Source organism: Elgaria multicarinata, chromosome 10 (assembly GCF_023053635.1).
Source record: "Elgaria multicarinata webbii isolate HBS135686 ecotype San Diego chromosome 10, rElgMul1.1.pri, whole genome shotgun sequence".
Lineage (NCBI taxonomy): Eukaryota > Metazoa > Chordata > Lepidosauria > Squamata > Anguidae > Elgaria > Elgaria multicarinata.
Window position 1 is genome coordinate 92,296,378 of NC_086180.1, and position 72,089 is coordinate 92,368,466.

General features: G+C 43.1%; 1 protein-coding gene across 5 annotated transcripts; it reads right to left on the reverse strand.

Annotated features, from left to right (window-relative positions):
* Positions 1 to 2,223: 2,223 nt before the first annotated feature.
* On the reverse strand, positions 2,224 to 48,250 carry FOXJ2 (forkhead box J2). Of its 5 annotated transcripts, none has more exons than XM_063135737.1 (11): positions 46,900 to 48,250; positions 13,123 to 13,475; positions 11,089 to 11,163; positions 10,330 to 10,398; positions 9,215 to 9,355; positions 8,719 to 8,917; positions 7,337 to 7,639; positions 6,379 to 6,480; positions 5,981 to 6,181; positions 4,260 to 4,358; positions 2,224 to 2,585 (listed from the first exon to the last, which is right to left on the reverse strand). In XM_063135737.1, exons 2-11 carry the CDS (start codon positions 13,453 to 13,455, stop codon positions 2,506 to 2,508), a joined length of 1,602 nt encoding a protein of 533 aa, XP_062991807.1. In that variant the 5' UTR covers positions 13,456 to 13,475; positions 46,900 to 48,250; the 3' UTR covers positions 2,224 to 2,505. The 5 variants fall into 5 exon arrangements, with proteins under 5 accessions (XP_062991807.1, XP_062991806.1, XP_062991805.1 ...); XM_063135736.1 differs by having other exon boundaries at positions 13,123 to 13,478; XM_063135735.1 differs by lacking the exon at positions 46,900 to 48,250 and adding an exon at positions 17,458 to 17,476 and having other exon boundaries at positions 8,719 to 8,914; positions 13,123 to 13,478.
* Positions 48,251 to 72,089: the final 23,839 nt, after the last annotated feature.

Consider the following 72,089-nt stretch of genomic DNA (forward strand, 5'->3'; position numbering starts at 1 on the left):
ACATGTAAAACTGCATACTTTGTTTAGATAGAAACAAAAACGTGTTTCCCAATGATAGAAGTCAAACATTTCATCCAACAAGCTGCCACAACAAAATAAAACAGGGTCACCAAAGGGTTAAACCATAAACATTCACTTTTTTAATTAAGAAAGCATGCACAAAAATAAATTTGTGAGGCCACACCCCTCTCCCGTCTTCATGACATAAAGCATTGTGGGTTGCACTGTAGCGGGTGGGCCGATGAGGGATTCCTCTCCTTGGCAGGCCAGCCGGCCAGCGAGCTCTCTGGGCTGACCCTTTTCCCTGACAGGCTGTGTCAGCTGCTCACAGTGCAGAATTCCAGTGCTGAGTCTATGACTCCATATGCCCAATCCATTACTAGCCCCACTCAAGAATGATGCAGTTAATTCAGAGGCAAAGGGAGGATGAGGCTAATGTTCACACTGACTGGCATATATTTACATATGCAAACAAGGCGCAACTGACTATGTGAATGAAGAGCCTTTGAATATCTAAAGGAGTGCTCTTTTCTCCCACCACCCAGCCCCATATTCTCTGAAAGGCCAAGTGATCCTTCTGTGGATCTTGTTCTCAGAAGCAGCACTGATTGGCATCTGGCCGGGACGTCAGCTCTACATTATCTTCTACAGACTCTCACTGACAAGGAACTCCTGGTCACATCATTCTTATCTTTGGACAGTGCAGATAACCATTAAAACTCCTCCATGAATTCGGCTCAGGGATTCTCCACTCCTCTCAGAACACACAATGATGACCCCTTCCCCCCACAACCAAAAAAGTCCCTCCCTCCAAAATCCAATGAAACAGCGAGTTAAAGCAATGCTACAGAAACTCCCCACCCCTGGAACAACATATTCCCATGATGTTTTTGCTTCCAACTTCATCCCACCCCCACCCACCCCACCCCACCCCACCCCACCCCACCCCCACACACAAAGCAGGCTTGCAGTTGGAAGGGCATGCAGATTAACAAGAAGTCTGGCAAAAGAGTCACACTAGAAACTGAAAACAAAGCAGTGAGGAGGGGCCACCCAGACAGATCCAGCTCAAAATTCAATCCCATGTTGGCACTGCTGTCCTTCCTTAGGTCCTAAGGACTGCCCTGCAATGGATCTCCTGCCCTTCCTGACCCCACCTGAGTCGGAAGGACCCTTGCAACTTTCCTTCCTAGCGATGCACTTTCCGTATTCCCTCCGTAGACCATCTGCAGCAAGGTGCCACTTATCTCAATGAGAGTTTTAAACACACCCCCAACCCTGCACACCAAATTCTGTTCTTCCTTTCAACTTAGTTCACCCATAAAACAGGAAGCATCAATTGCTTATTTATATAAGGCAGAGAAGACATCCTTGGCTTCCACTCTTTCATTACAAACTCCAGCACTTTCCAGAGAAATGAGGGGAAGGAAAATTGAGAAGTTAAAAAAAAAACTTTGAAGAGGAGAGGAATACTTCTTGATTTGCATGTCTTATCTGCATATTCAAATAAGAGCCCTGATGCATCATCAGAGAAGGCAACAGGGGGAAACGGAGATGTGACAAGCCCTGAGGAATCTGATTTGATCTTGGTACCCGGCCCACATGATGCGGATACAAGCCAGACCTGTCAAGCTTTCTTCATCTGCAGAGGGGGGCAAGTGCAAAATGGCAGTGATTGAAAAAGGCAGTGTAGAAACAAAAGGTAAAGGCCCCCTCTGTCTTTCTCAGACACTCAGTCTGTACCAGCAGCAGACTCCTAACTACAATGTTTCGGGTAGAAAGAAGTCCTTGCTTTTCACACGGGGCGTCTCGCTTCCTGTCAAACCACAATTCTAGCTGTTTTCCATACCCCAAAGCCTCCCATTCTCTGCACTTGTTACTCCCTTCAATCCCGTGCTGACCCTGGCTGGTTTGAGAAAGTTCGCAGGCTTCCCTTCAACACCAGTCTAAGCCCTAACCCTTCCCACCCCACCCTTTACAACATTTAAGAAAGAACATAATTATTACAGACTCTCAAGATCCACAGGGCTCTCTCACTCTTGCAGCCAACAAAACAGCCACCTTGGCGGGAAAGAGGGATTGTTAAACGCAAGTGATGGAGGAAGAGAAAAATGCCTGCAAGAATTCCTCCTTCTGAGGTCTTCTTATGGCAACCCAAACAGTCTTTCTACCCTCCATCCCACATAGGACGCCAGTAAATACATAAAATCCGAAGCTGGTAGATGGAGCAGAAGGGCTGTGTACAATTATTGATGATGATGATGATGACGACGATAATAATAATAATAACAACAACAATAATAATAAAGAAAAGAAGGTAAAACAGGGAGAGCAAGGAAGGATTATCTTCGGCAGCATCTTGCGGCAGCTTCTCTGGCGGAAGTAGAGAATATATATCTATATACAGGCAAGGGAAGAGGCCCCGGGTGCTGGTCACGGGACCGGAGCCCTGAGCCCCCTTCCCCATGCCCTACACGAGGGACATGCTATCAAGTCTATAACTTGCTAGGTGATCAAATCCCAGTTGAAATCATCAGGGATCTCCTCGCTGGCACCTGGAGGTGGCCGTGGGACCAGATGATGACCTGAAGACATGGTTGAGAGGAAGGAAACAGGAAATCAGCTGTGTTTTATGTTGAACTCTCGATAATAATCTAAACTATTATATATAATTAAGTTTTCTTTCTGCTCAAAGTCTAAGCAGATAGCATATTTTTCTATCTAGAAACATTTCCCATTCTAGAATGAGGATTCTTCTCCAAGAATTATGTTAATGAAGCATCATAATGGATTTGCATAACCATATACCATTTCTTTGATTACACGCATTTTGACATTTCTTTAGCACTTTAAAATAGCCTAACAATAGAGAGAATATGCAGATCATGGGTGAGTGATATTAGATATAAACTCATTCAAGTGACGATTTTATATGCTGTATTAATTTTCACAAGAGTAGCCATAGCACCAACACAGACTTTGGCTGAAGCAGAGAAATTCTGAGGAAAGGGAAGTTAAATTCCTGTACAAAATGCTGTACAAGAAAATACAATTCAACTTCTGGATACAGAAAAAATAGTAAACTAATGAAGTGTTTGCCAATATGCATCAAACACACAAAATCCCAGTATCTCTTGGTTATATTCCAGCACGAGCAAGAGAAGAAGTGGTAACATGGCCAAGGAGAGGAGGGGCCTGGGCTCCGTTCTCCAGGCCGGCTCAGGGTAGGCGCCCTATGGGTGGGGGGTGCGGGGGGGAGAGGCTAAGAGGAAACATGCTTCCACGCTTGCCCTTTTCTCTGGAATTACTCTCCTTTGCTCACTCATGTTTTACAGGGCATCCATAGGGCAGTGGTGTTAGCTCTGTTGCTCTCAGGGTGCTGGGAATTCACACACACCCTTTCCTCAGATCTAATCTTTGGCTATTTTTCTGATTTTTAATGCAAATGCAGCTCTACCCTGTTCCATATATTTGCAACGGGTGGGAGAAGTGCTCTGGGGCACGGCTGGTGGAAACCTGCCTTTTTGCATGGCTGGTTCTGCCATTTTCTGCCGGCCATTATGCTCCAGAGCCATTTTGCTTCCCCCATAACTTTTACACAGTTTAGCATATAGGTGGTAATACGTTTGAAAGCATTCCAATCCTTTGACCACCCTGTTTCTTTTAGTTCCACTGTGCCGCTGTATTTTGTTTTTAAAACAATGCAGGGGAGGCTGATTTGCCCAGAGTGTGGGGTGGGAGGTTAAGCTGGGAGGATGGTGCAGAAGCACTGAGATCTGAAAACCTTCCTTAGGTCTCTGGAGATCTAAGTTCTAGAACCTAACTGGGTGACTTTGGGCCAGTTGCTCATTCTCAGCCTAACCAACTCACAGGGTTGTTGTGAGGATAAAATGGTAAGGAGGAGGGCCATGTAAGCTGCCTTGGGTTCCTTGCAAGAGGAAAAAAGGCGGGATATAAATGTAATAATAAATTATATATCTTCAACCATGGGGAATAGGGTCTTGAAGAGTTGAGATTGTTTACATTTTTGCACCTGCAGTTGTGTCATGTTCTTCATACATACCAGGTATTTCCTTTCTGCATGGCCCGTGTGCACAAGATGGAGAAAGGAGTATCTCAGCACCTAATTCAATAGTGCCCTAGAAGTAGTCTATATGCGTTTGGGGTGTTGCTGATACTTGCTAGTTGGGCCCCAGACAATTATTGCAGCAAATCTTCAACATTTAGTATTCAAAAGGTGCCGTACACAATCTTCTTACCTGGACGATTATACCCTGGTGAGTCCTGGGTGGAAATCTGGTACATTGGAGATGGCCCAGAGTAGAGATGGGGAGGCTGTGGCTGACCGTAAGAATTCACTAGCAGATAAAAGGGGGAAAGAACCATCAATAGCCTGAGCTGCCCGCTTGCAGCCTAGAAATGGGGAAGGCTAGAAGCACCTTGGATCTAGATCATCAGGGAAGGTTTCTTTTAAGGTAAAGTTTTCTGGCCAGTTGCTTCTTCCCCAGACATACATGTGAAAATCCAGTTATTAGCAACTTTCTTAATCAAAAGAAAAATATAAAGCTTTCGTCTTCTGCAAAACCCACCCGCTGCCCCCAGAGCTGTTTTTCACTGCAAATTGTTTCCTCTCCATAGGTAAACTCATCCATCTCCCTACTAGTCACTATATGGGAAATTAATTGACATAAATTCATCATCTCAACTCTTCTTGTCTTATTAGTCTTTCAAAAATGTACTAATCCAGCCTCGCAAGTAAATCCACAAACATTACTAACCCACAAACATTTTTTACTAGCCTGCCTGTCCCCAATGTAGTTATTTTTGCCACATCAACTTCCTGAAAGGAAAAAAAAGTATCAACTCTCTTCCAACTTAAAATAATATCTTCACCTGGTTGCCTGGAGGCATCTCTTACTTGCCATAGGGGAACAGAGGAGTGGCTACTCATATCCTATCCTTGAGTAAGCAAGACAGGGTGCAATTTGAAATCATGTTCCTACATAGTCAAACTTTTGGGGCCGTCTGCCATCAGTGCTCTATCACTGCCAAGCTGTGTAGCCCAGTACCTCATCTGATATTACAGACAACTGTAGACTCACTGGAAATGGGAGAATTATGGAATAATTCATACGATGCAATCTCATTCTGGAAGTGAGAGGGCCGGGACACCCTCAAAGTCCTCCGATAATCCTAGCCAAAGTCTCTGAATATACCCTATGAATTCTTCTGACCCTTTCTTAGCAAAGGCCTTCGTTCACATCTCTAGGGGTAGCATGGGTGAATTGTAAAGAGGCTATGTGGAGTATGGTTTCTTTTGACTTGTATTAAACCAGCTCCCTGTTGCTGAGAAGCAGTCATCAGTTCCCGGATTAATTTTGCCTGAGTCTTTCACTCTAGACAGATAGAGAAAGGGTGTGCCTGGCTGACAAGCTGCTTCAGGTCTTGGCCTTCAGGAAGAGAAACATACACGCACACGCAATCTAGAGATACATTTAAATCTATTTGTAAGAACAGTGTATTTGTCTCCAGGCAAAGGCAGGCATCTGCTACAGGCTCTGTATTGGTAAACTACTTAGCATGCTTAGAATCCCATCCGGCATCAACCCTGAACGCATCTTAGATGGAAATTCTTTCTTGGTCGTGGCACTTGCTACCTTTGGTGTGTTCAGGCCAAAGAAACAGTCTGCCCCACGCCCAGCTTGTCCACCATGTATTGCAGTGGCCCTGGAATACCTGGTTATGCTACTCAATCCTTTTCCCCGGTGTACTAATGGACCAGGCAAGAGACCAAGGTTAGGTGAAATCTCAGGGATGGAGCCTAGATGTGACAAAAACACAGTATTTGCCTAAAAGAGGAGGGTTTAGCCCCATCCCTAGTAATGATGCCACAATCCAGGGTGCAGCTATACTTTTTGGGTTCTGTCTCACCCACTGTCCAGGACTGGCAGGTCCCCTTCCAGATTGCCCTGCTGAATACCTTGGTTCATGGGCTGCTCTTGTTTGCCACTATTCATGGCACAGGACTCGGAGATTCGGGGAGGCTGCTGTGGGCCTCCCAGGTGAGGGAGCTGACCGGTCTGGGTGAGAAAGTGATTGAGGGAGTCACAGAGGTTGGCAATGTGATGCTGATCTAGGGTCCAGTTCTTACGCTCAGCCTGGCGCAGACTCTCCATCAACTCTGCAGGGGTCCAGAGAAAGAGAGAGGTAAGAAACTCTGTATCACTACTCTCTACTCTTGCCCAAGAGCTCCTTCTCTACCTCTATTTCCCCCTCGAGGTGTACGGAGGGCCCCTTCCCCCCAACCCCCACTCCACCAAGGTGCTGTCTAAGAGATGGAGAGTGAAGAGATTAAGGAAGGGACGTAACATAACCCACCTGAGAACTGGGAGTGTTCAATGCTAGACCAGTTGAGTCGATTCACCATCTTGAAACTTTCTTTTAGGGAATCAATGTTGGAGCACCAATCAGGGGGAAATGCTGGGGAATGGGGGACACAAAACAACCCATTCACACTGCCCTTCTTTCTCATAGCTTATATCTGAAGATGAATACGTCCTTCAGACTTACGTAACATTGTACTTCATCACCTGTTACAATAATATATTTTTATTCCACCTCAGGGAAGCACCAAGAATATTTGTGATACAGAGAAGGTCTGGGCCATTTCAAACACTAAACAAGGGAAACCGCCCAGAGAGCTTCGGCTATTGGGCAGTATAAAAATGTAATCAATCAATCAATCAATCAATAAATAAATAAATCCCAGGTTTGCTACCAATAGCACCCTAACAGACAGCTGAAAGAAATGCCAGCTTCCTAAATAATACACGTTTACACGTTACCATTTCCAGAGGGGTAGCCTCATTTGTCTGTTGCAGCAGGAATAACAATGAGTCTTATGGCACCTTAAAGATGAACAAATTTATTACGGCATAAGTGTTTGCAGACTATGGCCCACTTCAATGCCTTATTATTATTATGTATTTATATAGCACCATCAATGTACATGGTGCAACAACAGGGCACCAGGTTTGTGTATTTTGGCAACAGACAGAAGGTCAAGGCTCATGAAGTGTGTCCACGGGGGCAGTAGTCCATGAAAGCTAATGCCAGAATAAATGTGTTAGTCTTTAAGGTGCCACAAGATTTTGTTGTTGTTTATACGTTAAAATACAAGTTTGTGATTTGTTCAAGTCACACAGGAACCCAGTATTAGAAGGAACACACAGAAAGCTCCTAAACCCCAGGCTAGCCGTGTAACAATATCTGAGCCGGTCCCTCCGCCCTTCGTGTAATTCACTCCTGCCACTGCTTCTCCACTCTGTAGACTCACCAAAGCTAGCATTATTGATGGAAGCCTGTGACTGTTGCTGTGAATGAGGGTGCGGATGGTGCTGTTGATGCTGTGGATGCTGCTGATATCCTCCATGATGCATTGGGGAAGGGTGAATGGACATCACAGGCGGGGGGCCGTAGCTGTCACCTCCTTGCTGCTTGCTACCCTGAGTCGGACAGCCTTCCGAGGTCGGAGTGTGGAGTGGGGGTGCCGCTCCCACTGAGGAGGGCACCTGCGGTTGCTGGTACATATAGTAATTGTGGTTGGAGGGCTGCATGTCACCCAGGAGGGAAGCGAAATCTGGAGGATGAAGGGGAAAATATGAAATGACGAGTCCCATATCTGCTCTTCCTTACTACGGAGACTACCATCCTCCGAAGTCGCAAATACTATGAAGCACGATTATCAGCCCTTCTGTTATCAAAGCCATGACCATGTTTCTAGTAATACTTTCGTTCATTTGCTCCTCCGAGTCTCGACAGCAGCTTAGGCCCACAGGCCTTTTTCAGCCTTTTTCTGCATGAAAGTTAGGCAGAAGGGAATTTTCATGAGATGGCGCCCTCCAGCGGTTGCAATTGAATCATAGAATCCAAAGTATTCTAGAGTTAGGAAACAATATTATCTGTCTGCAACCTATTTCTTGCATGCTGTTTCATCTAGTCATGGGTCTTATCATTTTCTCTTGCTGTATAAGTATGTCCCTAATCCAAGAGTCCAGCTAAAAAAAAAATTTTTAAGCACACAGCCTGGAAAACAGTAGCACCCCTGATTATGTAGCAATTTATAATTCATGATCCAATCAAGAAAACAAGCATTTCAGTTGAGAAGAGCAGCAAGCGAACGTCTTCAGTCAACCAGGGTGGGTGAAGGATAACTGTTTACCGGCAGGAGACTCGTTCTGGCCAAGAAGCTCAACCAGGGCAAGTCCAGCACCCTTGGCTGAAGAAGCAGGGAGGAAACCAGGTCATCCTTGAGGCCTCGTGCCAAAGGCACGTTCCATGAGGCCCTCTAACGCACATTCCCATCTCCCAATGGGAGGGGGTGCCTGCCAAGGGAGAAGCTGGTGCAGCTTTCTCCTCCCATGCAGTTTTCGGCCTGGCCAATCTCAAAACAGCACTGCCCAGGCCAAAAGGGCATGCAAGACACCCCTTCACAGTACCTCACACTTCCAGTGTGGCATGGGAAGGGGCTGTAAAAGGCCAAAGGAATGGCCAGGTGCTGCCCATAGGCCACAAGCTAGCCATCAGGGTCACAGCAGATATACAACAGGGCCCTCCTTAACCAGTGCCAGAAGTTGATGGCTACGATCCTTATCTAGGATGCAAATACTCCTCTGCCCCGCTCCATCCTTCCAGATCATGCCTGGCGCTGTTACTCACCATGCTGGGAGGAGGAGGATTTCTCAAGCATAGATTTATAGAGAGTTCGGAAGGACCAACTCAGGTCCTGGAAGTTGATCTCAGAATAAGAGAATTTCAAGTCGTTGCTGGTAGTGTAGTGTGGAGGCGGCACATCTGAACCTTCACGGCCCTGCCCACCCGCCACGGTTGCAGCCACGTCGACGGGCCCTGCACTCTGCTGAGGACAAACAAGGGAATTAAACAAAACTTCAGAATACTTGACATTTTGACACCAGGGGTTTTTCAAGTAGTCTCCCCACTTCACAGCTATTAGCTTTGACCCACATACAAGCACTTCATTGTGCCCAAACCACCCGTCACCCTCAGTGGGGTGTTTGTTTGTTTTGCTCTGCAATACCCTGCCCCTCTTTGGGGCCTCTGTCCTTCGAACTCCCCCTCACTGATCTCCCCCTTCTGTCTCCTTCCCGTTCCTGGTTCATCAGCACCTCCTGTCACCCAGCCCATCTCCACGCACCTGACCGTAATTGCCAATAGGAGGCGTGCTTTGCAACGAGAGCTGTTGGGTAGATTCAGGGGACAACGATGCTTCAGCGCCGACAGGGACCGGCCCCCGCGGGCTTTTGCTTGCCTCTTGGTCTGGAGAATCTTGTGATAACTGAACCGATGGAAAAGCAAGGCATGGGCATGAAAAATGGATGGGAGAAAAAGAAGCCAGCTGCACATTCAACACAAGGCCAGGATCCAGGGTGGCAAGGGGCATGTCTAGCAGCCAAAGAGCCCGAGCACTTGCCCCACAACACGCCGGAGCAAGAGGGAAATACGCACTTCGTGTCTAATGAACAAATACTGGAGTCACTTCTGGTGAGCTCGTTTAAGACTCAACCACTGAGATAAGTTTTGGAGACCTGTTGTGCAATGTATCATGAATGAGCTTTCAATAAGGGCTGCAATCCAATTAAATAAATTATAAATATTAAATCAGATAATTGATCAGTTAAGTTTGCATATGGGTTAAAAGCGTTATTTTGAAGCAAGAAGTACTTTTAGATTATACACATGCATCAGAACTGACATTATCATTATCTTAGAAGAGGCATCATCTCCGACGTGAGAACAAGACAGCACTTGCCACCTATAGTTTTAAATAAGCACTTGTAGATTGATATATATATATATATATATATATATATATATATATATATATCAATCTACTGCCCTATCAGTGTCAACTTTTTACTGATTAAAAGTTTTCAATTGATTAATCTAACCAATTAATAAATTAATAGCACTATCCTATGCATATTTATTCCAGAGCTAATTCGACTATGTTCTATGTAAGCATGCATTAGGGTTTCAACATAAATGTTGTACCTCTATGTTCAGTAAGGGACAGCACTATGGAATGGCTGAACAATTTAATAGGCATTGACTGTTCTTATAATAATTATTGCTATTATAAGTGCAAGAGATCCTTCTCTGTCAAGTGTCTAATGCCACATTTTATGCTTTGTTCTCTGCCACGTGTTTCTTCTGTGGAAATGCAGCACATACAAGCCCTTTTGGAAACATTGGCCATTTTCCCTCACACATGCTTTGGATTTTGAAGGAAGGATGGGACAGTCAACTCACATCATCATCGGGTTGATGCCGCCTCTTCCGGGAGATATCAGGACAAGTGTCTATTGTCCAATAAGAGCCCTGGAAAGAACAAGAACTACTGGTGACAGGAGTTTAAAATTCATACCCAGGGTTTGCAATAGCAGGAGTGTAATCCAGCATGCTGATTACAGAACTATCAATTGCACTTGCTTTCTTTGCATTGCAATATTGTACTCTTGCAACATCTTCCTTGATTTCTAATTCAAGAAGAACCGGTTAGACAAGAATAGCAATTCTGATGTAAAAACATGAAACAGAATGACCACTGAAGAATCCAGTAAAATCTCAAGAAACATGACCCATTTTCCCCCCACTGCAGAATACCTATGCACACACATTAGGTCTAGGATACAAAGTCTGCTTTCCCTTAGCTTTTACAAAAGTGTACTTACAGAAGAGTGCCAAGTTATTTAGCCCACACCAGATTTCATTAGTATTATACTGACAGAAACACACAAACAAACAATGGATGCTTCCTTTTCCCTTCATTCAGCTGAGCAGTAAATATCACCACACGGCTTTTTCACAAACTTATACAATATTCCAAAAAAATGCCCCTAACCTGGGGCAGGAGGAGCAGAATGTCTGGCTTGTCTGAACATTTTTATTCCAACTATTTGTCTGTTCATTCACTTCATCCCATTTTTCCAAAAGCAGGACTAAAGGACAATTCGAAATTGACCGAAAGCCCCCCTGAATAGGCTGGTCAGACATAGCTAGATCCCTCACCTTTCCAGGGTCATCCCGAGGGCGAGGCACTTTTCGAAAGCATTTATTCAGAGACAGATTGTGACGAATCGAGTTCTAGGGAGAGACAGAGAAAAATGATGCTCCGTGGGCGGGAAGGCGGCTTCCCCTTCTTTTCTTGCAGCCTCCTCATCCCCAACACTGCTGCTCCTCCCTCAGACAGGTTTCCCAGATATAGATATACACGGACATATAAATATATCAAGCGGGGGAAAGCAAAAGAGGGAGTGCTGAGGTAAAGTGGCAGGACACAGAAATGGACTTAAACAGTTCTCCTCCCAAGTATTTTTTTTCTGAATTGCCCAGAGACCTTTGGCTAATGGGTGGTATAAAAATTATATATATATATATATATATATATATATATATATATATATATATATATATATATCATCAGCCAGTCTTCCGATCTAAATCACATCCTACCCTCATTGCCAGGTTGCTGCTCTGGCATCTCTTATCTCCACATGGGGATTTTTTGAACAGCAAGGGAGACATGCCATTCTCTTAGGGCCACTGCTTGGCACCGCGTTCTACAGCTACAAATCCATGGAAAGCAACTTGTGTGAGGCATAAGGGGGACCCGAGGCAGGCAGGGATTGAGGCAGTAGAGCCCAAGCACCCTACTCCCTTTGGGGCTGCTCAGACTGAGGGATTAGAGGAGCAGTCACTTCTGTGCTACAGCATCACCGTAATGGTGACACAAGCTGGAACTGCAGCTGACTTGAGGAATCAAGAAGGGCTCACTAGTCTCCATTCTGTAGGCTGAGAAGCTCCACCGATGGAAACAACAGAACAGACCTGCCTCATAGAATCATAGAATAGCAGATCTGGAAGGGGCCTACAAGGCCATCGAGCCCAACCCCCTGCTCAATGCAGGAATCCACCCTAAAGCAGCACTGACAGATGCTTGTCCAGCTGCCTCTTGTCCCTGCCACCCTGTCCCTGACCTCTGGGCTGCCTTTAACCATGTTCCTGCCTTTGGTTTTTGTCCCTGCAACCCAGGTACCTGACTACCAGCCCACCTTTTGATCAGATCACTTTAGTTCTAATCTGTCCAAACTGGTACTGAGCCAGCCCATCTTGCAGCCTATCCCAAAGCTGTGCTCCGGTCCTGACAGCCACTGTAATATCTCTATCTGACATCTCTGCTTATATTCTTCCTCAAATTATGTGACTCAGGACTGATTCAGAAAGCCACCCACAGGACTTACTTCAGTTTGTGCTTTCACTTTTCCTCTTGCACACATTAAATATGCTTCTTGCAAAGTTATCACATGAACTGGTGAGCTACTGTCAGCATCATGAACCATGTATAAATTGTCTCACAGGCCGCCCAGTCGTTTGTGTGCTCATGGGAGCGAAATCAGACAGCTGGTTCCGCAGAAACCTACCCTCAAGCTTGAAAGCTAAATGTCTCCTTTGCTCTGCAGGAGGCATCAAGGTGCATAAGACACGGGTGACCCACCTGTGTCATGCACTGCTGTTTGTGGCACTCCTGGACTTAAGGTATGAACTGCCTGCCTGCCTGCCTGCCTCTCTCAGGCAGTGCTGACACAGGCTGGGAGGCTGCATATTTGCTATGGCAGCCATTAGTCTTACTATCTCGTACTTTTGTCTCGACTTGTAGTGCACCTGGCAATAAGGTTGGGCTTCTACTACCATAGAAATGTTTGAACCGCTGAAAGTCTGTGGCGTGAATCTGTAGCTTGTATCTATTTAAAAAAGACGTGGGAGCAGTTTCAAGCACATAAGAGATATGTGTGGGGTTAAATTTGGACTTCAAAACACTCATATGGAAAACGTTTCACCTCCATCTCAGTAGACCAGCTCTGCTCAAAGTTTAGAATATAAGCTCACTGGGACAGGTTTCTAATTTTCATGTCACTCTGTAAAGCACTACATACATTGATGGCCTGATCATATTAATAAATGAGTAAATTCCTGTGCATAATGTTTGATGAGAATGGTTCTCATACGGGCAGAAGCTGGGACTCTACACTTGAGCATTCTCACCTTCCAGCCAATGCCAGCATTCTTGTAGTAGGGAAAGTTGTCACAAATCCAGCGATAGATCTCACTGAGGGTCATCTTCTTGGCAGGTGAAGAGTTGATGGCATAAGTGATTAGCGTGGCATAGCTGTAGCGTGGCTTCCCATCCTGGTGAACTGCAGCATCGTCCTTGCTCAAGGTGGCATTGGGATCAGTGGGCGAGCCTGGGGGGCACTTTCGACCAGCCCCTGGGGGTCCTGACTGAGAAGCACCCCCTAATTTCTCAATGGTGGCTCGAAGGGTGAGCTGTGGGAGCCAATCGATGGAAGTGAGGCTGCTTTCCAGGTCAGAGGCCATGGTGCAGAAGGCAAAGGTATCTGCTGTGGAGGAAGGAACAGAGCTGTTGAAAGACGATCAAACCAAATGGCTCTTCTCTTCCACTAGAAAAGGATGTAACAAGGCCAAAACAAATGTTATATTTCTAAAGATACCAACAGCTCAGTCTCAAAAACTGTTTCCAGTGTCAGTAATATTACTGCATTTGCTTGGGTATGTGTACAAACTAGAAAGGGTGAGGGAAAGGAGAAGACTACCTGAGCCAGTCGTACGAGTTAGAACAGGCTTGCAAATAGCCACTTCTCTCATCAGCAATGGAGAGTGAGGATCCTCCCCAGGCAGCAAGAAAGGTAAGCTATATAAAAGTTGGTTCCTTTCCCCCCCTCTTTTAAGCCTTTATTGAAATAGGTATATGACAGCAGGTAAGCAATTAGAAATTCGTGTGGGCTAGTTATTCTGTAAACTTATTCACAAAGTTAAAATATAATTTCTGGAGGAAAGGCAGATGTAATCTCAGCAGTCTTCCAGTCAAGCTGGATTGATTGAAATCACTGATTTTAATCAGCAAGAAAAAAGGCCAATTTAAACCACTGATTTAAATCAAGTTTTCCCATTGAAACGTCATATATTTCCTAAAAATGGTGCAAATCTGAACACAAAAAAAATGTTCATTTATGACTAAATAGAGCAGCTTTCCCCAACCCAGTGGCCTCCAGATGTTCTGGACTACAAATCCCAGAATTCCTGAGCATTGACTATGCTGGCTAAGGGCTGATAGGAGCCTACATCCAGAGGGCATCAGGTTGGGGGAAGACGGAAACAAGAGTGTGGTTTATTCATTACACTCTATTAGGGCCCAATCCTAGGAGGATTTGGCCTCTGGTCTTGGAAGCTGCCGAGTATCCACTGCAGAGCGGCTGGATCGTCACCTCCGTGCTCCAGCCATCCTGCCTTTTTTCTAGACGGGTGTGAGTTCGCCCATCTGCAGCAGCACTTTGGAGGGAAAAGGGAGGGAGGCTATCGGAAAAGTCACGTGGCCGCGGCCCCAGTTTCCTCCCTTCTTATTTGTGACCTTGGGGCCCAGAAACCTGACAACCCTATGTCCCCCCAGAGGATTGCTCCTCTATTCTTACCTGTCCTTGCCTGTATTTGTTGCACCTTATATATTGTGTGCACTTCAAAATGTTCTTATATCAAGTCTTTTTACAACAAGCACTCGTGACAGTTTGTGAGATTTAGTATGGGCATGCAGGAACCTGGAGACACCCACACACACACCCACACCCACACACACACGCACCTACTACTACCTACTACTACTACTACTACTACTACTACCTTATTATTATTATTATTATTTCCAGGGTTGCTCTTTCCGCTTGGCTCTGCCTTGACCCAGTGTCACCCTCATAAAAATGAAGCAGCAAACAAAAACTAATTGCCCATGACAGATAGGTACAAGTGAAGCCCCACAGATACTGGACGGAGCAGAACAGCTTTGTTTTCATGAGGTGAAAATTAAATACCTGTGTTTGGCAAGTGTTCATATGATCATATTAATTTACGATTGCTTCTTCATTTTCATTTTCATAGAAAGCCTCCCTTAACTCAATGTTTGTGGTAGAGGCACTGAAGTGGTTTAGAGATTAATTTTAGGGCTAAAATGCTCATATCTAGATAAAACCTTTTTTTAAAAAAAAAATCATTAATTGTTATCTACCTTGCTCCAAATTAAAATTCAGAATGAGAATGGAAGGAAGCTTACTGGGGCATGTTCAAGACTTCAGGCTTACTCTGCAGCAAAGAAACTGCAAAGCACCAGATTGTTGGTTGTTTTTATGCTCTTCATGATTTTAATTTTTGTGAACCGCCCAGAGAGCTTCGGCTATTGGGCGGTATAAAAATGTAATAAATAAATAAATAAATAAATGTTGCAGTGACATTCTGAACTCAATCTGTTTAGATGATTATGTCAGATGATAATTGAGAGAGAGGCAATGCACATGACCTTCCAAATTAATTCCCCAGTACACACACTGCATTCCCCAGGACTATGGTGTATGCAAGCAAAGTAGCCACAGATTTTGGAAACAGGAGTAGCAGAGTACAGAAAGAGGTTCACTCTTACTTTCAGAAAAGATTATTAGGAAACAAAACCGAGATAATAAGGCTATATAAAATTACGTGATGGTTGCAAATAAGGAGTGAAAATGGAATGGTGAATTTCAAACTCCTATTAAAACTGGGTGGGAAGGAATGGGCCTTTTCCCCAGCAAGTACTATCAATTTTTGGAAGTGCCAGGATATTCAGGTTCATCTCTTCAAATGAGCTTAACGACAATGACTTGTTTTCTACCAAGCTCTGCTGGCTGTGAGGTCCCCACTCAGGAGCTGTGCACAAACACACAACTAGTATGGTCCCACCTTCTCCACCTGTCATGCTCACATAGTTGTGTGCTCAACATAATCAAAAATCCACTGCTATTCACATCACGGTAAATAAAGGTATGTATCAATCTCTGAGAGCCATACATACTTTTTGCAGGTATGGCGTTTTGATGGCAAACTTAACTGCTACAAGGAAAAGGTCATTTGTTGACTAAGCATGACACTGAGAGAACCATGACATTTCTGTAATTAAAGAGGGGGTGCTGCTTAGCGGCTCATTAAGGAATGACAATTATATCCAAAAGAAACTCTACCAAAGGAAATGTATTTTCTACGATATCACCAACTGGAAGTACCCTCACCCCAAAAGCCTAATACTTCACTTAGAATAAATTATAGAAAACATCGCTTGACTTTCAGAATGTATTCATAATGAGATAGACTGGACTTTGCAGGATCTTTACATGTTTTGACAAGGGCTGAAATGAAAAGGAAGGAAAATGTAAATCTAGGGGGGCTAAGATCACTCCACAAAACAAAGTCAAGGACCCATGGGGAAGAAGACAATTAAAATCAATGTTTTGATCCCATTACACAGATCCCATTAAGGAGGCCACCTGTTTAGACCCATACTTGAAAGGCATATATTTGGCACAGGGAGCTGGGTGGCATTTATTTCCTGGTGTAAGCATCCTGCCATTCTCTATCAATTATTTCACATACATTCCTTACAGATATAAGTGATGGTGTCATTCCACATTTGGGTGGAAAATACTTATGTGCCTATATTATCATTGCCCCATCAAAACAAGGCTAATGTTGTCCTTTGAATGGAAGACCAAGAAGTAGTTTGTTTTTTCCATAGATTCCAAAGCATTATGTTGAGTTCAGCTTCTCAACAGCAAGACACATGCCTCCAAATCACAGATATAGAGTGAATCTCTTCCATGTTGGATCCACAAGACTTAAGAGTTTTTCATTAATGAATTAATACAGTCCTCAAGGTGACCTTTGTCTTCCAAATCCTCCTAGATATGAGAGTGTGATTCTTATTACTTTGAGCAAAATGGGACATTGCTGCAGTCATACCCCATTTGCTCCACTGCTCAGCAGATTTGTGGGAAGGAATCCTGAAGACTGTACAGAAGCAGACAGAGGACTGCATACAGCCTGTGGGACACAAGTAAATCTCAGAAGTATCACCTTTTCCATCCCTAACTAGGCAAACTCTGAACAATTCTCATTCCTGCATTGAGCACTCCTGATCAACTCTCATTATTGGGATGTTCTCCTAAAGTTTAGTCAAATTCTGCTCCCTGCAATTTCCATCCACTGGTCCTAATCCTGTCTTCGGGAGCAACAGATAACCAGTCTGCTTCATCGTCTGCATGACAGCCCTTCAGATACTTGAAGACCACTACCCTGTTTCTTCGATTCTAAGACACACTTTTTCCCCCATATAAACATCTCTAAAAACGGGGTGCGTCTTAGAATCACAGGTGTGTCTTAGGGTTTTTTTTTCCTGTTGGTGGTACTGAAATTAGTGTGCATCTTACAATCGATAGCGTCTTACACTGAAGAAGGTATCATGAAAATCCACACACACACCTTAGCTGTTTTCCAGGCTAAACATACCCAGCTTTTTCAACTGTTCCTCATAGGACTTGGTTTCCAGACCCCTCAGCATCCTGGTTGCTCTTCTCTGGACACACTCCAGCTTATCAATGTCTTTCTTAAAATAGGGCACTAAGAACTGGATACAGTACTCCAAATGCAGCCTGACTAACGCAGAAGAAAGTGAAACAATTACTTCCCCATCCTATATCTGTGCCTTTGATTTTTTGTAGCTGCAGTACTTTACAATTATCTCCGTTGAACCTCATTTAAAGTAGCTACATTCTCTCTAACTACGTCCTTATATATTTGGGGCTGCAAACCCCTCCATATATGATCTGCTGTACTTGTTGCTAGAGATGTAAAATATCTGGAAATTTTAAAGCCATTCCGGGGTGGGGGTGGGGACTTCCCCAGATGTTTGGTGGGGGGAATTGACATTTTGGGGGGAAAGCAATACTAATTTTTTTAGTACTCTTTACAGATCAAAAGTCACTTTGTTGCTTTTGAACAGGCTTTCCCAACCTGGTGCCCGCCAGATGTTTTGGACTCCAACTCTCATCAGTTTCAGGCAGCTTGGCAGGTACTTATAGGAGGAGATAATCCTTTGAAAACTTCTGGAGGGCACCAGGTTGGGGCACACTGCTTTAGGGACATAAATTATAACCTGGTTTGCTCATAAAATTATAATTAAAAATAAAAGCGTTTAAAAGTCAATTCTGTAAGTAACTTTGTAATAATTGCGTGAATAAACTATACTTTCATATTTAATATACCAAACATGATAATTTTATGAGCAAAGCAAGTTATACATAACATATTTGAGGTTCCTGTTTTATGTCTGACCAGAAGGAACTTCAGCAAGTAGTACCTGAAACATCTGAATCATCATAGAAGCCAGAAGCAGGAAGAACTGGAGTCAGAGAAAGACTGGTGTGTAGCATGTGTTCCTCTTTGCAAATTCCTAAACCTGTTTCTGCTTGTGGAGTTGAGTTTAGGGAAATCTGATCTAAAGGAAAAGCTATTGAGATTTTATTTAGATGAGAAGGGCAAGCAACCATATTTAATTTAAGAACATTTAGGAATCTCAACCTATTATTTGAAGCGTGAAATTTTATTTATTTTTGCAAATAATTTCCATTAATGAACATCTTACCTTTTCTTCATTTTGAAAGGCTGGTATCATTCCCATGCTTTTTTTTTCATATAAATTTTTTATTTTCTACAATACTTAAGCATACACCATTACAATTTATATATATATATATATATATATATATATATATATATATATATACACACACACACACACACACACACACACTACATAATTATTAATTAACATTAGTATTTTATCTATATAACATAATCAAACTTAACATATAAGTGCACCCCACACCTCGGGATCTCATTCCTGGTTCCAAAATCTCATACTTTCTTCTGATGGTGGTTTCCCACTTCCCTTAGAAAACACAAATATTAGGAACTGTTTCCAGATTCCTTCAAAATCATTTGTTTTAGCTATACCTCTTCTCACTTTAATATTACAAGTCAATTTGTCATTAATAGCTATATCCCATACTTCTTTGTACCATTCAATACAATAATCTCCTTGAATCTTCCAGTTCCTAGCTACGATCAATCTTGCTGCCGTCAGCAAATTCAATATCAATTCCTTAATTTCTTTTTTACATTTTAAATCTTCAAATAGTGACAATAATGCAACTTTTGGTGTTTGTTTTATCTTCATTCCCACAATTTCTTCAATCTCTAAAAACACCATCTTCCACAATTTTTGGACGTATTTGCATTCCCACCACATATGTAAATACGTTCCTTTTCCCCCACATCCTCTCCAACAATTTGCTGAATGCTGATTATTTATCTTATTTAATCTAACCGGGGTTAGGTACCACCTCCATATAATTTTAAAGTAATTCTCTTTTATTCTCACTGACATATTTCTCAACGCTCTTTGTTTCCATAGTCCCTCCCAGCTCTGTTGTCCTATTTGTACTTTCAAATCTGTCTCCCAAACCATTTTCCCTGAACTATCCATCGACCCTTTCTCCAACAATATTCTGTATATTTCACTCATTAACCCTTTTGACGCTATTCTTTTTCCTTTATCATTTTCTTTTTTAACTATTAATTCCTCAAACTTCGTCAACTCTCTACAATTTCCATTTTCTCTTACCCACTTTTTGGTCCACTGTTCTAATTGCCAATAGTTTAACCAAGTTAATTTTTTATCTTTTAAAACCTTTTCCAAATCCTCTCTTGTATTCATTTCTCTTAACCAATCCCTTAATTTCATTTTATTTTTTTCTATTAAAACTTTTCTTAATCTACTCTTTAATTCCTCCGGGAAATTCTTTAACATTATTACCGGTGATAAAGGGGAGCTGCTCGAAAGCAGCTCCCCTTTATATTTACTCCAAATCTCCCAGTGAAACCTCAAGAGCGGATTACCTATACTTTCAGCCCATTTTTTTCCTCCTTCCCTAAAGAATACATTTTCCAACTTCATCTCAATATTGCTTGTGGTTTTATCCTCCACCTAATCTAAATCTCCTACTCCTATAATCGCTTCCACAATTAGCTATATAATATAGGTTAATATTTGGGAGACCCAATCCTCCCTTTTTTTGACTTAAATACCATTTATTCTTATTTACTCTCGCTTTCTTATCCCCATTACAATAATTATTTATGATATTTTCCCAACTTTTTATCTCTGATTCTGAAATTTTTATTGGTAACATCCTGAGCACAAAATTAATCTTTGCTAAAATCTTCATTTTTATTAATGCAATTTTTCCAAAGAAGAATTTATATTTTTCCAATTTTACTAAAATCTCTTTTTTAAAACTATTTAAGTTCTCCTTCTCTAAACTCTCTAAATGTTTTGTAATTTTGATTCCCAAATATCTAATCTGTTCTTTAACTCTAATTTCTATTCCTTTCCCTTCCCATTCCTTCTCTTCCATTTTAGTATAATTGAATAACATCATCTCTGATTTGGACCAATTTATTCTTAACCCAATAATTTCCCCAAATTCTCTCAGTTGCTGTTTAATTCTTTCCATCTTTCTTATTGGATTTTTAATAGTTAGTAAAGTATCATCCGCAAACATATTCAATTTTATTTTTTTAATATCCCCTATTCCTTCTATCTCCCCATCATCTCTTATTGCATTCACCAATAATTCCATAACTATTATTATTATTATTATTATTTATTTATTTATATAGCACCATCAATGTACATGGTGCTGTACAGATAACACAGTAAATAGCAAGACCCTGCCGCATAGGCTTACAATCTAATAAGTTGTAGTAAACAATAAAGAGGGAAGGAGAATGCAAACAGGCACAGGGAAGTGTAAACAGGCACCGGGTAGGGTGAAGCTAACAGTATAGAGTCAGAACAAATTCAATATTTGAAGGCTATAGGGAAAAGAAAAGTTTTTAGCTGAGTTTTAAAAGCAGTGATTGAGTTTGTAGTTCTCAAGTGTTCTGGAAGAGCGTTCCAGGCGTAAGGGGCAGCAGAAGAAAAAGGACGAAGCCGAGTAAGGGAAGTGGAGGTCCTTGGGCAGGCGAGAAGCATGGCATCAGAGGAGCGGAGAGCCCGAGCGGGGCGATAGTGTGAGATGAGAGAGGAGAGATAGGCAGGAGCTAGACCGTGAAGAGCTTTGAAGGTCAGCAGGAGAAGTTTATATTGGATTCTGGAGTGAATTGGAAGCCAATGAAGAGATTTCAGAAGTGGAGTGACATGGTCAGAGCGGCGGGCCAGGAAGATGATCTTAGCGGCAGAGTGGTGGACAGAGACCATCGGACTGATGTGAGACGAAGGAAGGCCAGAGAGAAGAAGGTTGCAGTAGTCCAGCCGAGAGATAACCAGTGCGTGAACGAGAGTCTTGGCAGAAGAGACAGACAAAAATGGTCGAATCCTGGCAATATTATATAGGAAGAAACGACAGGATTTAGCTACTGCCTCGATGTGAGGAGTAAAGGAGAGCGAGGAGTCAAATATAAAGCCAAGACTACGAGCTTCCTTGACCGGAGTAAGCGTGACATCGTTGACAGTAAGAGAGAATGAGAGGTGAGGAGAAGGTTTAGGAGGAAAAACAAGCAATTCAGTCTTTGCCATGTTAAGTTTCAAACGACGATGAAGCAGCCAGGCTGAGATATCTGAAAGACATGCCGAGATACGATCGTGGACAACTGGAGAAAGTTCCGGAGATGAAAGATATAATTGTGTATCATCGGCATACAGGTGATATTGGAGGCCGTGAGATTGAATAAGCTTGCCCAAGGGCAGCATGTATAGAGAGAACAACAACGGGCCAAGCACCGAGCCTTGCGGAACCCCAACTGAAAGGGGAAAAGAGGAGGACGAGCTGCCGTTAGCCGACACGCTGAAAGAGCGACCCTCTAGATAGGAGGCGAACCAGTTATAGACAGAGCCACAGAGTCCAAGGTCATGGAGGGAATCTAAGAGAAGATTGTGATCAACCGTGTCAAAGGCTGCGGTTAGATCAAGGAGAATAAGAACGGAATAATGGCCTTTAGACTTGGCAGTAAGAAGATCATTGGTGATCTTGGTAAGGGCTGTTTCAGTGGAATGCAAAGGACGGAAGCCAGATTGAAAGGGATCCAGAGCAGAGTTATTAGAGAGAAAGTCAAGACAACGAGAGTAGACCAGACGTTCCAGGATCTTTGAGACAAAGGGCAAGAGGGAGACAGGTCGGTAGTTAGACAGGGATAGTCGATCAAGAGTGGGTTTTTTGAGAATGGGAGAGACTGTAGCATGTTTAAAAGCAGAAGGAAATGAACCAGAGGACAGAGAAGAATTAATGATGTGAAGCAAGGACGGGAGGATAGCGGGGATAAGATTAATAAAGACGCGAGAGGGAATCGGATCACGGGAACAAGTGGAAGGCTTCGATGAGCGCAGTATTTTAGACAGTTCATCAGCTGAGACCGAAGGGAACGCCGAGAGAGTTGAAGGAGGAACTGACAGGTGAGGGACAGGAGCTGGAAGCGGAGCAGAGTTGGCTAGATCTGAGCGTATAGTTTGGATTTTAGCATTGAAGAAGGAGGCAAAGTCGTTGGCAGACAGAGAGGCGGGGAGAGATGGCGGATTAGGCTTCAGAAGAGAATTGAAGGACGCGAAGAGCCGCTGAGGGTGCTTAGCATTTGACTGGATCAACGTTGAGTAGTGCTGCTGTTTGGCCAGTGAAATGGCAGAAGAGAAAGAGGAGAGAACAAATTTGTAGTGGACAAAGTCCGCCCAGTCCTTGGTCTTACGCCACAGGCGTTCGGCTGCCCGGGAACAAGAGCGAAGGTAGCGGAGGAAAGAGGTGAGCCACGGTTGGGGTTGAGAGGGGCGAACTATCCGAGTTGTAGATGGAGCAAGATTATCAAGAGTTGAAGATAAGGAGGAGTTAAAGGAGGAGACGGCTGAGTCCAAGGAGACGGCTGTCTAGACAGAAGGAAGAGAGGAGGCTAAAGACTGAGAAAAAGCCTCGTAGTTGATAGAATGCAGGTCACGACAAGGGCGTGAAGCGGGACGTGAAGGAGGGGGATTGTGAGTGATATTGAAAGAGACTAGATGATGATCTGATAGCAATAGAAAAGTCCTATTACAAACAGGACAGGCGAGAGTGGACATCCTTGTCTTGTCCCTCTGGCTAGTCGTATCTTATCTGTAACTCCGTCGTTCACTACCACTATGGCTGTATTTTGAGAGTATAGTTGTTCTATTATAGCTTTAAATTTATTTCCAAATACCATTTTATTTAAAACCATCTTTAATGCTTGCCAGCTCACACAATCGAAAGCTTTAAAGATATCCAGTGCCAAAATTCCCGCTTTAACCTTAGAGTTTTTTATCACCTGTATTACATTTAAAACTCTTCCCACTAAATTATGCATTTGTCTACCTGCTACAAATCCACATTGGTCTTCCCCTATATATTCCACTATAAATTTATTTAACCGTTTTACTAAAATAGTTGAGAAAATTTTTGCATCTTGATTTATTAATGAAATAGATCTGTATGAATCAGGGACAGTCAAGTCCTTATCTGGTTTTGGAATTAAAATTATCAATGAGTGTTCCCATGATTCTGGTGTCTTCTCTCCCTCCAATATGGCGTTATACAGCTTCAATAATTTCGGTACTAAAAACGTTTTAAAAACTTTATAATATTTCGGTCCTAAACCGTCAACCCCAGGTGATTTACCCACTTTCAAATTCTCAATTACCTCTTCAATTTCTCTCTGCGTTATTACCTTCTCCATTAACTCTTTATGTTCTATTTTTATTCCCCTCTTTATATACTTTTCTATATAAGCTTCCAACTTCTTTTTTTGGATATCCTTTCCCTTGTAGAGTTCTTGATAAAATTCTTGAAAGATTTTTATTTTACCCTTCATTATGTGACAATAATTCCCCTGCTTATCTTTCAATATTCCTATCCCATTCCTAGCTTTTTCCTTTTGTGTGAGTCTGGCTAGCAGTCTAGAATTTTTATTACTATTTTATTACTATTATTACTATTTTCTTACTATTTTATTACTTTTCATATAAATTAGATTTTTCTGAACTTGCTCTAAATTTATGTTCTCTAATTCTTTTTTCTTTGCTTGTATTTCTATTAATTTATGTTTATTTTTAAATTGCCAATAATCTTTCTCCAAATTCTTAATCTCTTCCTCCAACTTTACCTGTGCTGCAAGCTGTTGCCTCCTTAAATTACACATTTCTCTAATACAAATCCCTCTTGCTACTGCCTTCATGGTATCCCAGACAACCGTTCCTCCCTTTTCATTAATTTCCCAAGTCTCTGACAGTTCCCTCTGCATTTTTTCTACCACTTTATTATACTTCAATATTTTTGTATTCATTTTCCACCTAAACGCTTCTTTATAATTCTTCCTAACTGTAAACTCTAAACTTAGCAATGTGTGATCTGTTACCTTTATTACCCCTGTTTCCATTTTACAAACCTTAGTTGCAAACTCTTTTGAAACAAATATATAGTCTATCCTAGAGTATGTATGATGAACTGTAGAGTAGTATGAAAACCCAGGATTCGCCCCACTAAGTAAACGCCAACAACCCACATAATCTTTCTCTTTTACCAATTTGTTCAATATAGTAATATTATTTCTCTTTTCAGCACTAGTGGGGTTTGACCTGTCCAATCTATTGTCCATAACCATATTAAAGTCCCCAGCTAAGATAACATACCCCTCCTTAAAATCTTCTATTTCTTTAAATAATTCTGTATAAAACTCTCTATGTCTCTCATTAGGGGCATAAACATTAACTAATGTAAACGCTTTGCCTTCAATTTGACCCTTTATCATAAGATATCTACCATTATCATCCTTTTTTATAGTATCTAATATAAATCCACTTCTTTTTGAAATCAGTATAGCCACTACATTTTTTTTGAAGTCCCCAGTGACTTTTCATAATAAACTGACCATTTTAAGCGTATTTCATTTACCCCATCGAATCTCTGGTGTGTTTCTTACAGAAGGATAATATCAGATCCTTCTCTATTTAACATTTGTTCAATTCTCCTCCTTTTCACGACTGCCCGCAGACCTTTTACATTAAGCGTTGATATTTTTATTTTCTTATCCATATTCAGCCTTTTGATAATCCTTCCGATCCCATGTGTTCTGCAACTCAAATTCACATACATAAAAACACAAAAACCATGAAAACCCCATCAAATCCCTCCCTTCCACCCAATCAAACCTCCCCCCCACCCACCCCCACCTCTTTCCCCCCCCCCAAATCCCCGTAAGTCTATCACTCCGGCCGTTGTCTACCCTTAGGGGAGGGGGGAGAGGCAGTGCTCCGCCTGACCGGCAAGACCTCTATATTTTAACAAAAATTATCTACTGTTATCTCATTGTCAATTTATCAAGATTATAACATCCCAGACGCCCCAGCTTCACTTCCGTTCCCACCTGCTTCTTTCAAACTTGCACCATTATGCAAACCCAAACTCTTCAGCAACTCCTTGCCCTGATCCAAGGAGGTTACTCTGTATTGCTTCCCGCCATGTGTAAACCTTAGAAAAACAGGGTAACCCCAGGCATACTTTATTACATCCTTCGTTAATATTTCAGTTATTGGTTTGACACTGCATCTCCATTTGAGTGTTTGCTGACAAAGATCGTTGTAAATTTGCACTGAAGTGCCTTTATATTGTATCAGAGCCATAGACCTCAATTTCTTCATAACTTGCTCTTTTTTGTAGTAGCTGCCAAATTTCATCAGGATGTCTTTGATTGCTCCCCTGTAGTTTGATCCTCCCACTCTATGAATCCTGTCCACCTCACAGTCCTTTATTTCCAAATCAGGCATCATTTCTTTAAACCACCACAAAATTACTTTTCTCAAGTCCTCTCCTGATACTTCAACAAAATTCTTAATTCGTAGTGTAGATCGTCGATTCTGGTCTTCTAATTGGATCAGCCTTTTCTCTTGATCCTCAAACTGTACATTACAACTTTTTTCAAAAACATCTTGCCGTTTCTCCAGTAAATTTACTCCTGCTTCTAGTGTCTTTATGCTCCTGTCATTCTGAGCAATCTTGCCAGCTAACACATCCATTCTCTTGTCTACCTTTTCTGAATGTTCATCCATTTTTTAAAAAAGTGTAGCGTTGTTTGCTAATATGAAGCTCTTGATTTCATCCATAGTAGCTGGCTTCTTGCCAGCTTTTCCCGCCATCTTGTCACTCTGACTGCTACTATCTGCGTCTTCTTCCGAGGACACCTTTTCAAGGCGGCCAAGATTATGATTTGAGGGACGTTTACGGCGTTGCCAGGTAGCTTTTTCAACTTTTTTTTTTTTTTGGTTTCCTAATGTTCGGCATAGGGCATAAATCAGTTGCTTAATGTTCCGGGTAACAATCAAAACAGTCTCTCATTCCATGCAAGTAAACAGCTTTTCTCTCTCACTGCTTTCTGATGGTTAAATTTATTGCCAATTGCTCGCTCTACACAGATAAGGAGTGATATATCCCAGCAATTTAACTCAGCAGTCGCTGGAAGAGGTCCAACAATAACAAATTCTTTAGTTTCGGTTTACCCTCTTCGCTCCGACAAACTGATTGCTAAGCCCAGAGGCCGCGCTGATTTCCCCGCTCTGTATACAGATTATACTTTCAAAAAAGCCATCATCACCATCAGTTAAAAGTCATAAGCATTTTCATTAATGTTCATTAGAGATTCATGCCCATTTAAATGAGATAATTGGATTTTCGGCTACCCCGTCCGGGAGCCTCACAAGAAATCTTACCAGTACATGGCCGTCAGGCTCCGCCCCCCATCATTCCCATGCTGATGCCATAGGAACCAGCCTACTGAGGTTCTTTTGGATAGAGAGGTTTTATTCTAATGGAAGCAGTTAAAAGCTGAGGCAACTTTCCCTAGTACTGAGATTTAATTGAGAACTTGAATAAAACTGTGGCAATGTGTTCTATAGACCCAGGCCTCAGTGGTTTTTTAAAAGCAGCATAGATAGGGTCATCCACACGTTATTCCGTTGCATCAGGTGTCAATGGCAGGATCACCTACAGGGTTTCTTTCACCTGAGAGTTTTAGATTAGAACTACATTGATGGCTGTAAGCCCAGACACACAGCACTTATAGAACAAAACCAAAATCGTCAAGAATGCACATTTTATGATATGGTGATTCTACTCACATGTTGGGAACTGAACATGACACAGAGCATCCCTAAATATATATCAGTAAAGGATAAATTAGATAAGTAATTTTAATAAGAAGTATAAAGAAATTATTTTGCTGGGAATCGTACAGAGGGAATTAGAAAAACATTTCCATGGCTTCATTATTTCCAGAAATGTTACATATCTACCCCTTATATAAAAGTCTTATTACATAGGTTTTAGACATTATTTGTGGGGAGTAAAGGCTGGGTAACAGTATATTAACACCTTGTCTTAAATATTTTATTCATCATTCTAAAAAAAATTTCAAAATCCAAAACTGTTCAACTGTTCAAAAAAAAAATGTCCTTGGAGTGAAAAAAGGGGGAGGGGCTGAGTTTTCATCCCAAATTTTTCTGTTTTTTCAAAGCCTTCACATCTCTACTTGTTAATGTTGGACACAACTTCCCTGTGCAAAGTAAGAGTTGAGTACCTCCTCCTCCCCCTCTCCATCACTTGTTAACAATCCACCATCTTCATGAAGCAGTGGACACAGCCGTTCCTCGATCTCCTTCTTGCTCCTAACATAGCCAACAAAGCCTAATTTTTGTTGTTTTTAGCTTCTCTTGCCAGCCTCACCTCAATCTGGGCATTTACATTCCTGGCACCATCCTTACCAGTCTGGGCAACTCTATTATACTCCTCCTTGGTAATGTGTCCTAATTCCTTCTCCAATACATGAGCTCTTTGAGTCTCAGATTATCAGATGTTCCCTGTGCAGTCACACAAGCTTCTTTGAATTTCCCCCATTTTTCCTTCCCATGGGAATAGTTTGTGGTTGTGCCTTCAGTATTTCAATTTTCAGGATCTCCCATCCCTCTTGAACTTTCCCCCCCCTTCATGATTTCTAGCTATGGGATGGTACCTCATGAGATCCATGACTTGGATCTGTTCACCTCTCACTCTGTTGCTCTTGGTGATACACAAAATCTACCACCTCTGAAGCATTCCTCCAAAGATTCTGAGCCAGACTTTGCAATGGTTGTGCTATTACACTACTAATTTTGGGACGTAGGAGCAGGAGGCCAGCGACCCCCACCCCGAAGTATCTGGAAGAAGGGATATCTTTCAGTACAAAATTGGCATACACATTTAATAGGCAACTAGTAAGTTGAGCTAATAGCTTAATCAGCTAACAGTTAATGTGATCACTGAACATCTACCTGGATAATATAATAATAATCAGATACAGTTTCCCTGGAGTTTATGTCTCACATGAGCAGAGCAGCTGGAGCAAGAAAAACCCCATCTGAGTGAAAGTGTAATAATAATTAGGTATCCTTTCTAAAAATAGATATTCCAGGATGACAGAGTCTAGTTGCAGAAATCTAACCATATATGCACTCAGATCTCTCATACAGTATCTATCTATCTATCTATCTATCTATCCATCCATCCATCCATCCATCCATCTATTACACATCACAGTTTTCATAAGAATATAAGAAGTGCCATGCTAGATCAAACCGAGGGTCAATCTAGTCCAGCACTCTGTTCACATAGTGGCCAACCAGCTGTCGACCACGGACCAGCAGAACATGGTGCAACAGCACCCTCCCACCTATGTTCCACAGCAACTGGTGCACACAGGCTTACTGCCTCGGATACTGGAGGTAGCACATAACCATCAGGGCTGGTATCCATTGATAGCTTTCTCCTCCAAGAATTTATCCAACGCCCTTTTAAAGCCATCCAAATTGGTGGCCACCACTACATCTTGTAGTAGTGAATTCCATAATTTAACTACACGCTGTGTGAAGAAGTACTTCCTTTTATTTGTCCTGAATCTCCCACCAATCAGCTTTAAGGGATGACTCCAGGTTCTACTATTTTGAGAGAGAGAAATGTCTCCCTATCCACATTCTCCACAACATGCATAGTTAAGAACATAAGAAGCGCCATTCTGGATCAGACCAAGGGTCCACCTAGTCCAGCACTCTGTTCACACAGTAGCCAACAAGCTGTTAGCCAGGGACCAACAAAGCAGGACATGGTGCAACAGCACCCTCCCACCCATGTTCCACAGGGACTGGTGCACACAGGCTTACTGCCTCAAATACTGGAGATAGCACACAACCATCAGAGCTAGTAGCCATTGATAGCCTTCGCCTCCAGGAATTTATCCAACCCGCTTTTAAAGCCATCCAAATGGGTGACCATCACTACATCTTGTGGTAATGAGTTCCATAATTTAACTATGTGCTGTGTGAAAAAGTGCTTCCTTTTATTTTGCACACCTCCATCATGTCTCCCCTTAGCCTCCTTTTTCTAAGCTAAACAATCTCAGCTGTTGTAACCTTCCCTCATAGGGAAGCCAGCCCCTTAATCATTTAGTTGCCCTTTTCTGCACTTTTTCCAGCTCTAAAATATCTTTTTTTTAAGGTGTGGTGACCAGAACTGTACACAGTATTTTAAGTGTGGTCACACCATATATTTGTGTAAAGGCAGTATGATATTGCCTTTATTCTCAATTCCTTTTCTTATAATGCCTAACAGAGTTCTTTACAGCTGCCGCACACTGGGTTGACATTTTCATTGAGGTGTCCACCACAAACCCAAGTTCTCTCTCTTGTTCAGTCACTGCCAGCAAGGATTCCATCAAGTTATACTTGAAGTTGGTTTTTTCTGCCCCAACGTGCATCACCTTACACTTGCTTACACTGAACTGCATCTGTCATTTGGATGCCCACTCTCCCAGCTTGGAGAGATCCCTTTGGAGCACTTCACAATCCCTTTGTATTTTAATCACCTTAAATAATTTGGTGTCATCAGCAAACTTTGCTACTTCACTGCTTACTCCTAATTCCAGATCATTTATGAAAAAGTTTAAAAGAACTGGTCCCAATACAGATCCCTGTTGGACCCCACTATTTACTTCTCTCCATCAGGAGAATTTACCATTTATTCCTACTTTGTTTTCTGACCTTTTATAAGCCTCGTGTGGCGCAGAGCGTAAAGCAGCAGTTTCTGCAGCTGAAACTCTCCCCACGGCCTGAGTTCGATCCCAGCAGAAGCTGGTTTCAGGCAGCCGGCTCAGGTCGACTCAGCCGTCCATCCTCCCGAGGTCGGTAAAATGAGTACCCAGCTAGCTGGGGGAAAGGTAATCACGGCTGGGGAAGGCAACAGCAAACCATCCCACTATAAGGCCTGCCAAGAAAATGTCAGCGAAAGCTGGCGTCCCTCCAAGAGTCAGTAATGACTCAGTGCTTGCACGAGAGGTTCCTTTCCTTCCCCTTTCTTATTATTATTATTATTATTATTTATTTATATAGCACCTTTAACTAGTTACTGATCCATAAGAGGACCTCTCCTCTTATTTCATGACTGCTACATTTGTTCAGGAGTCTTTGATGAGGCACTATCAAAAGCCCTTTGGAAGTCCAAGTAAACAATGTCCACCGGATCACTCCGTCTACATGTTTATTGACACTCTCAAAGAATTCTAGAAGATTAGTGAAAAAGGACTTGCTTTTGCGGAAACCACGTTGATTTGTTTTCAGAAGGACATGCCCTTCTATATGCTTACTAATTTTGTTTTTAATAATGCTTTCAACCAATTTACCTGGAACTGATGTCAAGCTAGTCTGTCTGTAATTTCTTGGATCCCCCCTGAGTCTCTTTTTGAAAATGGGGTTACATTGCCCATCTTCTAGTCCTCTGGTACAGAGGCTGAGCTTAGGGACATGTTGCATAGATTGGTTAGAAGATCCGCAATTTCATATTTGAGTTTTTTGAGAACTCTAGGATGGCTACCATCTGGGCCTGTTGATTTATTTGCTTTCAGTTTGTCAGCAAGGTTGAGAACTTTATCCTTTGTCACTTATTTGCCTCAGTTGGTTGCATTTGCCTCAGTTGGTTGTTTACTGAAGCATTTTAAAACTGTTTTTTGTATTTTCAAAGTGTTAATTGTTGTAATATAGTTTATCAAAAAACAAAATAGAATAATGCTAATCAGCACACAACTGCTAAAATATTAAATGATATCAAAGCAACTGGGGTGGTAAACAGACATTTTATATAAATTTATCATAAGTGAACGAAGATTTTATATAATTTATTGTATAAGTCACAAATTATTTCACAATAATCAAACATAACGAAATTAACGAAACTGAACAAATTGTTAACTATAACCAAACTCAAATGGTTTACAATAACAGAGTGATAACAGAGTGATAACAGAGTGATAAGCTACAGGCCTCCATTTTTTTCTACCTGTTTCACAACTGCTTCGTCAGAGTCAGAATACCACAACAGCTTAATGAGGAGGGAAAGAGGAGGATTTGTTTATTCCTCATATTTGAAAAGGATTTTAAGTCCTCCAAAAAAGGATTGACTTGAATCCCCAGCCAAAAAATGCAAATCTTAGGCCCAGTATTGGGCAAAAGGCGGGATACAAATAAATAAATAAATAAAATCCAGGAGCTGTGAGTTCCTGACCAGCTATATTTTATGAACATTATGCAAAGTATGTAAGTGATTTTAAGTAAGTATCAGCCACTTTAAGGGCTGTTGTTAGGTCTACAGCAAGAGAGTGCTGTAAGTAAAGCACATGAACACTCAGGAAAAAACACTATACAAATGTTTAAACATGTAGTTTTCCAAGGCAGCGCACATGGTTTCCCAGGCAGAACGGACCTCTGGTTTTAGAAATTAACCAATGCCTTCACGTGTCTGAGCTTCCTACTGTTTACAGTGGCCACACTTGAAAACCTCAACAATCTCAACCATCAGGAGGTTAGAATGCAATATGCAGGATCCTCGAAGTACCGAGAACAACGTGACACCTAAAAAAAACCTTATTGCAAGCCTGCATTCAATCACCCCAGATGGTGCAAAAACATTGTAAAGGGTTATATTTAAAGACTATTTAGGGATTTTTATTTTTATTTTTAAAAACACCCCAGTTTGAGAGAAGAAAAGGCACTGACAAATTGTGATGCACCAAAAAAGCATGGATATTTTAGGTTAAGAAGCTCAACATACCATTTACTGTGAGGAATGGGGGCTTAGTCTTTTCTAAGGGAAAACATGGGCACATTGAGTGAGGTTAAGCAGTTAGAAATGGGCATAATATATGATTGTACAGTCCATTTTCTACTTTCCATCCTTTTAGGGCATGAGTGAATTTGTAAGTAATTTAATTCTTCTCATTAACTGAAAGTGTTTGATCCTAACACATTATTTATTTATTTAGAAAATGTAATTAACTGAATTACACAAAACTTCACAGGAGGGATAAAATTTAACTTCAGTCTAGCTGTACAATAGTTACTATTTATACTGTGCTTTAGGCTGCTATCCAATACACAATTATGTGCGAGCAAGTCCCATTAAACTCAGTGTGACTTACTTCTGCATAGACATGCCTAGGATTGTGCTATAAAGGAGCAAGAAATACATCACATATATTATCTCATTCACACTTGCAGGGTTGAGGCAAAATTATTATCCTCATATTTTTCCCATTTATATTATCTTCATAGTGTCCAATGGTACCAGGCATACAATGCATCCCACATATTACACATATTACTCTAATGAGAGAGGAGGCCTAAGGCTGAAGAAATGGGTTATGAGAAGTCTGGAACACAACTCTGGAGCGCAGCCCATTACCATCATAAACTACAAATTGAGTAAATCCATGCAAAAGATCCCAAAACATATACAAAGCAGATCACTCAGAGAAGTGAGCCAAGCAAGAGAGTCTACCATTGAAGTCTCAATGTGGATGAATTATTTAAACATGGGGATTTTTTTAAAAAAAGAAACAATTACTTGATCAACATGAAACTCTCCCTCACACTAGCAGATTTCGCTGACTTCCCACTGTAATGCCTATTTGACATTTGTAAATTGCGCCAACTTCACATCCAACTTAAAATGGAAACCCCAGAACTTCATAATTTTATAACATGTAACAGATTTTCATCAAGCCAGTGAAAGGAGAGCCTCACAATACCACTGAATTGTTGACATAATCCAAACTGCCAAAGAAGAAACTGAACAAAAATGATCAGAAACAGGAGGACCTTGCAGCTCAGAGCAAAATGGTTTAAACTGCTGAAGCTTGGACATTCTTAATCAAAGTCTCCCAAAATTTGTCCAGGTAGATTCTCTACACTAAATGTCATATTGGGGGGGGGGGGGGGACAAGCTGACTTGATATGGTTTTATACTAATAGAATTCTCAAAAATCTATCTGCCTTAACATTACAGCCACTCCCACAGCTATATAATCAGGAATGATCACCTATTTCCTTCCTTCGGGCATTAATATCTTCCAGTTGATATCACAGTAGAAGTTAATTTAGAAGCCCAAGACTGGAAAGCCAGTTAGAATGTGGAATGTGAACATCTTGAACAATTAACTGTAGCATCAACAAGCTTCCTAAAAAATAAAAATACCACAAGATCCCTATCCCCTCTCAGGCCTGCACTGAGGTGCAGTGAAAGTCAATTCCCAGATCGAGAGGTGTGTGTGTGTGTGTATGTGTGTGTGTGTACATGCACCTCCATGCACCTTCTTCTCTCCAGTAGCGTGGTCAGCAGGAACCTAAAAGCGTCACTTGCTACAGGGAGGGGGGCTGTCATGTCCCATGACGATTTCTGAGGCACAGTAGAACCAGAGTAAATCCCCCCATGTAGATAGGGCCTTAGTCAAAAAGCAACTTGATTAATACCAGTTTTGAGTAGCAGACAGCTTTATCTTTTTAAGTTAACATTTATTCATACAAGATAAATTTCTTATTCTCACAGTAATGTAAATCAGGTATAAGGTTGAATATTATCTTGAAATGTATGATCCCAGTGTAATGATTCATACAAGAGCCATCTTTCAATAAGGTGCTTTCTACATTTAATATCACAATTCCTAATGAAATGTTAACTCAATTGACCTTTTAAAAAAACCCAACTCACAAATTGGGGGAAGACAGCTTCCCATACACCCAAAAATTGTAGCTATAAATAAAGAGTTGGAAATGGGGCCATATAAATATTAGTGAGCTACCCAGAGAGCTTCAGATATTTGGCGGTATAGAAATGTAATAAATAAATAAATAAATAAATAAATAAATAAATAAGGTAGTGGTATCTACACACCTGGGGGACTCCTTGGATATGCAAAAGTATAAATTAAAGGAAATACATTTTTAAATCCCTAAAATGGGTTGAGCTTCTAAGATTTTTGTTGATGGTGTTACAAAAAAAAAGGGGGGGGGATAAAGCAACTAAGAAAGAAAATGAAGGGGAGGTGGGAAAATGAAGTACAAGCTGAAGGAGAAGGATTGCAGTTTGAGATTGATAAACAAATGGTCAAGGAACACCAAATTTCTTTGATCAAGTTCAAATCTCCAGGGCCTGATGAAGTGCATCCCAGAGTAATAAAGGAGCTGGCAGAAGAACTCTCAGAACCACTGTCCTTGCGAAATCATCGAAAACGGGTGAAGTGCCGGACGACTGGAGGAGGGCTAATGTTGTCCCCGTCTTCAAAAAGGCCCAAAAGGAGGCACGTAGGAACTATAGACCAGTTAGTCTGACATCCATCCCTAGAAAACTTTTGGAGATTATAAAGAAGTAAAATCTGTAAGCATCTTGAAAACAATACAGTGATTACAAGAAGCCAGCATGGATTTGTCAAGAACAAATCCTGCCAGACTAATCTGATCTCGTTCTTTGATCGGGTAACCTCCCTTGTGGAGTGTGGGAATGCTGCGGACATAAAATATCTTCACTTCAGCAAAGCTTTTGACAAAGTACCACATGACATTCTGATCTGCAAACTAGTTAAAAGTGGGCTAGATGGAACAACTATTAGGCGGATCCTCAGTTGGCTACAGAATTGGACTCAAAGAGTGCTTATCAATGGTACCTTCTCAAACTGGGATGGGTAACAAGCGGGGTACTGCAAGGCTCAGTCTTCGGCTCAGTGCTCTTTAACATTTTTATTCACGACTTGGATGAGGAGGTACAGGGAATGCTTATCAAATTTGCAGATGATACAAAATTGGGTGGGATAGCTAACACCCTGGAAGGCAGAAGCAAACTTCAAAAGTGATCTTGATAGGCTGGAGCACTGGGCTGAAAACAACAGAATGAAATTTAATAGGGATAAATGCCAAGGAAAAAGAAACCAAAAGCAGAGTTACAAGATGGGGGACACTTGGCTCAGCAATACCACAAGGGGGAAGGATCTTGGAATTGTTGTAGATCACAAGCTGAATATGAGCCAACAATGTGATGTGGATGCAAAAAAAGCAAATGCTATTTTGGGATGTATTAATAAAAGTATAGCTTCCAAATTGCATGAAGTACTGGTTCCCCTCTTTTCAGCACTGGTTAGGCCTCATCTTGAATATTGTGTTCAGTTCTGGGCACCACACTTCAAGAAGGATGCAGACAAGCTGGAGGGGGTTCAGAGGAGGGCAACGAGAATGAGCAAGGGTCTGGAAGCAAAGCCCTATGAAGACAGACAGAAACAACCTGGCATGTTTAGCCTTGAGAAGAGAAGGCTGCAGGGAGACATGATAGCACTCTTCAAATACTTAAAAGGTTCTCACACAGAGGAGGGCCTGGATCTCTTCTCGATAATCGCAGAGTGCAGGACACAGAATAATGGGCTCAAGTTAGAGAAAGCCAGATTCCGGCTGGACATCAGAAAAAACTTCCTGACTGTAAGAGCAGTACGACAATGTAACCAATTACCTAGGGAGGTTATGGCCTCTCCCACACTAGAGGCATTCAAGGGGCAGCTGGACAGCCCTCTGTCAGAGATGCTTTACGGTGGATTCCTTCATTAAGCAGGAAGTTGGACTTGATGGCCTTATAAGCCACTTCCAACTGTACTAGTTTATGTTTCTATGATTCTAAGACAGAGGCCTGGGGAGGCCAATTTCAGCTAACAATAACTATCTTGGAGTTGGGGATTAGGATCAGTGGATGTGCACCACAGATAAAATACAAATTCTCTTTCTACAAACACTGATATCATTAGGAAGCAGACAAGAAAAATACCACCTAAACATCTGGACAACTGTTGAGTAAATAAAAAAATCCCCAAATGAAAATGCGATTAAAGTTCTTCTCTGCTTCCTTTAAAAAAATTTGTATATAAATGTGCACAAAATACTCTATAGTTATCAACATGTTGTGAATAATATTGCTATAAAAGTAGCATGTATTTCAGAGAAAATTTCCAATAAACTCTTTATTATACATTTGTATCAAACTTTTAATAATACATTACTATAGCATATGATTAATGAGAATTGTATGAAAAATCTGATAATGGCAATACTGATAGTGTATGCAACCTGCCAAATGGCAATATAGGGGTAAAATTCTTTCTTAAATGTGAATTTTTGCTGCCTTCTATTTTCTAATCCAACACACTCAGCTAATTTGATTGATTGCACCATTTGCAAATCAAGAGATAGCTCTTTTTTTCACTGTTATCTAGAAATGTAATTATGTCCATGTTGGTTTGGCATAAAATTATTACATTTGGTATATTAAAAGTACAGTGTATTCAAACAATTATTACAAGTTGTATTTTATAATATTGTATTTTATATTATGGTTTTATACTGTTGTTTTATACTTTGAATGTTTTTAATTTTTGTGAACCACCCAGAGAGCTCCGGCTATTGGGCGGTATAGAAATGTAATAAATAAATAAAAAAATAAATAAAATAAGTTGAATTTACTTTATTTATTTATTTTTTACCTTTTTGGTAAAAAATGGAGCTACAAGTTCCTGAACTGTTAGGAGCACCTGAACTGTAAGGAACCTCTTTGGTTTTGCCAGTTTATGAGCAGGCAAAAAATAATTTCAAACAACAACAGAGGAAACCATCAATATTAGTAACAAAGAAAATTATTTACGTCTCCACAAGTCCTCCACAGTGTCATCAAGCAGACATAAAGTCCCCATTCCCATAAAAAAGAACTGAGAAAAAAAAAAGGGGGGGGGACACACCAAGATTCAATGAATATGCATGAAATTTAATCAGACTCATTTTCTGAGCTATAGCCATCACTATCAGTTTCAGGCTCTGCTTCAGTGGCAGTGCTGCCCCCTAGAGGCAGAAATGCATCCTTCTCTTGCATTTGAGAGATGTAGTCTCAGTTTGCAACCCAGGACTTGCTTGTCCTTGGTGCACAGAAATTGTAATAATCTGATACTGTACATAGTTTTTAGAAATCATTTGGAGAAGTAAATATCTGAACACCTTGTCTTAAACATTTTATTCATCATGCTAAAATAAAACATACCGTAATTTGTTTTTCCTTCATTTTTTTCAATTTTCCCAATTTTTCAGGAAAAAAACAAAAAAGGCTTTGGAAAAAAATGGGGAAAAAACTAGTTTTTCCCTGAATTTTTCTCTTTTTTTCCGGGCCTTCACATTTCTAATTCTCTTTAGCTTGCATGGGCTTCTTACTATCTTTATCCTGTCCCCTTATTTGATCTCCTATCATAGCCTTTCTTTCAAGCATGTCATACATCATGTCATGCTACTTGGACACCGTGTTTAGGTGGAACTGGTATTTTAATTTGTTTTCTCTAAAATACAATACAAGATGCTTTGCCTTAAAAGGGGGTGGGGACACAGGGTTTATTCTCCAATGTACTACTCACAATTCCCACTCCCTGTTACATGACATGTGTGTTTTGCATTTTTCCTGTTGTTGTTAGCATTACCACCACACTTTAGCTAATGTAATATGCCTTTTGTTCTGGAAAGTCTGCATGACCAAGGGATCTAAGGCAGCCAAAAGCAAAGGGATGCATATGGTAGTATTTATTTATTTATTCATTGCAATTTTTGTACCACACAATAGCCGAAGCTCTCTGGGCAGTTCACAGTCTACCCAGCTTTATTATAATTGAAGTTCATGACCCACATGTCCTCCACCCTAACTAAGTTAAAAAGAGCTGTTCTCTAACAGTATCCAAAGCTTGGGAATTCCAGATCAACGCAAATGCATTCCTGATTTCCAAGTTACCACTTGGCAAGCAACCCAAGAGGATAGCTTAATTTGGCCAATTTGAAGCCTTGGCAGGATAGTCCACTGTAAGAACAGAATGCTGGATTAGATAGGCCTTTGGTCTGGCCTTCTTATGTTCTTATTCTTTAAGCACTCTAGACCACCCTGGGTACACTCTAGAGCAATAATGAATTGGAAAATTCTCCGATGAAAGTTAGGTTAATTTGAATAGAGTCAAATTCATAAATAAATAAATTTGCATTAGAAAACATGTTTACTAAGTACAAGTAAAACTGAAAACTGTTGACACATTAATTAAGCCTTCCCAACCTGGTGCCCTCCAGATGTGTGGGACTACAACTCCCAGCATCCTTCAGTGGAGAGCACCAGGTTGGGGAAGGCTGCACTAATTAATTTTAGCAACCAAAAAAACTGTACATGATATGCTGACAACCACTCATCTATTTCAACAGAGTTCAACTCTCTTCCACTGAAGTCATTGGGGCTCCTTCAGTTTCACTGTCACTACTTATTACTTCCATTTGACATTGAGACATAGAAGTTCTTTAGTGACATATGTCATACTTGTTAGGGATAATTACTTGAAAAACGTGAATTACAACTTTGAAACTGCCAACATAGCATAATATTGTATTTACAATTGGCATCCATTCATTATTACCAGCCCACATCACTGCTCTGAAGATTCTTGGGACCTTTCTTTGCAGAACCTAGTGCATGCTAAGAGTCTCACAGGATTCTCCTGGCAGGCTGCCCATTTCTCATTATCTGTTCCCTTCTCTCAGGAGGACCCAACCCTACATTGCCCAGCCTAGAGCTTCCTTTTTGCCTGCACCACCTTGTTGCCTTGTGCACCCAGATAGAACTTCACGCCCTGTGAAGCACCGATTGCTGTTTTTGGTCCACACTTATTTCAGCGGCACAACCCAAATCCACTGGGAGTTTGATCCCCTGCCTGGGGCCATGCCTGGAAGGCATGTGTATGTATGTGCAATATTGAGGCCACTGATCGTATCTCAGGACCCAGGGAGTCCAGGTTTCTCCGTTGGAGAATGCAGTACAGCTGTTAAGAACCGTTGGCTCACAACTCTGGGGTTTAATCCTTGTGTGGCCAAGCTAAGAAGAAAAAAGCATTGTGCCAAGATTTTGTGTCATGAGCCAGGTGCCTCCAACACTTAGCAAGCTTCTCGCCCTTGCCTCCTTCCCTTCACTTTCTTGCCTCTATTTGTTTTTGTTATTTTCCTGGATCTAGCTAGGGGCCTAGGAGAGGCTTTGCTTCACAGTCCTCCATTCCAAGCTCTATTTTTAAACTGCATTCTGCACTATGCAAGGCTCAGGGGTTCATAATAATGGCCTAGCCCGAAATCATCATCTATGTCCAAAGACAGTGGACAAATCAACCTATGTGAGGGTGGCGGCAGCCCCTACAGATCAAGCCAAAATTCTTGTCCAGTTGCTGGTAAAAGCCAAGGCAGACTGAGCCCATTGTGCGTTCCCATGTCCCAACCTGAAGCAAAGTTCTGTGTGCTTCCCTTCCTCTGAAACTCTGCCATTATTCTTCCTCTTTCTCCTGATATTACTGTAAAGATAACCATTCTTCCCTTAACATGCCCCCTCCCCAGGCCACTGCAACTCAAGGTCACCCATTATGCTTATGTCTCCCAAAGACATCCTTCACCAAAGAGAAGAAGGGGGACAATCCCGGAAGCAGGTAAGCCCAGGATCCTCCCCCCACCCCATCCTGGAAGGCCTCAAGGTGTAGATGAGGCCTAAGTTAGTCATGTTTTAATCTGAATGAAATCAATGAGACTTAAGTTAATCATAGCTACCTTGGTCTGGATCCAGCACAATATATCTATTTTAAATATTAAACTGAGTAGTGTAGCCCTAACTCTGCATTAACTCATTATTATCTGTCTTTAAACATGCTTCCTTTAGAACCAATTAGTATTTTCCTTTCCTCACGATCAGGTTCGAACTCTAAGAAGCTATCCCATATCCTAAAAAGCACAGGGCATCTGAGACATAACAGGCACAAACCTGCCATACATTTCTGTTCTGATATAAAAGGGCAACCGAGTAGCTTAAAGACCAACATATTTATTGTAGCATAAATGTTTGTGGACTAAAGCCCATATCATCAGATGCTGCTTTGTGTTTGCTGTAATAGACTAACATGACTACTGCTCTGGACCTTGTCACCCTTTCAGTGCTGAGTGACTGAACTATTTAAATCCATTAGAATTGGCTTTTTTGAGTTGAAGCAGCAGGGTGTGCAGTGGAGAGGAGGCTTGTTTTCAGCACTCATTTCAAACCTTTAGCACTCATTTGCTAACCTTCAGAACTAGAAGCAAAAGAGTTATAAAAATAAAGCAGGCTAGAGCGTCAAACATGAGCACAGCCTAGAAGAAGATACAAAAATCTATACAGTCTTTGGAAAAGTGGATAGTGGGAAGGAGGAGGAAGAATTAGTCAATGGAATCAGAAAGACTATCCCAGAATGGAGCAGCACTGAGGAATGCCGCAAGTAGACACCAAGAAAGAGAACCGTGACGAAGAGAGAAAAAAGGGGCCAAGAAAAGCACACAATTGATGGAGGCAAGAAAGTAAGAAACCTCAAAGGTCCAGGCAAGGAATTTGAACTTGATGCAATAGACAGTTAAGAAGCACTGTACCAGGGGATCCAACACCAAAACTAAAAACTGCAACGTGGATAAGGACAGAATTTTCTTCTGTTGGAGAACCACCACATGTCATGAAGCGAGAGGGAGCAAGAAGATACTAAGAACAATTCAGCCTGGGAAAACCCCTGCAAATCAACAACGACATGGGCCTATGGCACAGTATTTGCATTTTTGCAAAATTAGGGATGCCCCACAGGGAATCTATCTGAACTATAAAATGTTCAGCTTTAGTCACTGAGATACTAAAATGAGTGGCATAGCCAACCATCCTCCTACATACTGAACTCATTTCACAGTGACACTTCATTTTTAATATGCCATAGAGTTTTGCACACACATTGTGCAACTTCATCATAGACAAATTCAGACTGAATCTGAAGACTGTGGGAAAAACTAGATGTTACGCAGAGGTGTTACACATAGATGCTTGCAGCTTTCCCCTATTTATTTAAAACCAAAAGCTGTCTTGAGAAGCTCTGTTTAAACAGAGTAGTTCTGACAGAGAGGACGGCATAATCATTTCTCCTCCAGGTATTTTCACACTTAAAATATTCCCTTAGGCTGCTTTTCTACTTGCAAGGGAAATCAGAGTTTGAGAGGGGACAATTTTGAGTGGAAAAATGACAAAAGGGGAAAGTTTAAGCAGCCCGCACTCTCATTCTTCCCCTTAAATTCTCAGTTTCCCAAGGCAGTTTTAGTTTTAAAAAGAAGTTACAAATAATCTACATGAAAGATACACAAAACTACGTATCATATCTCGTTTCAGCCAGTGATGACTGCAAGGAGAAACACATGTTTGCAACCGTAGAAAAAAAATCCCTCATTAAGCAAATTCTACTAGTAAAACACTCATTTCAAAAACTATTAATATTATGAACTTTTACTCTGAAATAAAAAGATTGACAAGTTTAAACATAAGAAGGAGATGAGTGGGAATTTCTCCTTTAAAATTATTGTTTCAGAGCAGACCCAAACTCAAGCACTTACAATAGTCAGTTTTCAAAAGTTATCTCAAGATTAAGGGGTTATAGGAAAATCTACGGTGAAAGCCTTCATTTTAGAACACAACTATATTCTAGATTGTGTTTAATTATAGCAGCCTTCCCAACCTAGTGACTTCCAGACATTTTGGACTACAGCATTCCTGACTGCTGGAGCTAATCAGAGTTGAAGTCTACAACATCTGGAGGCCCCAGGTTCAGGTAGGCCAACCTACAGCACACACAGGGCTCTACCTGAAGGTATGGTGGTAGGAGGAGTGTATTGTTTACCACAGTATAAAAGAGGTTCCAATTTGTTTGCAGTGAGTAACCAACCAGCCAGTATTTTGCCAGCCCAACTAGTAAGCACTTATATAGCCACTACCAAAGTCTGAAAAACCAATAACACTCAGACACTACCAGACCTCACACCTGATCTGCCTGCTTCTGTCCTGTCTTCACCCCTTCCCCATGCCAAGGGAATAAATTTTCTGAAATGAAAAGTTAGCAAGCCTAATTAACTGTGAATAGTAGCTACCTTCAAATCTCTACCCACCTCTTTATGGATTACAACCCATAAACCTTTTATCATAAACTGCCCTTCCTGTGGGTACCCTAAAATAAAGGCCACAATATCATACCAGAGAGCAGTAGAAAGGGCTTCCTGCACATTTGTAGATTTTCCAGCCAGGAATCCCCAAGATTCTCAGGGGATAATAAGGGTCTTCTGCACAGGCATGCAGAATGCCAATCACACTCAGAACCAATGGCAGTTTTGTTCAGTTCTCACCTACATAACAAATTTCAGGCCAAGTTAAAATATTCAACAAATACATATATGGGAAGGGGTTGCCCTCCACACTAACATATGTTCCAACTCCTGCTCTTCAGGCAGACCCAAGCTTACATCACCATCAACATTTTCCCCATCACCTTGAGCCTAAAGCTGACACCACAGACAGCTGTTTACTTCTGAAATACGAAGTGCCAGAACTCAAGCCTGCTTGGAGGCAGGGGCATCTGACCTCAAAGCCCCTAATTTGTGGTATGTAGCAGCTTTTATTTTGGCTGAGTGACGGGAAGGCACTCTGCACATGCCCAAAGATACTTTTATTTATTATTAGGGACTGCCTCACCCCTTATGTCACTGCCCAATGTTTGTGGTCCTCAGAAGGAGCACTCCCGAGGGAGTTACAGGCTCCTGAGGTTCACCTCAGAGTAATCCCAGTAGTTCCCCTTAGAGCATTTAATGTTGTAGCATCCAACCTCTGGAACATGTTCCCCATTGACATTAGAGGGGCATCTAGAGTTTTGGTTTTTAGATGCCTGCTCAGGCCCATCTCTTTAAGCAGGCTTTTCCTGAGGAGTGACCCAGCCGGTGTAGTTATAGTTTTACTGATGAGCATTGATTAATTTATTGTGTTTTACTGTTATATTGTTATTATGTTAACTGCTTTGATAATTTTATTGGAAAGAAGTATAAAAATTTGTGTAATGATAAATATTCAGCCATATGTTCTATAGCTGAGCTTTAATATCAGTTTCTAGCAAGCTCTAGTTAAAGATGAAATTATTGTTACCAAGCCCTCTTAGCAGAAGGCAGGAAGGCCACAGCCCTAAAGGGCATATCAATTTAATGAACTAGACAAAATTACTGTCAAACACTTCCCTTTATTGTTGTTAAATATTCCCCTATATAATGCTAAGTTGTTTTCACAAGAAATAGAAGTTATCACAACCAGGTTCTAAAATATTAATATTCAGATTCTTCAAATTATTTCTAGTTCCATATAGTATGATTTCTCTGCTTAAAACACATTAACTAAAAATGTATATTTAAAGAAAAATACAAAGAATTAGTATAATCTCCACTGATCTTTCATTGTTGCTAGTGCAATTTCCTCTATGTCTATAAATCATAAATCATAAACCATGTTAGACTCTTAGGTTGCAATCCTAACAAACTTACTAATGAGGAAGTCCCATTGAACACAATGGGACCTACTTTTGAGTAAACATGCATAGGGTTGTGCAGATAACATTCAAAATTCTTGGTAATCATCATTAACTTGTGAGTTAACAGCACTATGTAGGAGATGCCAGATGAGTTAAGATAGCTTATTCTGAAGTCACAAGGAGATCAATCTAGAGAATTTTAAATTTGTTTTCTTAAATCTATAACCTGTCATTTTGACAAAAAGGCTGATTTTCAAATTATTGGATAAAAGCAGTTATGAGCAAGTACAGGATGAAATAGTGTTAACTTCTTCTTTCCATCCCTATTCCCACCTTTCATTTACATTCCCGCGTAACAACTGAACCATTCCACTAAAAATGCAGGCAACCATCACCCTCAAACAAACAATCCCTACAAATATAAAGTAAGATATAACCATCTGCTTTGATCTTCCTTTCTCTGAATTTCAGAATCTCTCAGTTCTTGCATAACTACCTTTCTACTGTCAAGTTCTTCTGAATGAAATGTCAGAATTTTATGAACATACATTGTAGCATTTAACAAATAAGAACCATCAATGACTCTTCAGCTCAACACAAGTATTCATCTTGCAAGTCTTCTGCTCAACTCAGATATCAGTCTTGGCACACTCAAGAAACTAAACCAATTCATGCTTTGGGAGGGAGGGGTTGGAGAGGAGAAATGGAATATACAGTCCCCCACCAGCAAAATATATTCCACCAGCAAAATATATTCCACCAGCAAAAATACTTTGTAATCCACTTGTGGTGGGCAATTTCTCTTTCTTATAAAACTGAAGTTCAGCTCAAGTTTGTTACTATCTTATATCCATTAAGAAACATCACTAGAAAAAAAGTCAAGTTATAACTGGGGTGTAGGAGTGCAAGTTAATCATAAAGGCAGGAGATGTTAATTCCCCATGCCAATTTTGCAATAGACAAATTCTTGTTTTAGTTAGTTCCCAGAAAATCATAGACAATATATTGCAAGTTTGAGTTCTCCAGAAAAATCTACCTTGCCAACCAGAATACAACATGAAGTTTAAACAAAAATGTACTACTGTCATCCAGTTAACTTAGTCAGTTAACTTTGATTTGATTAACAGGTCAGTCCTCTACTCAGAAAATAAGCCCCAATAAACTCAATGAGACTTATTCCCAGGAATGTATTCAATTGCAGCCTAAATCTGTACATGTGAGAAAAACCAATGGTTCTAAAGGTGTGGGGGGGAGCACACTTTCTTTGTTTTTAGATGACATACGGATGTTGCAGAAGGCATTCCCCCTTTTAACATGTTTTTGTTATCTGGACCGATTTTTTATAATAACAGGAAATAAATATAATAACCATTTTTCTAACATCTGCTGCTGTATTAAGTGGAGTCACTTTTTTAGTTTATCAAAATGCTCCTTATTTATTAACCTAATGATAACTCAATTGCCAGGAGTGGGCAATTAATTGTAAATGACAAGATAGTTTTGACTTTTCATTAATTACATGCCTAACTCTTCCTGTTGATGCCTTTTCTGATAATACTCTATACCCAGTCATTTGTCAATAGCAGACTTAGCTGGCCATAACTGAGGGAAGAGCTCTTTTGATTTCTTTGTAACTCTCTTTGTCGCAACAGGATTTGAGTCATGTATCAAAAGTATACTTCAAGTTAGGATGTGTTCTTTCCTCAAAGTGACTGCTGACAATAGCATCTATAAAACACTATCTGAAGTGGTCAGTGCTTGGGCATGTCTACACCATATGATGTAGAGGGAGGGAGGAGGATCACAGGCTTACCAGCTTCCATGATCCTCCCTGGGCATCTTGATGGCCGCATGACATCCAGGAGAGGACCCCACTCCCCTCCCTGATGGGCACAGACTGCCACTGTGCAGCTCCGTGCCCATTTCAAGTGCCCCGCTACTCATGGGGTGGGGGAAAGGACCACCTGGGAGCAGCGGCCACATGGATGGTAATGGGACTGTGAAAAAATCGGGTTTACTGCCATTCCTGATATCCCGGGGGAAGTCCCCAGTTGTCCCCAAGATCCCATTTGGATGCACAGGGACGATCCAGAGACTACCCCGGGATATAGGGCTGATCTAGACATGCCCCTTGGGTATGAGTTTCCTACCAAAAGCAGATGCCATGTGTCACGTGCTATGCACTATTGTCAAAAAGGTTCCATGTCCTGAGAGTTAACAATCCCATCTCAGGATAATGGCACCAAAATGTGTCTGCAACTCTTCAATAAAGTAAGAAGATCAAATCAAGGACACCGCTGTGGTATGAATCTTGGCACTGAATTTCACCCAATCCAATTAATTTTATTTAATGCAGATTGAATTCTCAATCCAATGGCATAGTCACATTTCACACCCATTTATTTAATACTAATCAATAGAATAGCTACAATCTCTGGATTCTATGCGCTATGCCATTAACAAGGATTCAAATTTTGTAAACTGCCCATAGAGCTTTGGCTATTGAGTGGTATAAAAATGCAATAAATAAATAAATAAATAAATCCATTACCCTTTGAAAGAGGGTAAAATGCCAAATTCAAGATGATTCACAGTCCAAAAAGTTAACATGTAGTTGATCACCTGAAATTTAAGTCCCACACAGAGTTCACAATGCAAAGTATTGTGTGTGTATAGTATCACAGCATCCAACTACAGTTGTATTAATAGTATACCTCCCAAGTAACTAATTACATATACTCCACACCCTGCCCATTAACTTCTTAATTACTGTGATCCTTTCCCCATGGACTCCTGGGTAATAAAATAGTTTTCCCCTTTCTGCACATACTAGCCAAGACTAAATTCACAGTACTGAAAGATAACTGAAAAGGGCTGTTACAATTGCTTTGGGGACAGAGTCTGCCACTGGAAAAACAAGCAGGCAACATATCTAAAATAGCAACATATTCCAGCAATGAAGGTGCAAAACATACACAGAGAAAAAAATGATATGAGAGAATGCAGTTGGGGAGAGAAAAGAGAAAAATAGACAAGGGGGATATGTGATGTAATATTGTCACTCACTGTAAGATTTTCTGCAGTGGTTCTCTCTTGGATGTTTTTTTTTTTTAGGAGAGATGTTGTCCTTCACGCTCTACACACAGGCCCCATGCTGCTGCTGCTGTTTCTTCTTCTTCTTCTTCTCCCCCCTCCCTTGGGAGGGACTTGTCAATGATACTAAGAGGAAGAGAGCTTCTGGTTCCAAATTCTTAAAACTAAAAGTTTATTCCTTTCTTTCCTGTTGGCTGGGCTGTTACTTAGGTAATGTCACGCCTGTCCCATCCCCCCAGCTGTAATGGGAACTTTTCTCTTTCTGTACTCCGTCGCTCCCTGTTCCCTTCAGTTAATACACCCCCTTTCTGACAGTTTGGTGAATAAGCATCTTTTCCCTCCAAGGAGTATTTTTGTTGTTGGTCTTCTCCCTTTTCACAGCTACTTGATGTTATCTCTCCCCCCCCCCCCAAAAAAAACTTTTGGGCTGCCAATGAAGTTATTCTTCTTCTCTTTTACAATTAATATTTGAAGAGAATCGCTCTAAGTGACAGAGAGTGGAGTCCTATCTACAAGGAGAATACCCCCTAGTTAAATAGGTTTAGGAAATATTTATAGCTGACAAGCTAGTGGGAATTAGTTTGTCTCCTTGTAGGCTACTCAGTAAGCACCAATAAGTTATGGGGTGATTTTAGCTGGGGGGTGGTGATGGCTTTAATTGAGAGTGAAACATTTGGGATCTTTCCTTTAGACTGGTGGCCGCTATAATCTCTCCCTGCCGCAGCTTCTCTCTCTGCTCTTATAAAGTAGCCTTTTAAATTCTAGATACACCTCTCGGGTTAGGGGAAGGGCGGGGGGGCAGACAAAAGTTGTGGCAGTACACAACAGGCAAGGCCTAGTTGTGCGTATCTGTCCTTGGCCGGGGAAGCGAGCGAGCGAGAAGGGGAGGGAGCGAGCGAGAGAGGGAGCGAGAGAGGGAGGGACGGAGCCCCCCCCCCCCGCTAAATTTAAGACCCAGCCGCTATAGGGGACTAGAGGTCTCCTCCGAGATCAGCCCTGGCTCCGTGTCAGGACGGGGGAATCTCCCCCCCGGCCGGGTAGCGCAATCGTGGGATCAGGTGGGGGAGCCGAAGGGGGAGGGCGCGGGGGAGGGGCGCTCTCTCCTCCTGACCCAGCTGCCACTGGAGGCCGCGGCGGCTTCTGGGCCTGGGCACTCTTCTCCTCCTCCTCCGCCGCCGCCGCCGCCGCCGCCCCGGGCTTGAGGCGGTCCCGGAGGACGCCGGAACACCGCGAGGTGCCGCGGGGAGGGGGCGACGCGGCGCGGCAGACCCTGTGCAGGCCCCGGCCCTGCGCCTCTTCCTTATCCTCCCGCTGATGCTGGGTCCGTGTGCTCCGGGCTGCGGCTCTACTGCAGGCCCCGGCTCCTCCCCAGCCTCCGCTCCGCCTCCCCCGGCTCCCTCCAGGCCGCGCCGCCCCCGCCTCCCCGCCTTAAGGTGGCTCCTCTCGGCGGAGATGCCGCTGCCCCCGTAGCCGCCCTTCAGCGGAGGGGAACGACCGACCGACGGTGCTGCAGCGCTTCGCCGTCAGTCAGGCGGAAAGCCGACCCACGCTTTTCCCCTGCCTCCCTGCCCCCACTTCTGCGCTAAGTATTTACCACCTCCTTTAAACTCCTAATTCTAGGGGAAATAAGCACCCCTTTCCTCTTCCAAAAACATGTTATCAGGGTAATTGCTCGTCTTCCCCACCCAAACCCTTATAATTCCCCCAAACTCAGGAGAGGAACTCCATATGTGCCACCCCATCCCCTGCATTCAGTACCTTTGCTCCCCATTTGTATAGAAAATGTTCAAGCGGAAAGATTTGCCACCTATATAGTACTGTTCATTAATTGTTCATAGTTCAGGACTTCTGACCATAACAAGGAAAAAAACCAATTATCGACAGTTTGCCCCTTTTTTTTCCCTAGGGGGACAATTAATGTGTCTTAACAAACTTTAATCTGTCTTGCTTTTCCTTTCAAAAAGATGGGGGGAAACAGAATAACAGTAATTTTGCTTATTTGACAGGAAGTTGAATATAAACTGAATACAGAGCAAATTCCTGTGCTAAAGTAAGTGTTTCTGAGTTTAAATGGGACTTACACTCTAGAAAGTAAAGATGCTTAGTAACATAGCAATAGTATTTAACGTTTCCATTTTGAAAGCCCAAATTGTATCTTAGACATTCATTACTATAATCGGCGCTTGTCTTCTTGATACTTCAGCTCATGGCAAAATGTTGGCTTATTGCATTCTGGCAAAATCACAGATTTCGATATTTTTATTTTACCTAAACAAACAAGCTAACTAAGCCATTAAAGCCCCGCTCATTTATTCAGAATATTTCTAGGCTGCTTTTCCAGAGCATTAAAAGCAACTTACACTTGTGAAAGTACAATAAAATTAAAATAAAAGTACACATAAAATGGTTATGTAAACCAGCCATTTGTTACATTGTAGTGGGGCAGCCCTTTTATGTTGGGACCTATTCAGAAAACCATCACCCCACAATAAGGGTAAAGATAGCAATGAATGTTTCTTTACAAAGGGGTGTGATTCCATCATGCTTAAAAGGGGCAGCGATGAGGACTTAGTCTTTTAAAAAAAACACTCCCTGAACCCCACGTAGTGGATAATTTCCGGGCAGTCTCCAGTATTCCATTCTTGGGCAAGGTGTTGGAGCATATGGTAGTGACTCAGCTACAGAGGTTTCTGTATGAGGTAGATTATCTAGATCCATTTCAATCTGGCTTCCGGCCTAGTTGAAATGGATCTGCTTTGATTGTCTACGCCGAGAATTGAACATTATGAGCATGTCCCTGTTGGTTCTGTAGGACCTCTCGGCAGCTTTCAAAACCACTGCCTACAGTCTCTTTTTGGACCGCATGGCTGAAATGGGATTTGGAGGCACTGTTTCACATTAGTTTATTGTACATTTAACATATATATGAAACTGCCAGGAGAGATTGCCTGGAGTGTTGGGATTCAGTGCCACCAGTTTACACCCAACTTTATATCTCCTTTAAGGTGACCATATTATTATTATTATTATTATTATTATTATTATTATTATTATTATTAATTTATATAGCACCATCAATGTACATAGTGCTGTACAGAGTAAAACAGTAAATAGCAAGACCCTGCCGCATAGGCTTACATTCTATAAAACCATAATAAAACAATAAGGAGAGGAAGAGAAAGCAAACAGGCACAGGGTAGGGTAAACAGGCACTGGGTAGGGTAAAACTAACAGTATAAAGTCAGAACAAAATATGAAAAGGAGGACAGGGCTCCTCCCATATCTTTAACAATTGTATAGAAAAGGGAATTTCAGCAGGTGCCATTTGTATGCATGCAGCACCTGGTGAAATTCCTTCTTCATCACAACAGTTAAAGCTGCAGGAGTCCTGCCCACTTTTGTATCTGGTCACTCTAGCTATACAGTGGAGCTTGGAGAAAGGAGTTACGCTGACATTTCCTTTCTGGAAATGAGGATTTCCACTCATTTCAGGGCTTGCTTTCAGAAGCGCTAGTTCCTGTTGCATAAGTGGTGGATCTTGCAAGCTCAACAGAAACAGCTGGAGCATAGTGGCAGTATTTGATATTGCCCACTGTTAGGCGGTTTCTCTTAATGTTTGGCTGAATTGTGCTTTCTCACAATTTTCACCCTTTAGTTGGTGAAAACTAAGTCACAGGAAACAGCTTTGCTTCATCTTCTATATGACACTCCATTAAATATTGGCAGACTGCTATAATGTCTCCCCTTAATCTGCCCTCCTCCAGGCTAAACATACCCAGCTCTTTCAACAGTTCCTTATAGGACTTGGATTCCAAACCTTCATCATTCTGGCCCCCTCCTCTGTATTCGTTCTAGTGTGTCGATGTCCTTAAAGTTTGGCAGCCAGAACTGAATACCCTAGATGCTGTCTGTCCACTTGCAACGGTATTTCACAGGCAACAAAAATGCACAGATGCAGCAGCTACCCTCACGCCCTGATCCATTATTTCCAATGCTGTGCAATTTCTTTTCTTTGTCAAGCAGGTTCCACCTACTTTCCTTCAATCTGTCAGTCAGCCATGCATAACTATGAGCTACATAACATCCCCATAGGTAAATTGCCAAGATGCTGCCTGGACCAGACTGAGGTGCCCCGCAGGCCAAATTAGGCCAGTGGCCAGAGGCATGAGCAGCAGACATTGGGCTCATCTACACCAAGCAGGATATTCCACTATGAAAGCGGTATATAAAAGGCAGGAGCCACACTACTGCTTTATAGTGGTACTGAAGTGCACTGACAACTGTTGGGGCCCACTGACATACCATATACCACTTTCAGACCACTTTCATAGTGTTATATCCTGCTTGGTGTAAATGTGTCATGGGCCCCAACAGTTGTCAGTGCACTTCAGTACCACTATAAAGCAGTAGTGCACCTCAATATCACTATAAAGCAGTAGTGCGCCTCCTGCCTTTTATATACCGCTTTCATAGTGGAATATCCTGCTTGGTGTAGATGAGCCCTTTGTCTCATGCAAATCAGAAGCATTGAGATTATCAGTGGTAGAATGTTTTAGGGTGGTTAAAAATATAATTTTGGGGGAAACCCACACACACATTATTCATTTGTACATTTATTGGCATAACAACAATACACTTTACAGAGTCTTATGCAAAACTAAAGCACTGGGCCAACCATGATGCTCGTGTGCCATAGAGGGCACTCTCCTGGAAGTGCAGGTGATTGATTTAGGGTGGCACAAAGCTTAGTTCAGAGTGCACCCTCTCCCAAATTCCTTATGAATTTACACATATACTGGTAATTATTAGCATGAGGCAGCATGCCTGACAGGATCTTGCCTAAATGAAGCTTTCGGCTGGAAGTGGAGCTATGGTATTTCATAGAGGACAATCTCCTGCTGGTGTGGATGTTTTCCTTGGGGTGGCTCAAAACCTACTTTGGGAGAAATGTCTCTAGTTCCTTATTTGTAAGTGTGTCCTGGGGGTCATCCCATGTTAAAGTACATTAAAAATAATGGCTGTGTATCCCAGTTATTGAGATGTATGATATGGTGTAGCCTAAAACCTTTTTTGGAGTACAGAAGCATATAAACATAAGCCTTTTTATTCAGACTAATCATGCACAATGTTTTGAAGAAGAAATTGAGAACTAATATCAGCCTTGTAAAGGCACAGAGAATATTGGGAATGTTCTCCAGGGTACACTTTTAAATCACACAGAGGCTGATGAGAAATATATTCTCCGTGCGCCCCTGCCAAAGGAAGTGAGGCAGGTGGCTACTAGGAGGGCTTTCTCCGCTGTGGCACCCCGGTTGTGGAATGAGCTCCCCAGAGAGGTCCGCCTGGCGCCTACACTGTACTCCTTTCATCGCCAGCTGAAGACCTTTGTATTCTCTCAGTATTTTAACACTTAATTTTAACTTAAATTTAAATTTTACTGTTTTAACTCTGTATTTTAATCTTATATCAATTTTGCTGCGTGGTTTTATCCTGGTTGTGCTTTTTATACTGTATTTTGTATTTGTGCTTTTAACTTGTTGGTTGTTTTATTATGGTTTTAATTTTTGTGAACCGCCCAGAGAACTTCGGCTATTGGGCGGTATAAAAATGTAATAAATAAATAAATAAATAAACTGAGATGTCTCCCCAAAACCTTCCATAGCACAACTGAGACAAGTCAATGTGAAAAGATTCCTGAAGGTCTGAAAAACACTACCTCACAATGGCAAACCCCAAACATGGAACATCCTTTACAAACAACCTGTTTTACACATGCAGGTGCCAGACTATTTTGCGCCCTAGGTAAGGTGAGCTACTTTCACCCCCCTCCCCCAAAATGCGAACTTTGATTTTTAAGAACATATGTTTGCTGGAAAAAATAAGTGCAAAACTTTAAACTGCTAAATTTATTTTAAAGTGCAAAAAATACATCATGCCAATTATAGCAAACAAATTGGAAAGGGACGTTTATGGGTCTAAAATACATTATTTAATAGGAATATCACCTCCAAACCATCCCCCCCAACTCACACGCGGGCTCACACACACACTCAGCATCACTCACTCGAAAAAAAGACACGCATGAACACATGCATTCACTCAAAGACCCCATGCACCCATACATTCTCTCTCTCTCCCTCTCCCTCCCTCTCACACACACCTCAGTCTTACCTTACTTACTTCTTCTCTTTCTTCTTCACCTCCTGGTACTTACTGCCTGCTTCTTCCCCCTCTTCTTTAGCGCCAAGGGTGTGTGTGCTGGAGGCCCAGCTGCTCGCAACAGCGAGCGAACTGAGCCCCAACCCCTGCCTCCTGTCGCCCTCATGCTGACGAGATGGCACCCCACACCCGCCCAGCCGAAGCGAAGCCAGGGACACTGGGGTGGGGTGGGGCAGCTCCACGTTCGGGCTTCCGAGACACCCCCACCCCAGCGTCCCTGGCTTCGCTTCAGCTGCGCAAGCGTGGGGTGCCATCTCACCCACCCAGGCCCAGCTGAATCCTCAGGCCGGGCCGACTCACAGCCAACGCGCATGAGTGCTGTGCTGTGCCTGGCACCCCTCTAAGCTTGGCGCTCTAGGCGGCCGCCTAAGTGGCCTCTATGGTAGCACCAGCCCTGCACATGCAGCATAATGAGCTGGAAATGAACACTCAAGCGATAAAATGGACAGCGCTACTTTAGACTGCACATGTGGATTCCTGTTCTGAATGTTCCTCCATGTACAGAAATCATTGCAAATAGAAAATTAGCACAGCAGGGAAACAGTTCCACCCAGCTTATTTGCCTCTTGGTTTTCCATTTGGAAGAAGTTCTTGTTCTTGTTATTTATGACTTTCTCAAAAAAAAAAAAAAAGACTCAAGGCAACTTGCATTAAAATGAAGACATACAAAACACACTTTTCACTAAAATACAACCACCTCATGCAACAACTAAAAAACCACTGGCAATTATAAACTGATACATTAAACAGCTCATCATATGCAATCAGCTCCCTGGAAATAGAAGAAAGTCTTAAACTGTCGCCGACAATGTTGATGTTAAGTGGGCCTCACTGGGAGTTCTTGGTATAGGAATCATTCAGACATATCCTCATGCATATATCTGAAGGGTGCTTCAAGACAGAGGGTTCCTAGCGCTCCTAGTCAGGAGGCCTAGTGAAGCTATCGTCTTTTCTTTCTTGACAGAATATCTGCAGTAAGAGAAAAAATGGAAGAAGCTGTAGGAAAAGATGGAGGTTCCAAACGGAAGATTACATTCTTTGGACCCCCTTTAAATTCTGTGAATGACGCGGGATGATGGTACCATACATAGAAGCCTCCCAGGCCAAAGACAATTCAGAGAGGAGACCTGCGGCGGAGAAAAGCACATGATTTGCATTGCAAGAGCTGAATTATCCAAGGCCAGGACCAGCAAGGGTTCATAGAAGGCACTAGGGACAAGCCGCAGGGTTAGAACTAGGGAGGAAGTGCAGAGACCAAGGGTGGCTCACCGCTCACCAGGTGCAATGTATCTTGTTGCATTATCCCCAGTAGAAAAGCGGGTGCGGGTGCGAGTGGGGGGTGGCATGGAGCGCAAAGCCACATTCCTGGAGGCTGGGGCAGCTGTTATGGCTAACTTCCTAAAGGACTTTTGTTTCCGGAACAATGAGGACTAGCTGCGCTGTTCTGGAAAACGCCATCTAACTCCCCGCAGATTTTAACGAGCATTCACCACCGCCTATGAGCGGCGGGCGCGGCCGGATGGCAGCCTGAGCCCCGCGCGGGACGAGGCGCTTCCCCAGAGCCGAGGCCACCTTAAGAGAAGGGCCGCGTCCGAGAGGCAGCGCGCCGCCGGCTCCGCCCAGCCCCGTGTCGAAGGCAGCCAGGGAACGTGTGGCTCCAGAAAGACGCGCAGGTAGGCGCGGGGCCGCCGCCGCTCCGCCAAATGGCTTCTCGCAGCGCCCCGGGGGGGAGCCGGGGAGGGCTGGGCGGCGGGGGGGGCTCCCCCGCGCCGCGTTATGCGCCCTCTCTCCGCCCCCCCGGGTGGGGTGGGGTGGGGGAGAAGCGCGAGCAGCCCACGCCCCTCCGAGGGGGGAGGAGGAGCCTGTTGAAGCGGAAACTCGTCCTCAGCCGTCCCTTCCCGGCCCTCGGAGACGCGAGAGGCCGAGGCCCGGCCCGCCCCCCGGGGAGGAGAAGGCGCGCCAGCGGCCGGCCGGCCGGCCCGCAAGGGCGCCCCCGCCACGGGAAAGGCGGCTTCGCCCCGCCGGTTGCGGAGTCGAGGCGACCGAACAACGGGAAGCGGCTGTTCCTCTGCCCTGCCCTGCCCCCTTCCACGAAGGCTGGAGGGGGGGAGGAGGAGGAGAAGGGGGGGCTCCCGCGCGCCAGGAGCCCCAGCCTCAGCCCGCACCCCTGCTCCTGTGGGGTGGACGCGGTCACCTGCCTCAGAACGAAGGTGTGGGGGCGGAGGGGGCAAGCTTGCTTCTTCCCCCCCCCCCGCCACCCTCTCTGGGCACCCCAGCAAGGGAGCACGGGCACAGCAGGATCAGCAGCCCCCTCACCTGCACGCTGCCTCTCAGTGGCGGGGCAGTGGAGATAGGGCCCAGCGAGCCCCATCCTCCTCCACGCTGCCCCGTGAGAAAGGGGGAAAGAGCAGGCGGAAGGCTCTTTTGCTGCCAAACCCCCCCTTCTCTCACTCACCTTCCTTCAGAGGATGCAAGTGAGCAGGCAGAGGGTGGGTCATAGAATCATAGAATAGCAGAGTTGGAAGGGGCCTACAAGGCCATCGAGTCCAACCCCCTGCTCAATGCAGGAATCCACCCTAAAGCATCCCTGACAGATGCTTGTCCAGCTGCCTCTTGAAGGCCTCTAGTGTGGGAGAGCCCACAACCTCCCTAGGTAACTGATTCCATTGTCGTACTGCTCTAACAGTCAGGAAGTTTTTCCTGATGTCCAGCTGGAATCTGGCTTCCTTCAACTTGAGTCCGTTATTCCGTGTCCTGCACTCTGGGAGGATCAAGAAGAGATCCTGGCCCTCCTCTGTGCGACAGCCTTTTAAGTATTTGAAGAGTGCTATCATGTCTCCCCTCAATCTTCTCTTCTCCAGGCTAAACATGCCCAGTTCTTTCAGTCTCTCTTCATTAGGGCTTTGTTTCCAGACCCCTGATTATCCTGGTTGCCCTCCTCTGAACACGCTCCAGCTTGTCTCCGTCCTTCTTGTATTGTGGAGTCCACAACTGGACACAATACTCTAGATGAGACCTAACCAGGGCCTAATAGAGAGGAACCAGTACTTCACGCGATTTGGAAGCTATATTTCTATTAATGCAGCCCAAAATAGCATTTGCCTTTCTTGCAGCCATATCGCACTGTTGGCTCATATTCAGCTTGTGATCTACTACAATTCCAAGATCCTTCTCGTTTGTAGTATTGCTGAGCCAAGTATCCCCCATCTTGTAACTCTGCATTTGGTTTCTATTTCCTAGATGTAGAACTCGACATTTATCCCTATTAAATTTCATTCTTTTGTTTTCAGTTCGGCACTCCAGCCTATCAAGATCACTTTAAAGTTTGTTTCTGTCTTCCAGGGTATTAGCTATCCCACCCAATTTTGTGTCATCTGCAAATTTGATAAGCATTCCCTGCACCTCATCATCCAAATCATTAATAAAAATGTTGAAGAGCACTGGGCCCAGGACTGAGCTCTGCGGTACCCCACTCGTTGCCTCTCCCCAGTTTGAGAAGGTTCCATTGATAAGTACTCTTTGAGTCCGATTCTGTAGCCAACTGTGAATCCACCTAATAGTTGTTCCATCTAGCCCACTTTTAGCTAGTTTGTTAATCAGAATATCATGTGGTTCTTTGTCAAAAGCTTTGCTGAAGTCAAGATTTGTGATGTCCACAGCATTCCCACAATCCACAAGGGAGGTTATCCTTTAAAAAAATGAGATCAAATTAGTTTGACAGGATTTGTTTCTGACGAATCCATGCTGGCTTCTAGTAATCAGTGCATTGTTTTCAAGGTGCTTACGGAGTGACTTCTTTATCATCTGCTCCAAAATTTCTCCAGGGATGGATGTCAGACTGACTGGTCTGTAGTTTCCAGGTTCCTCCTTTTTGCCTTTTTTGAAGATAGGGACAACATTAGCCCTCCTCCAGTCGTCCGGCACCTTCCATGATTTTGCAAAGATAATAGACAAAGGTTCTGAGAGTTCTTCCGCGAACTCCCTCATTACTCTAGGATGCAGTTCATCGGGTCCTGGAGAGTTTGAATTAAGTGTTCTTTGACCATTTGTTTATCAATCTCAAACTGTAATCCTGCCCCCTCAACTTCTGCTTCACTTTTTACAGGGGGGGTCATAGACCCGCTTTTGGTAAAAGACTGAGCCAAAGTAGAAATTGAGCACTTCAGCCTTTTCTTTGTCATCTGTTATCGATTTGCCATCCTCATTAAGCAGTTGAACCACCACTTCTTTCCTCTGTCTTTTACTACTCACGTATCTGAAGAAAGCCTTTTTATTGCTTTTAGCATCCCTTGCTAATCTCAGCTTTAGGCTTCCTGATGCCATTTTGGCACTTCTGCGTCACCTGTCTGTACTCTTCTTTTGTAGCCTGGCCTTCCTTCCACTTCCTATATGTATCCTTTTTTGTTTTCAGGTCATCTCTAAGCTTTTTGTGGAGCCACATTGGTTTCCTCTGTTGTCTTCTATCTTTTCTCCTTGTTGGAATTGTTTGTAACTGTGCCTTTAAAATTTCCTTTTTTAAATACTCCCACCCATCCTGCACTCCTTTTCACATTAGGCTCACTTGCCATGGGACCTTACTTATCATGGTTCTGAGTTTATTAAAATTAGCTTTCCTAAAATCCAGAGTACATGTATGGCTACACTCAGAAAACCACAATCTCCTTTTGCTCCCTCCCTCCGGATGGCTCTACTAAGCCCAGTCCTTCCTGTTGGATTGCCCAAAGAGAGAGGATGGCTGAGTTCGGACAACGCACTAATCAATGGTTGTTTCCCATTCTGTTCCTATTACACACCCACACACCCATTAATTAGCATGTTGTCCAAACTCAGCCAATGAGTGAGTAGGTAGAGCACTAGAGAGGGAGAGGGCAGGTGAGCCACTGGAAATTGTGGCAATCATCACTTGCCCAGTGCCTTGTTGCCAAGAGAAAGAAAGGCTGTGTAATTGTGTGATGGGGGGCCCAGCTGTCACACCTTCTTCTTCCTTCCCTCTGTCTGGCACAACAGGGGGGAGAAGCCAATGAGCAAGTTGCGCTGCCTAGGTGGAGAGGGTGAGCGATTGGGTAGAGGTAGCTGCTCACACTCTCTCTCAGCAGCACCACAGGCCAAATCCACTTTGGTGCAGTGCCCAGAGAGGTTAAGCAAAGAAGAGGCAGGAGGAGTCGCTGCCCAAAGAATAAAGATATCCCCCCTCTTTTTGGATAGCCTATGACCCTAGTAAAATTATTAGCCACAATGGCCATCTGTAATGAGTGGCTTTCATGGTGGGGGGGACCATTCATTGAAACAAACCCTTAATTGTATGTATAAAGCATGATACATGTTTGGGTCTATAAGTTTGACACCTTTTGTCCAAAGTAACCAGAAAAATCCATAACACATTAAAATAATGTTGGGGGTATAACTGAAAAGGTTCATAATGCACAGTACAAAATATGTATGTCAGGAATAGAAAATTTTGTTCTTTAGATTTCATTTAGGGATAAAATTGTTCATAGAGGCCAGGGTATAGTCTACCATTGCCAATTCTAACTTCCTAATGAAGGTATGTATATGTATATGTTGCGTACTATTTGCTTGGAAGATATATGAAAATAATAAAAGAACTAAATGATTTATGTGTTTGGAAGCACAAGTGTGTCTCCTTTGTTCACAATTTCAGGTGCTGTATGTTTAAAACATCTTAAGTGTACAGCTAAAATAATACAATTTTGAATCAACTGACATTTTTACAAACTTTTTTTTCATTCATGCTGTACCTCTGAATAGCATTCGTATAAAATATGTAATATGTGAAGTGAGCTTTAGGCTACAAAGCTATACCTCTTTCCCTAGAAGTAAGCCCAATTGAACTCAGTGAGACTTCTGAGTAGACATGTATAGGATTTCACTGCTAGTTGCTTAGGTAAGAGTGGGAAGTCTAGCACTGGAACTCTGGGAAGTAAATCCCACTATGTTCAATTGAACTAACTCCCACATAAGTGTGCATAGGATTCTAGCCTTAACGTCCGAGCCTAAGCTTGTTTACGCAGAAATAAATCCTAGAGCTCCATCACATCAGTGATTTATCGCACACTCGCCATGCCTGGTATGCGGTTTTGCAGCCCAGTACTCACATGACGTCATCCATGTCCTGCACTCATTTCCCCTTTCCCCCTCCATGTTTCATTTCTTTTTGGAGCGGGGAGAGTCTGGTTTTTTTCCCTTCATGCAAAATTAATGTGCTCCTCCATCCGTATATTGTTGTCCTTTCATTCTATCGGACCATCCTGTTTTTTGTTGGGACGGGTCTAGCTGACAAAAGAGGAGGGCAGGGGCCCAGGTGATGCCCTCCCCGCACAGATCATACCAGGTCAACTGAAGGGCCTGAAGATGTGACCCTAGCCAGTTCCTTGGTCAGTTTGGGGGTAGCTCTGGCTGCCCAGGAGTCGGACCTTTTGCACATTGGCTCATGGCCCCTTCCTGGGCCAAGGATGTTAGCGAGGAAAGGACATGTTGACCATTGGGACAGAGAGACATTTGCACAGGAAGGAAGGTAAGTGCGAATTTTCCAGCCCCTTGCCTCTGGAAAAGTAAAAAACAAACAAAAATGGGGGTGGGGGAAGAGAGGAATGAGGCCATTCCTCCCCCCTTTTTAATTTTAGAATCTATCTGCGGAGCTCCACAGTTACAGATAAAAATGGGAGGGGGAAGGAACGAGACAGCAGAGGAGGATGCAACTGGGCAAACCACTTCTCACTCTGGCTCCCCGTTCCCCGATTTTTATTTTTATTATCTGTATCTGCGGAGCTCCGCAGATACAGATAATAAAATTAAAAAAGGGGGAGGTATGGCCCATTTCTCTCCCCCCCCCCATTTTTCTTTATTTTACTTTTCTAGAGGTACGGGGCTGCCCATGGTAACCAATTGGGGCACCATGGGTTCCACTGCCAAAGAAGTCTGAGTAAGTGCCTCAGTAACTTTTTTGGAGTGGAGTTTCCAGGGTTTGCCCTCAAATGGCTTCGCAATGGCAGCTGTGTCATGTAGATGACATGCCGCTACTGCGAAGGCACCCCGAGGCAAACCCTTCGTGTAGATGTGCCCTCAGACAGGATAAAGTCTATTTTTTATTATTATTTATTTATTTATTACATTTATATACCACCCCACAGCCAAAGCTCTCTGGGCGGTTTACAGCAATTAAAAATGGTAAACATTAAAAATACAAAATTTAAAAACCATCAAAAACAAAAAACAGTATAAAAACAACAGTCGAAATGAAAGACTAAATAAATTAAAGTCTAAATGAAAAGCTCTTCAAGAGGTTTTGAAAGATGCGCAGCCTATGTGAGGAGTGAGAACCTCCTTCAGCCTGTGGACGAAATTGCATGTTGGAGATGCTCTCAGGGGCTGCATTCCAGTGGTGAGTGGGGCCAAGGGCAAAAGGAGCAAGACCCCTCCCACCATGTTGTAGCTTAAAGTGCCTACTGCCAGTAACTACGTCTTAGGAGAGGCATTTCATCCTTTGAGAATGGGGGAAGACACTGCAGAAAAGCAACAACCAAGCAATGGGTGGCTGGGGGAAGGCATTGGGGCCAGGGAAGGGCCCCCCCCCCCCGGTTGCCACCAGGAAAAACCTAGAGGGGTGCATTGGGCAACAGATTTGGCCCACAGGTCTGAGGTTTCCCTCCCCAGGCCTGTCTGAACCTGCCCAAAACATTGGATATCTTGGGTGTCTTTGCTTTCAGAGATGATCAGGATTTGCTTGATCAGGACGAGGGCCAGTTTAATGGTGGTGCCCCAGCTATGGAATATGTTCCCTAGGCAGGCTCAGCAGGCAGCAACTCTCTTTCTCTTTTAGAAGACCCATTTTCATTCTTTTCATTCTCCAGGCTTTTAAAGAGGTGATCAGTGGCTGCTGCTTTTAATTGTCTCTCCCCCACCCTCGCCCCCATTTTACCTTAATCTTAGATTGCTTCTTGCTGCTGCTGTTGAAAAGGCTTGATTCTATTATTTTTACTGTTTTACTATACATTTATTTTTAATTGCCCAGAGAGCTTCGGCTGTAGGGCGGTATAGAAATGCAATAAATAAATAAATAAAATTTGAATATCTGAACAGAAAACACTTACACACACACACACATACACACAGAGTTAGAGTTTCTAGGCTGCCTCTAAGTGTGGAGCCCTCTCAAGCGTTTACTCATATGTATGTACAAAATTTGAAAAAAATGCACCTGGCTTTACAGTTCTGTCAAGGTGAATGCATGAAGGGGGGATGAATTTTTACTTCTCACCTCCCTGTGTTGACTGTTGTGCCCATGTGAAATTAGTACACATATAGCATGTAATCGAAGAATGTGTTTTTTCCAGATTTCCCAACCAAGTGCCTATAAATGGGTAAAGGTCAGAAGGAGGGATGGTGGCACAATTTCACTCCCTCTCCATGTGTTCAGTCTCTATAGTTGGAAAGGCCACAACCTGGGTTTGGAGGTGTGTCAACCGGTTCTGGATGGGTCTACACCCCCTGAAAGACTGTGTTCGCAGCTTGGGGGTGCTCCTGGATCTGTCGCTCCAAATGACAGCCCAGATAGATGCAACGGCCAGGAGTGCCTACTATCAGCTTTGGCTGATACGTCAGCTGCGCCCCTTCCTAGAGTTGGAAGACCTAAAGATGGTCGTGCACGTGCTGGTAACTTCAAGGCTTGACTTCTGCAGTGCGCTCCACATAGGACTACCTTTGTGCCTTGTCTGGAAATTTCAACTAGTTCAAAATATGGCAGCCAGGTTGGTCACCAGTACACCTAGGGTTGACCACATTACACCTGTTTTAAAATCTCTTCACTGGCTGCCAATTAGTTTCCGAGCGAAGGTGTTGGTTATCACCTTTAAAGCCCTACATGGTTTGGGTCCAGGCTGCCTGCGGGATCGCCTTCTCCTGTACAATCCGCCCCGCACACTCAGGTCCTCTGGGAAGAATCTACTTCAATCAACAAAAACTAGATTGACAACTGTTACCCAGAGGACCTTCTCTTCTGCTGCTCCCAGACTGTGGAATGGCCTGCTGGAGGAGACTCATCAACTTAAATGTCTTTTTGCATTTAAGAAAGCTATAAGACTGATCTCTTCTGGCAGTCCTGCCCAGTGGAATTTTAGGATGTTTTAATAATGTGTCCTATGTTTTTAATCAATTTTATGTATTTTATACTTATTGTTGTTCCCCGCCTTGATTCAAATGGAGAGTCGGGTAAGAAATAAATTGATAATGATGATGTGGCAAAAGCAGCAGGCAAAACTGGTTCAGATTGTGCCAGGTTTCTGATGGCCTTTGGGCAAGATGTCCTCAACAGGTCCCCTCCTGGCCCATTGAGTCTGCCTTCTCACAGAGCGATTTGCCACCAGCTCCTCCTCCTCCTGCTCCTCTTTCTCATCATTGACACCACTTGCTTGCTTGACAGGCTGAGAGCCAGCGAGGCAAGGAGGCAGGCAGCGGCAGCGGCAGCGGCAGCGGCATCTCCTGCTCACTTTCTCTGGGCCAGAGCAGGAGAACAAGCGGGTTGCAACGGTGAAGAGAATGGGCAAATCCAGAGGGTCTCTTGCTAGTGGGCCCCTACTGGCATATGGGTCCTCAGCAGGGGCCCAACCATACCTACCCTTGACACTGGCTCTGGAGAAGCTTATTCACACAAACAGCTGATGACGTGACTGGTCAGAGCAGGGGTATCACAGAGAGTTGGCATACAAGGAGTTAAATGTTAGGCATTTTAGATCATTTTTAAAGTCTCTTGTGATCCTCTGTTACACCCAGACCCCAATATTCCTTCCTGCCTGCCTTCCTGAGGGGGAAATAGGCTGCAATCATGGTTGACCTTTCTTTCAACCCTGTCCAATTTCCTGAAATAAGGCTTGCCACTGTCAATTTAAGAGGCAAGTTCCTAAAAGTAGAGAACCTGGCCTTATTAAGGCTAGGTTCTTTGGAGACATTTCATATGAAACATGTGAAATTGGCTTTGGCTACAAAATGGGCTGATTGGACAAGGATTTCTAAACAAGGCTTTTATTGTGTGCTGACTCATGGTATTTTGTGGGTCCTTTACACAATGCCGTCGTCCTCCAGGGCCTTACCTGTCCTTTGCAACCATAATCACAGGGTTGTTTTCCACCACCACCCCACCACCCTGAAGAGGAAAGTGTGGTGGAAAATGGCAGAATGAGACTTTTGTGAAATTGTACAATTCTGCTATACCACAGTGCCATCTAGTGGTTGGATAATGAAGCACATAAAAATGCAGAGAAAGACACACACACACACACAGAGAAAATCATGTATAAAGGAGCTGATCTTAATCCCACAAAGAATCTGGAAGCTGAAACCTTGGTAAAGGTGTGGGATCAAAGTCTTATGTAGAAATGCCCCTAGTTGTATAAGAATAGCAAAAATGGCTCTTTCCCCTGCATAAATTAAACTGCTGAAGTAACCAGGAGCAGATTTGTTTGTGGAAGGACTGTGAATCCCATTCAATAATAATAATAATAATATATTTCTTACCTGCCTTTCCGATTGAATCGAGGCAAGGAACAACAGCAGGTATAAAATACATAAAACACTGATTAAAATACTGATTAAAAACATGGTATACACTGTTTAAAAGCATACTAAAAATATCCTAAAATTCTACTGGATAGGCCTGCTGGAAGAGATCAGTCTTGGTATTCAAAAGAAATTATTGTTTATCAAGCACAAAGTACACATCTCTTGAGGCAAACATTACAAACGCCTGAAATGTGAGTTTTGAAGTTCCATCACACCAGGGGTTAACACGCTCCCTACCATCGCTTCTCTGCCCAGGTTTTCATTGCTCAGTTACTTCCTCTTTTAAAAGAGGAAGTACACAACGAGCACGAGGCCCATTGAGTCCACTGTGCTAATGGCACTGCTTCTCCTGCATACAGCAGGAGAGAGCAGTGATTCCGAGTTTAAAAATACGTCGGACTTAACCAGGGTTTTTTGTTGTTGCACGAGGAAGGCCAGAAGAGGTGGAAAGCATGCGGGAGGCTGACGATGTCATGTGAGGGACCTGAGCAAACTCCATGAGTACCCAGGAATGAGAGTGCAATAAAACACTCATCAGATGGAGCTTTCAGTTATGGAGGAGCTGGACAGGCACGCTCCAACAGCAGCGGGCAGGCAACGTCCGCGAGACGAGGCTCTGCTCCTTCCCGTGATCCTCTCCCCCTCACCACGCGTGCACGTGTCCAAGAAAGGTTCAGGCAGCCACTCAAAGCGGGTGCCGCATGCGTGAGAGGATCACGGGAAGGGGCCGAGGAAATGTCCCCCTCTAATATCTTCGGCGGGGCACTTTCCAGAAAATAAAACCGCTGCTGTCACCGTCGCTGCGCATGCTTCATTTTCTGGGAAGAGCCCCGTGCCCTCGCCTTCGAGGGGAGCGGAGGGGGAAGCTTCTTAAAGACAGACAGCGCACTGGTGATGCAGCGTGCATGTGCTAGCCCACTAAGGGCAGGCGGGGAAGGGAGGTGGAGGTGCTGCCACTGCTGTATTTTCTCGAAAGCGATGCGTGCCGTCACGGATGGGAGCAGTGAGGGGGGAAAGCAGAGCTCCCCAAATTTTGGGGTGTGCCTGGGTACTCCCGGCACACCCTGTGCACACATCTATGCTCCAGCCTTACTTGCCACAGCACCCCACTTAGGTCTTGCCAGATCCACTCTAGTTTTTGCTTCCGTGGCTGCTGTGAACCATGCCGAGGAAAGGCACAGCCGCCTGAAATAAGCAGCAGGGCCCCATGCTTGTCTTGCCTCACATTTCATATCTCCAAGAAGTGACGGAAAAGAACTCCCCCCTCCCCAAATGCTGGGTTAGGAACCTTCGTGGTGAACGTGAAGTTGTGCATGTGCTTGTGAGCGTGTGAGAGAAGTGCTGCTGCTGTGTCTAGTTATGCTTTGTGTGAAACTGCAGTGTTTGCATGAGAAATGCTGTTGTGTGTTTATGTGTGTAGAGACAGAGAAATGCTGTTGGTGGTGGGGTGTGTGTGTGAGAGAGAAAGAGAGAGAGGGAGGGGGAGAGAGAGAGAGAGAGAGAGAGAGAGAGAGAGAGAGAGAGAGAGAGAGAGAGAGAGAGAGAGAGAGGTGGTATGTCTGGGAAGTGCTGCCAGACTGTTATTGGCATGGGGCCAGTGTTGAGTGCCCAAGCAAAGCACTGGGCCAGATGCAAGAGTGTGGTGTGTCAAAGAGGCCAGGCCCCTGGAGGCATCAGTGATCAATATTTTGTGTTGGATCCAGATGTAGGCATACTTAGGGTGGACCTATTGAAATCTGTGGGACTTTATATAAGTTTCATTGATTTCATAGGTAAGTATACTCTCAGTATGTTTGAATCTAGACAACCCCTTAACTATTTTTGGTATGTGACAGAATATTTGACAGTAGTATCTTGTGCCAAAATGAAGCATTAGGCTAGATGCTGGTGTATCTCATAGGAGACATTGTCCAGAAAGCGTGGCTACATGATTTGTTGGGGCCCAAAGCTTAGTTTGGAGTGCACAGCCCACTTCCTTATTCATTATCTGGGCCCATCGTGCATTAAAGAGTGTTGAGCAAAAACAACAGTTTTGACTGGAGACATGGTTGTGGACCTTGGAGGGGACAGCCCCCAAGTCATGATGTCTGTGTAGGTCAACACTTATTTTAAGATACTGTGGCATAGAATCATAGAATCGCAGAGTTGGAAGGGGCCTACAAGGCCATCAAATCCAACCCCCTGCTCAATGCAGGAATCCACCGTAAAGCATCCCTGACAGATGGTAGTCCAGCTGCCTCTTGAATGCTTCTAGTGTGGGAGAGCCCATAACCTCCCTAGGTAACTGGTTCCATTGTCATACTGCTCTAACAGTCAGGAAGTTTTTCCTGATGTCCAGCTGGAATCTGGCTTCCTTTAACTTGAGCCCGTTATTCCGTGTCCTGCACTCTGGGAGGATCAAGAAGAGATCCTGGCCCTCCTCTGTGTGACAACCTTTTAAGTATTTGAAGAGTGCTCTCATGTCTCCCTCAGTCCCTTATTGAGTGTATTCAGTGAGCTTTGTTTCAAAGTTTTTTGGGAATAAGGAACTGAGAACTAACAATCAACTCCAGCCTCATAAGAACACTCAGCCATGTTGAATCAGGCCAAAGGCCTATCTCGTCCAGCATTCTGTTTGCAGTGGCCAACCAGCTGCCTGTGTGAAGCCCACAACTAGGACACGACTGCAATGGTGCCCTCCCACACCTGTTTCCCAGCAACTGGTATTGAGAAGGACGCTGCCTCCGATAGTGGAGGTAAGATATAACCATTATAGCCAGTATCCATGAATTTGTCTAAAGGCCATCCAATTTGGTATCATCATGACATCTTGTGGTATCAAATTCCATAGTTTTGATACTGTGCTGTGTGAAGAAGCCCTGCTTTCAAAGACAAGCCTTGAGCCGAAGCGTTATCTCTTAAGTGTTTTATTACACTGGTTAATTACCCGGCCATAAATCTCTGGCCAGGAAATCAAACACAAGCCTGGATGCTGCAAAGATGAAGTCCCAGTCTTTTAGACAGAAGCAGGAGTTCAGCCACGAGGGAAAATCCAAGGATGCTGGAACGTAAGCCTACCAGTCTGAGTCCCCCAGCCAGAAATGAGGAATGCCGATATCGCCGTGTCAATAGCCAGTCCGAAGTCCAATCCAAGTCAAGAGCTGAGTCCGTTGTCCAGGATGTCAGGGTCAGGTAGATGCGTCATCAGTCAGCCGGTCCGAGTCGAGAGTCCAAGGTCAGAGTCAAGAAGCAAGGCAAGGTACTGGCAACCAGGGAGAGTGAAAGGTGTTGACCAGAAGACCCAGCAGTAGACTTCCTCATTTTCTTGTCCTACCTGTCTGGCCCCACCCAGAGTCCAGCTCTGCCTTGTTACACCTACCTCCTATTTAGGCTTGGCATCTTTCCCCTGCTGGTTTCTCACACACACACTCCTCCTCACTGCCTGCATCTGCTCAGCCCTCTTTCCTCACCTCCGCTCCCGAGGGCTGGGTGGTGTCACCACCTCCGTCTCTACCTCCACCTCTGGAACATCATGCAGGGCAAGGGTCTAGCTAGCCAGTGGCTCCTCCCATGGACCTGCGACCTCCTCCCTCTGTGTGTTGATCTCCTGTCTGGCTGCGGGGGAGGAAACTCCCTCTCCTGTGGTTAAGTTGTTCTCCTCCTCTTCGTCCGAGGAGGCTTCCTCGGATGCAAACTTAACACCTGCCTTTCATCTGTCCAGTATCTCCCACCATTCAGCTTCATGGGTTGTCACTGAGTTCTCCCTGTTTGCTTTCTGTACACCATGCATAAATTTGTACATCTCTGTTTACGTAGTCCTCTGTGACTATGTGGTACTTCTGTGTCAAAGGTACTGCTGCTGTGTATGGCTATTGTGACCAATGTTGCTACTGCTGGCTGATCAGGTAAGGAATCAGCTGAGCTGGTTGATCCATCTCGGTGGGGTCTGGGGGTGGGGGTGGGGAATGCTCACTTATCAGCCCTTCTGCTCTGCTCCTCGGAATCCCCACGCGCATGCATATTCACTGTTGCCACATGTTTCCCTCTATGCAGTGGAAAGAAGCTGCATTATGTTGTCTTCCACACGTTCACATGTGGGGCATTACTTAATTATTTAATTTCTCATATAACGTCGTGATTTAAAGTATGAGCTGGAAACTCCCCTGTTCAAATCTCATCTCAACTATGAACTTGCCCCATAAAAGAATATTTCTAAAAGCTCCCACCAGTCTCAGTCCCCATTTGCAGTGTGGAGATAATAACATAGAGCTACTTCACAGGTTTGTTGTCAGGATAATAGAAATGATGTATATGAAGCATTCTGAATAACTACTCTTCTTTCTGTCTTTCTTTTTTCCAAACAAATATCCGCAGGCTCCTGCACATTTTTTTTAATACTATTTTTTATTGATTTTCAAGTAAGGACAAATACAATACAATAAACACAGAGAGTAAATGGGACAAGGGAGGGGGCTTTCTCTGTGGTGCCCCCCCCCGACTGTGGAATGCCCTCTCCTTGGAGGCTCGACTGACGCCAACACTGATCTCATTTCGATACCAAGTAAAAATATGGCTTTTTAACAAAGCCTTTGATAGTTAAAGTCGCTAAGATGGAACATTGTTTTAATGGTTTTAATTGTTTTTACTGCTTTTAAATTACATATTGTTTTAACTTGGTTCATGGTTTAATTTGTTTTTAGCTGTGTATATTTATTGTTTTATACTGTATGCTTTTATCTGCATGCCACCCTGAGATCCTAATGATATAGGGCAGGATACAAATGTTTTAAATAAAGAAAGGAAGAAAAGAAAACACTCAATAACAATACGAATGTTCCCACAGCACCACTGTAAAGAAGCATGGGTGTTCATACCTTCAATAAGCACTTAGTAAATGGACTACTGCAACCTTCTTCTCTCTGGCCTTCCTTCATCTCACATCAGTCCGCTGGTCTCTGTCCACCACTCTGCCGCTAAGATCATCTTCCTGGCCCGCCGCTCTGACCATGTCACTCCACTTCTGAAATCTCTTCATTGGCTTCCAATTCACTCCAGAATCCAATATAAACTTCTCCTGCTGACCTTCAAAGCTCTTCACGGTCTAGCTCCTGCCTATCTCTCCTCTCTCATCTCACACTATCGCCCCGCTCGGGCTCTCCGCTCCTCTGATGCCATGCTTCTCGCCTGCCCTAGGACCTCCACTTCCCTTACTCGGCTTCGTCCTTTTTCTTCTGCTGCCCCTTACGCCTGGAACGCTCTTCCAGAACACTTGAGAACTACAAACTCAATCACTGCTTTTAAAACTCAGCTAAAAACTTTTCTTTTCCCTATAGCCTTCAAATATTGAGTTTGTTCTGACTCTATACTGTTAGCTTCTCCCTACCCGGTGCCTGTTTACACTTCCCTGTGCCTGTTTGCATTCTCCTTCCCTCTTTATTGTTTACTACAACTTATTAGATTGTAAGCCTATGCAGCAGGGTCTTGCTATTTACTGTGTTATCTGTACAGCACCATGTACATTGATGGTGCTATATAAATAAATAAATAAATAATAATAATAATAATAATAATAATAATAATAATAATAATAATAACCAAATCTATACTTTCTTGTACAGAAAAAGATGCAGGTTAAGTTAGAACCTCTGACCAAAAGGATTCCTGAGTCAGTGGAGGCCTCAGTTCACCTGGATTCAAATTAATAAATGAGAAGAAGTCCAACCAGTTTTCCAAAAATGTGTCTGATGTTATTTCCCCTCTTGTTAACCTGCTATGTTGAGTCAACTTATCATTTACAGCTAGTTTCCAAAGCTTATCAAACCAGTTTTGATGGTCAAAAGGTCTGTGGCTTTTCCAGAAGTGGGCAATTTCCCACCTGGCTGCAACCAGCAAGTGGGTGACCAAGGCTTTGGGAACAATGTTTCTATAGGTCCTACATTTTTGAACAGACACAGATCCACATATGTGATTACATTTAAATTATTCCTAAGCAAGCACTGTGCAAAGCTCAAAGCATCTTTGTCTAGGCAATCTGTGTGGAAGAAGGCAGCAGACTAGAGATAGCAATACACCGGAGGGAGAAGCGCATTTATTTCGCAGGGAGGGAAAATAATGCAGACATTCCCTACTCCAAAAAGAAACCAAACATGGAGAGGAAGAGGCGAAATGAGTGCAGGACATGGGCGACGTCATGTGAGTGAAAAAATGCATACCAAGCATGGCGAAAGTGTGATAAATTGCTGGTGTGATGGAGCTCTAGATCTGACTGACTAGCTCCATCACACCAGCGATTTATCACGCTCTCGCCATGCCTGGTATGTGTTTTTGCACCGTGGTACTCACATGACCTTGTCCCTGTCCTGCGCTCATCTTGCCTCTTCCCCTCCATTTTCATCTTATTTTGGAGTGGGGAAAGTCTGTTTCCCCCCCCTCCATGTGCAATAAAGCTGCTCCTCCCTCCAGTGTATTGCTGTTCTTGTGCTGTATCAGACGTCCTGTTTTTGGCTGCAGCCATGTGTGTCAAAGGGCGGTCTCACTGACAAAAGAGGAGGGTGGGGTGGTTCTCTGCTCAATTGTGAAGGGGGAGGGAGAGAGGGCGCCTGAACACCTCGTGGAAGCCATGGACTCAAAGTGGGGCGGGGGGAGTAGGAGTGATGGAACTCTATGATTCAACTAAGCACCAGATGGCAGCAGAAATCCACAAGGAACACTCAGAACGTCTTCTCACACTTCCACCCCACCCATTTTAACTCTAGGTTTAAAACTTTGCTCCGTGGGTATATTCGGGGGAAGAAAATGCAAATGTGAAAGATGCAAGAAGATCCCCATGTGTTTTAAGACAGGTGTCATAGCTAATGAATGAGGTAACTGAAGGCAGCAAGAGATCTCGTACTACAGAAGTACGAGATCTCAGCCAGATTTTGTTTTTGTTTTTGTTAACATTTATTTTTGCCTCTGCTGTATAGTTATTCTCTCCTCTAGCACCACTTGTTGTTTCAGACTGACGGAAATCATATGATGCAGCTGTTTCTATGGAAACCATCTCTCCCTCTCCCTCTCTCTCTCCCTCTCTCTCTCCCCTTTTCCTGCACCATCCGTGCTCTGCCAAACATTACTTCAACCATCCATTGCTACGTTGCATGCCAAATGCGCGAACCCCCACCCTCTGCAACAGTAAAGCACACTTTCGTTTCCACTGCTGGTCTTACGGCTCCAATCCTAGACACACTTACATGGGAGCAAGTCCCACTGAGCTTAATGGGACTAAGAGGGGTTGTGGTGCATGCTGATCAGCATTGTGAATATTCAAGCTGTGGTGGGAAGTAACTGTGGCTTACTGTGATGTGCGAACCCAGGCTGGGTGCCTTGTTGCCTTGAGTAATAAGTCACTCTAGAACCCTGCTGCAGACTATAGCAAAAATCTATCCTGCCCTAAAAGTGGAGGCTGGCAACAGCGGAAAACCACCACCGCGTATTTAAGCCATGGTGGGCACCAGTGATCCTGTGAACCTAGTCATGTCAGGATGTGATGTCACAGTATCATCCCGTAGGAAGAAGAAGTGGCTCCCCCCCACACATGTCAAAGCCATCTCTCTCCCCCTCCCCCCAACCCCATGAATACCTTTGGAAATGATGCTACAAGAAATAATAAAGCAAAGTAAAGGCAATAAAAACAATAAGGAATTTGATATATAAATGAAGACAAACTGGAAACATAATGCAGGCAGCAAAGGACCATGAAGAACTAAAAGGAAATGAAGTGAATGAACTCCTCTGGTGCTGCTCCAGCATCTTCTAGGCACACCTGCTCCAGAGCAAAATCAACGAATTCTAAAGTCCTATTAAGGTGTTCTTCTGCGTACAATCAAAGTACTGCTGTTCCCAGAACATTCAGGCCCCTGAATATGGTCGGGGCTGCTTTGCAAAGCTGAGCTGCCACCAGAAGCAGCTGCAAGCCTTTTGCAAATATATGGTCAAAGAAAGGAAGAAGAAATAAAACCCTCCACCTTTCTCTATCCACTGTTATTGTAATGAGTATTGTGCCTCAATTACCTATTTTTTAAAAAAATATTTTTTATTGTAATTATTTATTAGCCTCCAGGATACAAATCCTACCAAGGCAGCTTATAAATAATATAACATCAACAACCAATAATAATAATACCACAATAAACAACCATCAGGATCCTTCTCTCAGGGCAGTTGGTGGAAGATGTTGAGTTTTTGTTCCTTTACTGGTTCAGCTTTAACTACTGCAGTGTCTGCAGTGTATTTTCAGCCCACTTGATCAAGTGGGAGTCATAAGGGCACAACTCCCAGCATTTCCCAGCCAGCCCTGCAGGATGGTTTGTTGCCGTGGGTAACAAGCCACACCCAGAACCCTTGATCTG

Excerpts from the sequence above, each read along its gene's own strand:
- FOXJ2 (XM_063135737.1), bottom strand. The coding sequence starts at position 13,455 with ATGGCCTCTGACCTGGAAAGCAGCCTCACTTCCATCGATTGGCTCCCA. Across the intron at positions 9,356-10,329 it reads GGCATCAACCCGATGATGAT|TTATCACAAGATTCTCCAGA; the intron begins GTGAGTTGACTG and ends CCATCGGTTCAG. Across the intron at positions 2,586-4,259 it reads ACCAGGGTATAATCGTCCAG|GTCATCATCTGGTCCCACGG; the intron begins GTAAGAAGATTG and ends CCATGTCTTCAG.